The sequence below is a fragment of the Pyxicephalus adspersus genome, chromosome 12 (assembly GCF_032062135.1).
Source record: "Pyxicephalus adspersus chromosome 12, UCB_Pads_2.0, whole genome shotgun sequence".
Classification (NCBI taxonomy): domain Eukaryota; kingdom Metazoa; phylum Chordata; class Amphibia; order Anura; family Pyxicephalidae; genus Pyxicephalus; species Pyxicephalus adspersus.
The window spans coordinates 13,902,754-13,974,842 of NC_092869.1; the positions used below are offsets into that span (position 1 = coordinate 13,902,754).

Below are 72,089 nucleotides of genomic sequence, written 5' to 3' on the forward strand. Positions count from 1 at the left end.
ATAATTGTCGGATGTCTAGAGATTTATAGTAAAATGCCTATCCCGTCCAGATGAGGTAGGTGTTTATTTAGTGTTTAGTACTGCAAAATATATTGGTACTGTATTATAATATATTTACATGCTTTCCATTACTGTATTTTTATTATTATTACTTTTAATGACATGTTTCATTACCATATTGTTCAGTATATTAAAAAAATGCGCACAATAATTTACGAACAGAAAAATTATTTAAGATATACTACTTACAGATGGCAAGTGTTAAGATTCTTCAAGTTCTATATGTACCCTGAAAACTCTTTATTAACCCTGTGTGGGACATGACTGCAGGACACCCAACTTTCCAAACAAAGAGAAATGACTTAGATTTTTTGAATAACTATTAACAAGCATTTATGTAGCAGAATGGCCAGCTCTGCAAACAGTGTCAAAGATTCACATATTAAGGGGTAAATGAATAAATCATTTTATACAGCTTCAGTAACTTTACCAAAAATACTTGTTTATTCACTCTTAATTTGAATGTTTAGAGAGATGGGCACAAATACTTTAATGTACTTGAAAGGTATCAAGTAGAAATGGGTAAATGTACAGTGAGGAAAATAAGTATTTGATCCCCTGCTGATTTTGTACGTTTGCCCTCTGACAAAGAAATGACCAGTCTATAATTGTAATTTGAACCCAGTGTTCAAAAGTTAGAGCTTGATGTGCATTGTAATGAGTCAAATAGGTATTTGATCCCCCATCAACTAGCAAGATTTCGGGCTCCTAGATGTCTTCACTGTATGCAGGTAATAAGCTGAGATTAGGAGCACCCTCTGAAAAGGGAGTGCTCCTAATCCAAGCTTGTTACAATACCAGTACAAAAGACACCTGTCCACAGAAGCAATCAATCTATCCATCCATCAATCAATCAATCAGATTCCAAACTAGCCACCATGGCCAAGATCAAAGAGCTGTCTAAGGATGTCAGGGACAAGATTGTAGACCTACACAAGGCTGGACTGGGCTACAATACTATCGCCAAGCAGCTTGGTGAGAAGGTGACAAATGTTGGCACAATAATTTGCAAATGGAAGTAACACAAAATAACTCTCAATCTCCCTCGGTGTGGGACTCCATGCAAGATCTTACCTTGTGGAGTTGCAATGATCATAAGAACAGTGACAAAGTGGCCCAGAACTACATGGGGTGGAACTTGTCAATGATCTCAAGGCAGCTGGGACCATAGTCGCCAAGAAAACAATTAGTAACACACTGCGCTGAAGGCCTGAAATCTTGCAGAGCCCGCAAGGTCCCCCTCGTCAAGATAGCACATGTACAGGCCCGTCTGGGTGAAAAGTGTTGTGGTCAGATGAGACCAAAATTGAGCTCTTTGGCATTAACTAAACTTGCCCTGTTTTGGAGGAGGAGTAATGCTGCCTATGACCCAAGAACACCATCCCCACCGTCAAACATGGAGGCGGACACATTATGCTTTGGGTTTTTTTCTGCTAGGGGGACAGGACATCTTCACCGCATCAAAGGGACAATGAACAGGGCCATGTATTGTCAAATCTTGGGTGAGTACCTCCCTTCCTTCAGCCAGGGCATTGAACATTGGTTGTGGCTGGGTATTCCAGCATGATAATGACCCAAAACACACGGCCAAGGCAACAAAGGAGTGGCTCAAGAAGAAGCACATAAAGGTCCTGAAGTGGCCTAGCCAGTCTCCAGACTGGTTGATAGGGGATCAAATACTTATTTCACTCATTACAATGCACACCAAGCTCTGACTTTTGAGCTTTGGGTTTGTGAGGGTTCTTTTGTTGTTATTCTGTCACTCACCTACAATAAACCTACCATTACAATTGTAGACCGGTCATTTCCTTGTCAGAGGGCAAACATACAAAATCAGCAGGGGATCTCGTACTTCTTTCCCTTACTGTACTGTGAAGTACATCTGCCCTGTATTGTGTTTAAACTGCATAGCCCTGTACTCGTCATGTAATCCAGTAACTGTACTAGCTACTATTCATAAAACTTGCCTTCAGCTAACTTGGCACATCCCCTTTTTTTCCAGCTTTGTCCCTGTCTTCAATGAAACTTGTAAAAGTGCAAAAATTAAGTACATTGAAATCCCCATGCATTACAATGGGTTATTGTACACCGGGACGTTTCCTTGAGGCACGTTTATAACATTTATCTTAAACGTTGCTTGCAACATTTAGGAGATAAAATGCTGGGTTAACGCTGAAAAACACCAGTAAACGTTTCCATTGATTTCAATGAAATGTTTTTCAGCAGTTTCCCAAGTTTTTGAGCACTTCATATGCAAATTAGTTAAAAACGCCAGAAAACACAGCACTTTCAGCTTTGTCCCTGTCTTCAATGAAACGCATAAAAGTACAAAAGTTAAGTACATTGCAGTCCATAATCATGTACACAGAATTAACACCTTGAATGTAGTGCACTTCTCAGTAAATTTGCAACATTTTAAGTTCAAACACCCATTTGTTTGCGTAAAACTAATAAACAAGCCCCTTCACTTATGGTAAGGCTTAAGGTGCGTACACACTTCCAATTTTTATCGTTCCAATCGAACGACGAACGATCGATTGGGCAAAAAATCGTTCGTAAAAAAGTAACCAACGACGCGGACGAACGAGGAAAGTCGCTGGAAACGAACGACCGGACCGACGGATCGGATTGGACGACGATCGTTGAACATCGTTCGTGTGTACGGTCGTTCGTTGATCGTCCATGTTCAGAGCATGCGTGATGAACGAACGTCCGTTCACTTTCCTGTCGTGCACATAGTTCCTCTATCGCTTAAACGATCGTATCTATTGTGTGTACAATATCTACGAACGATCGTGTCGTTAACTCTATGTGCAGGATCGGTGCTATACGATCGTTCATATATATCGTGCATGAACGTTCGTCGTTCGTTTTCCAACGATAATAATTGGAAGTGTGTACGTAGCTTTATTCTACACTTTTATGGCCACTAGGTCATTTCAGGGGTGGGCGGGAGCACACTAGGCCTGTCCTAATGTCCCCGCCCACCACCAGGGAACTTTCCCTATTTACTGCGCCGCGGGAAGTATCAACGCCGGCCGCGGTAAATAGGGAAGCAACAGCAAGGAGGCGGCACCAGGGCTCTGGCTCCGGTAGTCCCTAACGCAGCCTAGCCGATCCGGCCGGCAACCCGCAGCTCCGGAGCCGCGGGTTGCCAGCCGGCATTAGGCCGGATCGAACTACTGGCTAGGCTGTATCTAGCCTAAGCCCTTCTTTGAAATCCCCATGCATTACAATGGGTTAATGTACACCAGGATGTTTCCTTGGGGCACATTTATGACATTTATCTTAAATGTTGCTTGCAACTTTAAAAAATTAAAACGCTGGGTTAACGCTGAAAAACGCTTCCATTGATTTCAATAGAATGTTTTTCAGCAGTTTCCCACTTTTTGAGCACTTCAAATGCAAGTTAGTTAAAAACAGCGGAAAACTCAGCATAGGAGTTTTCCACCATTTTAACGGCAAGCTTTAAAAGGCTAATAAAAGTGCATGAAAAAGTAAATAAACGCAATAAGAACGTTTACATGTGTGGGTTTTTTTTTTTTTTTTTTACCTGGCCTAAATTTACTGTAAATAGTTTAATAATATTAACCTTAAGCCAAGTTTATATCTGTGGGGTGTGGCACCACACACAATATTGCTGCTCTCTAACTCTTGTAACAACCATTGGTATAATGTCATCTATTTTAAATGGCACCCAAATGAACCTTGCCGACCGACCTGCGATTCATCACACAGTTTTATATGTTTTGTACATTAAAATACAAAGGTAAAAAAAGTGCCTTTGTTTGTTTCTTTTCATGCCTTTCCATGAAGTAAGCAGCCTTTTTTTAAATGAATGGGTTGCTTTATCTCACTGCACTACATTATTTGGCATTGTAGATGTGAACCCAGCCTTAATGTTTGCTATATAAAGAAGTTGTTGAAAGTGTTTTTAAACCGCATATATTTCCAAAATAAAATTTAATGTGGATTGTTAGTTTTAACATGTGTTGATCTGCATTGTTGCGCAAGGTTTAAGGAATACATTTGCAAAGACAATGTTCTCCCCAGCCCCTTTTAGCCAGATGCGCCACTCTGCAACTTTCAGCCGTTTTTTGGTGGTTACTAAAGTTACTAAATACAAGGGCCAACCCCCTCCTACAGCTTCTTCCCACACAGTTTAAAGCCGACCTATCACCAAAATGTTTACTGTACATTAAAAAAGTATTGTCTACCCTTTTATGTAAAGATAAAATTATTTTTTAATAAAACAGCAAAACTTCTGCTCTTCTGTCTTTATTTTTGTAATCTTGGGCATGTGCAAGAGTGTTTTCCTATATGGGAAATATATATCTTGCACAGTGGGCATTTCAGGCAAACAGAAGACAAAATAAAAAGGATGGTGGCCCCTGTTGCTTCCTCCAAAAGCATAAAAATTAATAAAAAAATCTTTATTTTAATACAGAATTATTATATTTTATAAACATAAAGTAAAAAAACCATGATATTTTTTTTTTTAGTTTAGCTCCACTCCACAATTAAAAAAAAAAAAAAAATAATAATTCTGTGGAGAATACTAAATGATCTGACAAGGGACAAAGTGTGTAAATATATATTATAAAAATGACCCCCTTTTTCCATATTAAGTGTTCTCAAAAAATCTTCTGAAATAATGTATACTACCTGAAATAATGAGATACCCTTTTGTTGTAAATTCAAATTTTGTTACATTACAAAATGTAGCATGAGATACCTGCCTAAACAGGCCCGTGCTGGATAGTGCATGTTTTTAATTGCTCACGACAAGTAACTATGTACAAAATGACAAACATTTTGTTCAAAACTTAATTGCCACCCGTGCCTCAATTTAGAGTTTAATTATTGTAAACCTTTCACTAAAAGGTATGTAATTGCCTTGAGAATGTTAAATGAAGTAAATATTTAACTTTTACGAGCTAGTGTGTTTAATTTTTGAAAACCTGTAAAATACACCCATACAACTGCCTCAGTCAATGTATTTGTTTTTGTATGTCATGTTTTATATGGACAAATTGATTGAATTATCCAATGGATCATTGATCCAAGACTAAATCTAACGGTGGATGGCTAGTTGTAGGAGAAAAGTTCGCCTAGAAAAACGTCAGAGACCTGGCATTTGTGTAAACAACCATTGAACTTTTTGCGGGTTCAAAAGATTAACTTGCAATTGCTACTGCCAAAACATAATGTAGTAGGACAATTTTAATCAATTCCACAGTTTTCCAAAAAGAGAAGTTTCATTAGACTTTGAAAAGGAAACAGATTTTATGCACATGCACGCTTTTGGGATATGTGATAGATTGGATGTTATGTATGTTAGATATCATGCTGTCCATAGTATGCTTTTGGTACTTTGCCCCATTACAGCATATAAAAGTAAATGTAAGACAGCAGTATTTTTCTTATGATGTACCATGTGTAGGTTTTAAGATATTCAAGAAATGTGACATTATATAAAAAATCCCTTCATTTACAATACACAATCACTTCATTTCAGGGGCTCAAAAGTAATTGGACAATTGACTCAAAGGCTATTTCATGGGCTGGTGTGAGCAATTACTTTGTTATGTCATTATCAATTAGGCAGATAAAAGGCCTGGAGTTAATTTGAGGGGGAGTGGTTGTATGTGGAAGATTTTGCTGTAAACAGACAACATGCGGTCAAAGGAGCTCTCCATGCCAGTGAAACAAGCCGTTCTAAAGCTGCAAAAACAGAAAAAACCCATCCGAGAAATTGCTACAATATTAGGAGTGACAAAAACTACAGTTTGGTACATCTTGAGAAAGAAACAAAGCACTAGTGAACTCGGTAACACCGAAACACAGAGGCAGAGCAATAAAAAGGAGGAAACCCAGCATCTGGTGATGTCCATGAGTTTAAGACTTTAGGCTGTCATTGCCAGCAAATTATTTTCAACCAAGTATTAGAAATAAACATTTTATTTTCAGCTTTTTAATTTGTCCAGTTACTTTTGACCCCCTGAAATGAAGTGATTGTGTTAAAAAAAAAAAAAGGCTTTACATTTTGTTTTCATTTAAAATTAGTTGTGGTAATGTACAGAACCAAAATTAGTTTTGTCAAACTAAAGTTTTGTCAAAATATTTATGGCCCTAACTGTATAATGGAGATACATTGTAGTTTTTTTTTTTTTTTCAATATCCATATACCTTATTTTAAATACAGCATTAAAGCATGTAATATTTTGAAAGGAGATGCTGTGACTTGTCAGCAGTTTTTTGCTGGGTATAGCAATTGTATACTTAAATGCCCATAGCCTGGCATCAAGTTTACTTTGTGTAATAAATAAATATATATATATATATATATATATTAACCTGGCTGATTTGCTACTCCTCCAGTGAGCTTTCACCAACAGTACCCTGTATTTCTGTATTCAACAGTGCTGTATACACCTTCCCACACTACTAAAACTGGTTTGGGAGACTGCCTATATGTGTGGTTGATTGCCTTTGTTAGTAGAACTGAGTGGCTAACAAGATGGAAGTGGCTTGTCTTTACTGAATTGTAAATTATATTATCAGAGTGGGGAGGTTAATGGAAATTCCTGTTTGATTCTGCTGTTTTTGGCTCCAGTAGTAATACGTTTGTTTTTCCATGTGTTTAGTATAACATTCAATATCTTAGTGTTCCAAAACAAACTGATAATGCACAATATACAGGGCTATTTGGCTAACACTCTGGCTGTTAGTAGGTGTGTACTGTATATTTGCTCAGTGCCTAAATGTTATTGTGCTTTGTCAGCTTAAGCCATTGCCTTTGTTGCCAACAAATGTGTTTTTGTTTTTTTTTTTTTTTGTTTTTTTAAGGACCGCAAACCTTTTTAAAATAGCACAGGTTTTCCAACAAGCTCTTTTCCCCCCCCCCCCCCCCCCCCCCCAATATGCAACCAGCACCTGATATGCAGTATCATACTAAGTTGGCACTCAACAATTCGAGAAGGGGCAGATATCTCACTGTTTATACCCATCTACGTGCAGCCTTGTTATAAAGCAGCTTTCAATTTTTATATCAGTTTAGGTATACTGCTAGGCTAGGTACACACATGCGATTATTGTCGTTAGAAAACGAATGATTAACGACCGATCAACAATAAATTACGTTTTTTTTGAATTATCAGATTGTGCACAATTCTGTATATGCTGAAATGATATGATCTTTCAAATATAATCCACCAATAATGTACACACACTAGATACGGTGGTTTAAACGATGCAGGAAGTGACCTGTACAGGAGAAAGTGTATCACAGAACAATCGACTATCCACTGAAAGACCGTACACCCAAGAGATCGCAAACGATTGTCACCCAATCAGATCCGCAGGGGATGTCGTTCGTTTCCAGCTACATTCCTTGTTTGTTGTTGTGCATCTTTTTGGTTAACGATTATCGGACGATCAGTTATTGTTCGTTGTAATAATTGCACGTGTGTACGTAGCCTTAGACCTGCAGTGAGTGACAACAGTACTAACTCAGTCCTGCATAGGTGCTATGTAACTCTACGACCCAAGAAACCCATTGTGTGTATGTATCATGGACAATTATAGTGTCTGTCCTGTGTTTTGTTGTTGTGTTTTTTATTTACCCCCCCCAGCAAGCAAACTAGGGCCAGAGACGTAGGAGGAAGTGCTGCTGCCAAGTAGAGTAGTAGAGTATTTGGTTTGATGGTAACTCCTGCACATAAATATGGCTGCCTTAACACAAGGGGTTGTAAAATACCACAATGGTGTAAGTGGGTCCTGAGGGTCAAGGTAAGGTCTACCAGTTTATTTAGGATTGGTTGTTTTACAGTCTGACAGTTATATCTTCAGTGGTTTTGTCTGAGTTTGATGGCATCTGTAAAATCAGTTTATATTGTTACTAAAATATTCTGTGTTATTTTCCCACCTCCAGAGAAATATTATCACTACCCTGGCCCCTAACACATACAGTTTCTTATATACACAATCCCTGTTTTCTTCTAGTTTCTTTTTGTAATAATAGCTGCACTTGTGAAATCCTGGTGAGATAACGAAAACCACTGATTTAGCAATCCATCATTAGAAAAGTTAATGATTAATATTAATAAGTCAGAGGATTGGTATATACAGGTCACCTTTGTGTACCCACTTTCACCACAGTAAAGTTCTCTGCAAGATCACTGTCTGTGTCCAAAAGCAGGAGAACAAATAATATGCTGCTGCCTGGACTTGGGTGATGATGTCCAATCAGCACATTAAAATTGAAGTGGAAAGGGTATATTTTTACTGTTTTGCACAACATCTATTTTTATAACAGGGCTAGTTCTGTGTATGCTATTCACTGAACTTTGAGAATGTATATTTTCATTTTATATTTTAATTTGTATTTTAGTTTTGAAACCATTTTCAAGGAAAAAACAGTCAGTAATAGATCCAAACTTTTTATTTTCCTTCTTCAAAACAACATTGTATAAAATGTTTTATGGTCTCTGATCATTGCATCTCCCTTCCTTAATGACCTTGTTGCCAATACATATGTACATTTAATGTATTTTGAGGCATGTTTATTACCTGTAAAAGCCACCCTTGTATAGGCATTGAAAAGCCCTAAGCCATAATTTCCATGGTAAAGAGAAACACCTTCACAACAGCCAACCAAGTAAACAACTCCAGGAAGCAGGCATATCGATATCCAAGTCTACCATAAAGAGAAGACTGCATGAAAGTAAATACAGAGGGTGCACTGCAAGGTGCAAGCCACTCATAAGCCTCAAGAATAGAAAGACTAGATTCGACTTTGCTCAAAAACATCTAAAAAAGCCAGCACAGTTCTGGAAAAACATTCTTTAGACAGATGAAACCAAGATCAACCTTTACTAGAATGATGGCAGGAAAAAAGTATGGAGAAGGCGTGGAATAGCTCATGATACAAAGCATACCACATCATCTGTAAAACATGGTGGAGGCAGTGTGATGGCTTGGGTGTGCATGGCTGCCAGTGGCACTGGGACACTAGTGTTTATCCATGATGTGACACAGGACAGAAGCAGCCAAATGATTTCTGAGGTGTTCAGAGACATACTGTCTGCTGAAATCCAGCTAAATGCAGTCAAATTGATTTGGCGTTTCATAATACAGATGGACAATGACCCAAAACATACAGCCAAAGCAACCCAAGAGTTTATTAAAGCAGAAGAAGTTGAATATTCTTGAATGGCCAAGTCGGTCACCTGATCTAAACCCAATTGAGCATGCATTTCACTTGTTGACTAAACTTCGGAAAGAAGGGCCCACAAACAAACAGCAAATGAAAGATGCTGCAGTGAAGGCCTGGGAGAGCATTAAAAAGGAGGAAACCCAGCATCTGGTGATGTCTGAGTTCAAGACTACAGGCTGTCATTGCCAGCAAAGGGTTTTCAACCAAGTATTAGAAATGAACATTTTAATTTGTCCAACTACTTTTGAGCCCCTGAAATGAAGTGATTGTGTAAATGAAAAAATAAGTCTGCAGTTCAACCGCATCTGAGTTGTTTCATTTAAAATTAATTGTGGTAATGTACATAACCAAACGTTGTCCCTGTCCAAATATTTATGAACCTAACTGTATATTCTCCTCATGTAAAATTGACATAATTTGGCATTCCCCTCAACAATTGTCTTTTATCCCCTTTGAGGGATAGTTAATGAATAACGGTTTTGTAAAGCTCTGCATATGTAAATACAGGTTGACATTCAATAATCTGGATCCTTCAGTTTTCCTGCATGGATTTCAAAGCGCATTTTCAAACATACACTGTTTTCAGGAGGCACTGTTTATGTTTTGATGGTGCTGTACTCTAGAATCAGCTGTCAGGTCCTGCTTTTCCTCCATAAAATGAAGCTGTTCCTGCTGCTGAGGACGCTATTACTGTCAGTCATGAAGATGATCATCCTGACAGCCTTTCTGCTATTTAGCTTCTTTTCGGGGGTAAAGTAATGATTAAAATTCTGAGGCACTATTTTGTTTAGTTGAACTAAAATTCTGTAAAGCTTTTATTTAGTTGATGAACATTAACATTTTATTTGCTTTTCCTTTAGTGTCATTACATTTAGTGTCATTTCATTTTAATATGTACAACATACAGAAACCTTCAAACTTCCGTACCTTCAAAAATCCGGCACTCCTCAGGTCCGGAGGTTTCCGGATTTTTGAATGCCAACCTGTACAAGATAGTATTTATGTCCCAGGATCTGATCCTCAATTGGAACATTTTAGGTGTAACTGGTTGTCTTGTGGCCTTAGACAGGGCGCTGGATAATCTTCTGCTTTGTGCCTTAAGTATAGGAACTATTTATTTTCTTCAGCTTTATTACATGTAAGTAAGTAAATGAGTAACTTTTTTACTAGCATATTATCAGCTTGAATTTAGATTCCTTATTAAAGGAATTCTTTAAAAATTCTATACTAACTTGGCGTGCATGTGTGTTCAGCGGTTAAAACATTTAAGAATAGATTACAATTTCCAAATCTTTGCCAGTTTCAATTGATTTGTATTACCTGCCTAACCCTTTATGCCTTTTGATGTGGTTTATCTACCTGGCCTTTTTATTAAACTATTAAGTTAGAATTATTGTAAAGAACTGCCCTTTGCACAGCTAAATATGCTCAAGATAAACTCTGTGAAACTGGTATGTGACGCAACGCAGAGTAAAAAAAAAAAAAAAAATTTTTTTTTTTTTTTTTAAGTAGTCTGCTTTTTTTTATGGGACTTTAGTTTCACTTTAAATAAAATTTTGTTATCAGGCAGCTGCTCTGTGATCTGCAATATCTATTCTTTCCTGCCTGATCGCTTCCCAGCTGTTAGACTTCACTTAGCTGCACATGGGTACAGCCTTTATTTCCAGGGATCTCTGATAATCCAGGGTTCCCTTTTATTACAAAAAAATGTTCGGCTTGATGTTGTGTGATATTTAGGGGAGCTATAACTGGTACAGTACATAGTCATACTATCCAAAACAAAGCCTTTATTTAAACTAAAAAATTAAGCTTTCTCCGGCATACAGGAAATAAAACTTTGCTTCTCTTCTGCAGAAATGGTAACCGCAAATACAAGTTTCAGGCAGCAAAACAAAATTCCAAACTGACAAAAAGGCATTCTTGATCTATTCCCAAAACTCTTGGGTTTGTCCCTTCAGGTAACGCAGTGCTTTCTGCTGTGGCCCAGAGTCTTGGATCCAAACTGCAATAGTACCACACCTATATACTTACATCCACTAAAGTAACACACGCTTCCACAATATAAAGCCCCACCTTTCAGCACCATTAACTTCTAGGTCCTGTCTGGCAAGTTCTGGGGTGGAATGAAAAGGCACATTCAACCTTCCTTTTTGTTCCAGAACCATGAACCCTGGAATTTTTCTTTTCATGCTGTAGCCTGTTAACAACTTGTTAGTTAGTTAGTCAGTAACCTGCCAAAACCCACACACTTTGAAGTATTAAACATGAATATTTAAAATAAACCAATGAAATGTATATTCTGTAAATTTTCCTGGAGCATGTCATTCATCTCGGGTTTATTTCTTTATTTATTTTAAATAGCCGTGAAGATTTTCAGAGAATACCAGAATTGGCAATAAACCCCCTGGGTGACCGAATAATTAATGCATTTTTCCCTGAGGGGTAAGTTTTAGTCTCTTTGCATTTTTACTTATCTGTCTCTTACATTTGTTTTCAAGCAAAGTCATGTGTCCAATTCCAATGCTAACCCCCAACAACTGACTGTGTTAATGGTTAGAACTTCATTGTTTATTTTTTTAATGATTTGTTTTTTTTTTTTTATCTAGGGCAGCTTTCCCTAACTTGTTGGTTCCCATGAATCTAGGCATTTAGTAAAACACACAGGTTTTCCTACTGTATGTACTTGTAAGGGTAGTATCTTACCTGAAGTTTCTCTTTAATGTTAACCAAAATCAAGGAAGAATCTAAAGCGTTACAAATAGGACATCACTAGCTATACACCAAAAATGGATGGCATGGAGGCAAGAGAATCACCTAGAAAAGTTTAAAATTCTCAAACCTACATGCATCTCAACCCCGGTTCCGAAAATTCCTACTCAGTTGGGAACACATAGCTTCAGCTGAATTTTATTGCAGCACATTGCACAAGATACCATGCATTGCAATGCGCATGCATCTTGGAGGTGCATTGGTATGGCATCATAGCACAGTGGTATAAATGGTGTTCTTACAGTTTTCTAGCTGCTAGCACTCTCTGATCAGGACATGTCTTCCTACCCTGACCCACAAGGTGACTTTTTCCTTGGGGCCATTTTTTTCTTTGTGTGTGTGTGTGTCCTGTTGATTTTCTTTTTTTTTTTTTGTTTCTTTTTTCCTTAACCCACTATGCTTTGTCTTTAGAGAAGACCAAGTAAATTTCCGTGGTTTTATGAGGACACTAGCTCACTTCAGGCCAATTGAAGATAATGAGAAATCCAAAGACTCCAGTAACCCAGAGCCTCTCAACAGCAGAAGCAACAAACTCTTGTGTAAGAACCATAAGTTGACTATTTAGTGTTCTTTTACTTCTCTGAAATACATTTTTTTTGATAATAATAATAAAAAAACTAGACAAATTTCGAGTATTACAGAATTTTTTTCCCCTTAAAATTAAAAATGCATCCTTCCCTTTGCTGGAATAGAATTTGGAATAAGTGCAGGGAGATCATTTTGGAGAGTTCACAACCTGTAAGAAGCCAGGGTCTGACCTAACCCATTAGGTTTTTTTTGTTTTTTTGTTTTTTTTTGTTTTTTTAATACGCTGACTTCTTTACAGAAAAGATTACATTCAGATATAACAAACTGCTTATATTTTTGTGATTCTTCTGCCCTTAATCACAGTTTATGTAATTATTTCATTCTTTGAGCTTAAACTCTTTTATTTATAAAAAAAAATTCAATAATAAATTGCAAGTAGGCAGGCAAATCCCTTCTGCAATAGAAAAAAACTCCCAGTGAGCACACCCCACTTAAAGCCAAATTATTTATACTTGTTCTTTTATAACTTTAAATTTTAGGTTTTCTTGCATTGTAGTGTGCATGGTTTTAATTGCACCAAATTTTATTTAATACGTTTCCAAAGAATGTATTAAAGAATTTCCAAATCATAATCCATAAATGTGTGTTTATATGCATGCTTTATACATATATAGTTTGTTGCTAAATGCAATAAAATGTTCAAATGTTTCTGGCCTCTATAGGCAAAAGCTAAACATAACACTGTCTCCTATGCTGTTGAGAAGATTGGACTTTCCAATTCACTGTGTATCTGCACCAAGCTGAAAACTTGGGGGGGATTGATCTGTATGGCAAACTAACTTATGAAAGATGTGCTTTGACTATACTGTTCCCTTGGAGCAGATAGTAAGCAATTCTGGAGATAACAATAAATAACCTTCTGATGCAGGTAATGCTTTTCGTTGCACAGGCCACCAAGTTCAATATTTTTAATGCAAAGAGAAATAATTCTAAAACTGAAAAAATAGTATATGTTAAAACAACAATTAAATAAAATATTGTTGTTTTTCTTTTATCAGTTGCTTTTAGATTATATGACCTTGACAAAGATGACAAAATCTCAAGGGATGAGCTTTTACAGGTAAGGCTTCTATCCAGGATTAGGTGGAGTACTGTAAACATTTAATACAGTGGCACAGGTGTTCAAATTTTCCTCATTTTCAGGGTACAAAGACAATCCTAATTAACAGTCCTTCTAATCCCTCAAAATAATTAGTTTTTCCATTCCTGCATCATTCATTCCACAACATTCTTTTACTATAATTTCTCTTTCTGAATGAAGTGTGTGTGTGTGTGCGTGTGTGTGTGTGTTTTTTTTCCCCTTCATACAAAGCTTTGGTCTTTATGTCTATATTATACAATCTTGGAGATAGAAGTAAATCCATTGGAAATGCTACTTTGTACTGTGTAGAACTGCCTAGTTTTCTTTTGAAAGAGTTCTTCATTTGCTCTGTTTGTTTTCCCCAACTTCTAAACGATCTATTGTAGGAATACTTACCACAGCACTAGTGCTAAACCTTAAAATTTCAGCTAAAAGCTCCCAGGTCAGTGGATCGTGTATGCTCCTTCTTGTTTATTAGTATGCATAAGCAATAAGACTCTGGTGACTTTGTGTCTAAATATTTATACCTATACTTTAATTTTTTGATGGTGTCATGCTACTCTGGCTGCTACCTTGAGTGCATGTCTTGAGTGTCTGTCTTCAATTTTATTTGTTGGACAAATCTCAGAACGTTTCCCGTTTCCGTTATCTCCACTCTTCTTTGGGTGATTCATGTTTTGCAGCACTTTTTTTTCCTAAACATATGTGATCTTGTCTAGGGGCTTATGCTATTAGGCTACTAGATCTTTGGGTTCCAAGCCATAATGCTTTTTACTTTTTTTTTTTTTTTCCTTCTTGCTTTTGGCAGGTCCTGCGAATGATGGTGGGAGTTAACATTTCTGATGAACAGCTGGGAAGCATTGCTGACCGTACTATTCAAGAAGCAGACCAAGATGGAGACTGTGCTATTTCTTTTTCTGAATTTGTAAAGGTAGGAATCAAATTGTCAATTTCAGGGACCACCCACACTCTGCTGCAAATGTATTTACAGTTGAAAAGGAGTATTTGGGAGTAAAATTGAGCCTGTGATAGAACACTGTGGTCAGCGCAAAGTCTGAAATGGCCCCTAAGAAGCCTAATACTTGAGCTTCTTATTATTTGAGACGTGTTTACTACTGGCAGGGTATAAGAGTTTGTGGGGAATTTTACATATTTACTAAGGACACTTATAATCATATATTAATGTAAACCCCAAAACATTTTTGAAATAGCTGAACAACAGATTATTTTTAGCTCTACTTGCCTATTGGTAGTAGATTAATATTTTGTAATATTGCAATGTTACAAATTCTTCACTGACAAAAAATATGATTACTTTCAAAACATCAGGACCCTCAAGATGTCCTTGCTAAAAAAGCAAAACTATGACTATCACTTGTGGTCACCATAGTATAAAAAAAAAAAAAGATACTCGTCCTTGGGTCTTAGCAGTATTAGAGTAACATTAGTTATCAATTAATACACATTGTTTGGATGGTAAATACGGAAAGGTTTAAGTAGGTAAAAATACTCTTTATTGATTGACCTGGGTTATTAAAGTTGCTTGCTTTTGACAGGAATTACATCCCTTTACCAGTCTTAATGAAAATAAATCTTATGATTTAGTATTCTTATACAATTGTTTAAATTATGTTTAAACTGGGCCAATTAAAGGGAGGGTAGGGGGGAAAGAGTTGGATATAGATAATTTATATATTTTTTTACCCTATTAATTATGCTGGTACCACTTTAGACACTTAATAAAATTTTTCACACATTTGTAGTTTGTACAAATTTCTGAGGTCTGCATTTCAGCTGTTTATGTATATAGTCATCCTATTGTTGGCTCCTAGAACCCACATATGCATGGTATTCTGTAAATGCCTTTTCAGCTGATTGGATTATATAGTATGTTTTTAACAGTAAGGCTGGGTACACACGTGCAATAATTGTTGCTGGAAAGGCTCTTTCATGACAAAACAATTGCAGATGCAAGCTGTGGTTCGGTTCCACCAGGCAATTATCAGACGAGAATCATCAGACGTGTGTAGGTGGCCCTACATAGGGAGAGCACATTTGCCCTGTGTTTATGGCTGTGTAGAATCTCCTAATAATGTACACAATGTGTACTCAACCTTTGAGTATTGTTGTATAAAGTATAACGGTGACCTCCCTGGTCAATAGTGAACTAGGGGAAATAGAAAGAGTGGGCCACAGCACAATCATGAGAGATCTGTTTGTTTTTGATTTCCAGGTTCTCGAGAAGGTAGATGTTGAGCAGAAAATGAGCATCAGGTTTCTTCACTGACAACCTGAACTGCAGCGCTAGAAAAGTCATCATGATCACAGAGCATTGTGTGCTTTACATCTCAAAAAGTGACCTTCAGAAGACACCAACCCAAACAATATCTGTATCACACTACTGCCGATAACTTGTAGATATATTTATATTTCCAACCTGAAGCTTGTTCCTGATGGATACTAAAAAATGTCATGTTTCAACTATGACTGATATATAGCTTTATATTGCATGTATTCAATCAGAAGCTACTGCAGAAAATGGTGTCATATGATTCTTTTACCAAGTCATAGAATGAAATTTGATGAAACAGGCTGTTTTTATATTTGAGTTGTATAATTATCTTTGAAAATGTGAAATGTGTTTTAAGCAGAAAAATACTAAAGAAAATGATTAAATACAAGAAATCGGTAGTGTTTATTTAGTATGCATAATGTTCTTTCATTTTTTTTTTTTAACTGGGCATCTGTGGTTTGCAAATTATTAGCTAATAAAAAGAACAAGAATAAAGGGGTTCAAAGGCCATAGACTTTAAGATCCCCAAACCTAAAATGTTCAATTCTCCAAAAGAGTATTGGAGATGCAGAAATGAAGGGTAATTCACATAATTACATTAATGTCCTCCGATTCTGGAGACCTGAAATAGTAATTTACTTTATATATGGTAAAAGCAACTTAGGCCATATACATTGCCTGTTGTTGTAACGCTTTTGGTACAGAAATCTAGACATCAGTGTAACGCCCAGGAGGTTAAAGGAAATTGTTAGCAGGAAAGCATCAATATCTTTACCAGATGTGATATAAGGGTGTTCTCTTTACCTGACAGGTGAATCGAGGACATGGCAGCCTAACAGCTGTTCAAATGTACATTTTTTTTTTTTTATATTTTTATATTTATATTTTGTCAAATATATTCTTTATTAAACTTTTTGGGTATACACAAATACAACATGCAAATATACCTAGTAAAGAGAAAAACAAAGAGTGTGAATTGTGAAAAAATTGCAAATAGAGCTAGTGCAGGGCCTGGAGATTACAATGCCACTCATAGAGCAGGAGAAACCAGGACCACAACTTGTGAGAGTTTGATCAGCAGTAACCTTAATAAAAAAAAAAGGGGGGGGGGGCCTTGAAAGACCTCAGTAAGGAGCTGAGAGGAATCTTTGAACCAGTCCCAGGCAGCCTAAGTCAATTTAAATTGTTCAAATCTATCATCATCCGCAATCATTTGTTCAATATGTCTAAATTTCTCCAATTCAGTCAGCCATTCCTTAATGGAAGGGATTGCCGTCTGTTTCCAATATCTGGGGATAAGAACCCTAGCTGCAGTAAGGAAATGGTGAAGCACACTCTTTTTGATATTCTTGATCGAACCCCGGACAATAGATAGTAGAGCAACCTTTGGGTTGTTGGGCATATGGGAGCCCTAACACTCAAAAAAAATAGCTGAATTATTGTATCCCAAAATCGACATATTGTAGGACATCCCCACCACGTATGTAACATGGACCCCCTAGCAGTAAAACAGTGCCAGCAGGTATCTGGATTCTCAGGAGAAATACAATGGTGATCAACTGGACATAAATACTACCTGGACAGAATCTTGTAATTGGTTTCCTGGGCTTTGCAAGTAAGAGTCAATTTATGTGTGTGAGTGAAAGATTTCTCCCGTTCTTCTGCAGTTAGGGTCACCCCTAGGTCAGATTCCCAATATCTAATAAATGTTGGAGCATTGGGGGCCATAGCCTGATTAGGAAGAGTATATAACAGAGATACAACATGGGTAGGGCAATTGGGGGACCTCTCTCCTCAAAACCTGTTAGGCTTTTAAGTAACACGGATATATCCAAGAATGAAGATACATAGAAGACAATTTGACTGTATGCAAACCAGGGAGCCATACTGCTTGCGAAAACGGAGGGAGGAGAATGTGGGAACTTACAAAGGACATCCTTTAGTATTCGAGTGTCTGGAATGACCACACCGGGAAATTTGCCTTGCCCATTGCCGGGGAAAAGCTGGGTTGTCCAACATAGGAATCATGGGGCCATGGTTGGAGGACAGTTTACCATTCCCAAGATGCTTATCCCAGAGATGTAGCAGGTTGGTAGTAAGACCAGGCAAAGGACTGAACTGGTGTAAAAGCAAATGGTCTATCCATGGGAGAGATCTGAGATCCACCAGTGAAAAGTATTCTTCAATAAGGACCCAAATCTTTCTATCCTTGTTATGAAACCAGAAATTCAACCATGAAAACCATGAAAAGAAATTCCAGAACAGTCTATGCAGTTTACTAAGGTAGGAAGCTGGTAAAAAGATGGGGACTGTCGGCAACACGTAGAGTAAGCGAGGCAATACATCCATTTTGAGCAAATTTATTCTCGTCAACCAGGAGGGGTAAAGATTTATATTTCTGCAGGTCTGATTGAGTTTTAGAGTATAGAGGGACGCAATTGTATGTAAATACCTTGGAGGGGTCCAAGGGAATAAGGATCCCTAAATAATTACATCATGGCAAATCCTAAAAGGTGTTACCGCGGGTAGAAGTAACTTCCTTAGAGAAATATTGAGGACTTCTGACTTAGAGAAATTACCCTTAAAATTGCTGTAAGTACTGAACCTTTCAAATTCCTTGAGGATAGAGGGTGCAGAGGTGTGGGGGGAAGTAATGTATAACAAAAGATCATCATCATACAGGGATAATTTATGATGAGAGTCACCCAGTTGTATACCTTTGACATCGGGGTTATTCCACAATGCCACAGCCAAGTGCTCCAAAACCAAAGCGTACAACAATGGAGATAGTGGGCGACCCTGTCTGGTACCATTGTGTATTTTAAAAGGTGCAGATAAGGAGCCGTTAACTCTCACCTTAGCCGATGGAGAGGAATAAAGAGCCGATATCTTCAACATGAGATTAGATCCTATTCCCACCTGTTGCAGTGCTTCATACATGAAGGACCAACTGACTCTGTCAAAAGCTTTCTCGGCGTCTATAGATAGCAAGCACATAGGGCTTCCTGAAGCCGTGTTGGGTTAACAATAAAGTCTTAAGGGTGTTATCCCTTGCTTGCCTCCCTGGGATAAAGCCCACCTGATCTTTATGGACCAGAAAAGGCATATGATGAGAAAGTCTATTAGCTATCAGTTTGGAAAACAATTTAACATTCACCTTATTGAAATGGGCCTATAGTTAGAGCATACAGTATGGTCCTTGCCTGGTTTCAGAAGGACTGTGATGTGGGCTTCCAAACTTTGAAATGGGAAGGGCGTAGAGTCTGAAACAGAATTATAAACCCTGGTTAAAAAGGAGGTCAAGTTAGAGGCATGAAGCTTATAAAACTTAGGAGTAAAGCCATCTGGACCTGGGCGTTGGCGTAGACTTGATGGCCGCTGAAACCTCAACTTCCGTGAATGGGGATTCGTGATCAGAGACTATCTTGGGGTCCAATACAGGTAGGTCTGTTTCCGTAGCATACTGATGGAGGGAGGTTGGAGCCACTTGATTAGGGTGAAGCTGGGATAACTTAGAGTAGTATTTATGGAACGCCTGTAATATGCCATGGGGAATAGAAGTCACTGTGATAGAGAGAATATATGTGGTTAGCGCCCCAGGGTGTAGCCCTTTTGCTAAGAGTCTTCCACATTTGTCGCCATATTGATATATAAGTTTGCGAAAGGGGTCCCGAAAACGTTGGTGTGCGAGATCATACAATTCTAAAAGACGAGTACGGGCAGCAGACAATTTTAGGAAAACACCCGAGGACATATTTTGTTTATGTCAACGTTCTAGAGTACTAATTTTATTGGATATTGATTGGATGTCTTGTGACCGGATTTTCTTTAAACGCGAGCTGTCTTGTATTAGCACTCCCCTAATTACTGCTTTCATAGCCTCCCAAATTTCCAGTATTTACCTTGCAACCGATATTTTTAAGGTTACCCCTATTATTTTAAGTAGTCTTTACTTAACATATATTTGCTTAACCAATATACTTATTGCCCATATCCCCCTCTGCTTCTAGGAGGATAAGGTCACACTTCACTTACCCAAACCACTGCAAAGTACACCTATAAAAATAGGCACACTAACACCTCTTGAAAAGGATCAAACCGGAATACCCAACTTTTGGTATGTATATATATACCTACCTTTACTTATATTACATCAATCATTAACCTTTATTATAGTGGTGTATGTAACCACATCTTATGATTTACATGCAGCAATATCACCACCAAGGTTCCCTCACATACAGCACCCCCTTGGGGGATTTGTTCTTAACTACGGGTACGTAAGTAAAATACATATGTATCCTTTATTATACAGCTATACAAACTTTATGAAATATTTCTTTGATTACGTATACTCATATGAAATAGAGTATTGAATATGAACATATACAGCATTGGTATCTTACTCACTGCTAAACCTTTATGGTATTATTACTATATTGCCACTATCCTGGAAACCCCAGTTTGTATTTGAATAGAACATAGATTTGAATTGATTATTTTGTGTTGACGTATTTTCTCCATATAAATAGACTATATTTTGTCCTATATCCCTGACATGTTGTATTTCTGTATATGTAAACCAATAAGCATGCATTAATTTATATCCCTGAGGAAGAAAAATGTGGTGAAATGCTTTGGATTATTGCACACCACAGCACGGTCATATGAACGGTTGTACGGTTACGTTTAATACTTTTAATGCAATGTACTGTGTATAATATGTACTTACATCTTGTCTTGTGAAAAACCAACAGGACAGGAAGGAAAAAACATTATTTGTTTTTGTGTATTAGATGGTGTATGTATAAAATATTCTATCAATACACTTCACTCTTTGCAAAAAAGTATTTGAGCCTCAAAGCTCTTTCTTTTCTTCGTCCACTTATCTTCATAGCCTTCCAATTCATTGGTAGGGGGGTAGTGTCTGAGGAATGGTCCCTTATAAAGTTAGTGATGGGGGCCACCATTGCCTTTGCACAGAGAGAGTCCTTAACCAGGGAGTCATTGCATTTCCAGGACCACCAACGGAATTCCACTTGTGGGATGTGTAAAGTTACTGAAATAGACGCATGGTCAGACCAAGGGCATAAATCAATGTCAGCTGAGAGTTTCCAATCCAAGGGAGAGTGGCTAACCAGGATATAATGAATGCAGGAGTACATGCTGTGAGGGTTGGAATAGAAAGTAAAGTCCTTGGTGGACGATGTAATGTACGCCACACATCCAACTATTTCATTTCATTAAGTTTAGAGCCGGATGAGTTCATTTTAGCATATGGAACGTGAGTTTTTCCCTGAAGATGTGTCAATTCGGGGATCGAGGGCAAAATTAAAATCCTCCCACCAATAAAGTACCTTCAGAAAACCCTTTCAGATCGTTTAAATAGTTAATCGTAGCTACGGTGGGTTGAGTTTTCGGAGAGAACAGGGAGGCCAATGTAAACATCTTGCCCCAGATGCACACTTTGAGAAACAAATACCTGCCCTGAGGGTCAGTTGGGGAGTCCAGTACCTGCAGTGGTAATGATTTGTGAAATGCAATTGATACACCCCGTGCTTTAGTGTCGGGATTGGAGCTATGGTACCATGTAGAATAATAACGATTGTGGATGGATGGTACTTTATTGGTCTGAAAATGTGTTTCTTGAAGAAGCAGGATATGCACTTTTACTTTATGTTGTGCATATAACAATTGCGAACATTTTTTGGGACTGTGAGGACCCTTAGTATTAAGAGTACGGATTTTTAGAGGCTGCATCTGCGGGTGTGGTACAGGCATGAGGAATAGTATCCGGATTAGGAAAAAAACATGTGCCAACACCCAAGGTGAGGGGAAAATTTCACAGAGATGGGCGGAACACAACGGGAACAAATAGGGGGGGGGCGGGTGACAAGGACAGTGAAAGGATCTTTTAAATCTTTATCAGTACACCCTGGTCAAGACTGGAAACTGCCTTCACCTCTGATGCGTCAGGGGACAATTTTCAAGAAGACATGCACACAAGGTATGTGGTATGCAAGAACTGTCCAAAGTTTATTGATGTGTCATACACTTATATAGTCACTTTTGGTTAGTCCTGCGCAAGTGCAAACACATGAGTTATACAATACATACATACATAAATGGTCATAGCAACATTAGGGATATATCTGTCACGTACGCTTAGAATTTAGAGAACTCACAAGTTCCTATTTTGACTTATGGTTAAACATGTTTCTTACAGATAAGACCCCTGACAGTTATAGTTTGCGACATGCAATAGTATCTTCTATTCTTCCTTATGCAAGCAAAACAAGATATCTCTTAATATATATACCGGTATATATATATATATATATTTATATAGGCAAGGCTTAAATATAGGACAAAGGTTCATCTGGAAACACAACTCACAAAATGGATGCTGTCAAAACAAGATGGAGGTTTCTACTCCCTTCAGACAGGGGTTGGGACGCTACAAACAAAAAGTAGTCACCAGATGGGAGAGAGGGCCTGCCCTAGCACCTGTGGGGTTAAAATACTAACTAGGAAAGGACAAAATAAGGGAAATTATCCCTAAATACTGTCAACAAGGACGGAGGACCTATATGGGGGATGTGTCAACCAACAGCAGGAAAGGGCTGATCCCATCCCTGGGGAATCCTTAATCTCAGAAATGGGAGATAAAGAGCATGTACCATCTACTACATACAAAAATATGTCTACTTAGGACATTAGGCACGCTGTGTTCAAAAAGATCACAGGAACAACATGAAGTAGGTAATCTAAGGCATGAGTATATCAAAAACATTCCTAATTGAAGGGATGTTACAGAAAGGAAAACAATAATAGCCTGAAATAAAAGCAAGGAAATGGAAAAATATTCCCCCCCCTCACTCCCATGACCCCACAGCACTGTGAAAATATATCATAACCTAGTATGAGCACCTTAGGCTTTAAAAAAAAAAAAAAATGTTATACCCTTTCTGGAAGGTTGCTGAAGCTGCTGGCCACAACACCAGGGGGGCAGTTGAGGGATAAGACTTTGGCTCGTTCGGAGCGGGTCCGTAGAGGTTCTGTCCCCAGAAATTAAAAACAAAAGCCGTGCAACTCCCCTCTTTTCAAAAAAAAAAAAAATCAGCCTATTAGGTAAACTAAATGGAGGACTTCAGAAAACATGAAAAAACAATAACACTCTCATTTTACCAGTCCTGGTCACAAGGTATAGGATTATCGGCACCAGAGAGTCCAATTCAGCTAAAAAACTGGGAAAACGGGTAAGCATACCATGCCCCTGATTCATCAATTAAATCCGCGATCGCTGGAAGCGTGAAAGTACGCGCGGCCAGCGATCGCGGTTTACCGCGGTCCGGACTCGAGCGTGCTCGTACACGCGCCTCCTCACTGCCAGCCGGATTCCTGCCTTAATAATAATGAGCAATAGGGGGCGCGAATCTGCCAATTAAGGCGATTAGATTTCAGCTTGATGAATCAGGGGCCATGTCTTTGTTCAGATATCCCAATGAGAAAAAAAGAAAATGGTGGAGTTTTGCGTCCGCTAAAGTTTTCAATTTGGCTCATCTATATTGTAAAAAAGGTGGCCGCCCAGACACAGGTAGAGAGGGGTGGGAGTCCTTAGGTAAACCTCTCTAGGAGAGTGGTGAAACCAAAAACAGTAGATGAACTATATATATATCTTCCAATGATAAAGACAGTATCACCAATCACAGGAGGTGTGGACAGCAGGCAAAGAATCTTGAGTGGATGATGAAGCGCCAAGAGCTGTAGTCGGAGAGGAAGAAAAATGGGGCGGTTGACTCGCCTGTGAGGAAGAAAGGCATTCTGGGAGCACCATTGGAGGTAAGTATAGATCCTCAATGAGTTGGGGTAAATCAGATGGATGGCCGAAAATGTAGTTCCTCCCCCCTTTTCGAATATTAGGATGGAAAGGATAAACCCATCTATAGGGGATGTTTCTCTCTTGCAGTAGCGGCTTGAGGGCCCTGCGGAGATCCAGCGTGAATTTAGAGAGGTCTGGCAACAGTTGAATACTTGCTCCTGAGTATTCAATGGATTCAGCCTCTCTAGCTTTCTGCATATAGTCCTCCTAGAAATTAGTGCAGTAGAAATTAATTCTACAAATGACATCTCTGGAGCGTTTATTATCCTTGCTGCGTGGGCCAAGGGTTCTGTGTACACATTCTATTTCCAGATCCACATTTGTTGGCACATTTAAAAGCTTGGCAAAAATAGAACTCGCTGCAGAGGCTAGTTCTGAGTTGGGAACAGAACAGTTGGGTTCTGGCAGTCCTCTAATACGAATAGTGTTCCGTTGGTTCATATCAAAACCCCAGCTCAAGTTTTTTTGGGTAAAGCAAAAGAACAGTTTGTTTGCTAAACAGTAGGTGTATATATATTAACATTCTGGCAACAGGAGGGTGACCTTCCCCCATTCCCTTTTGATCTCTCACAAATATTTTTTGTGGACAACTGAACAAGAATAGTTTGATGGTTGAATCAGTAATAGCACAACACTATCAGTCAGGCAGCAGGAGAGTCACTTCCCTCTCTCCTTTTTTGTAGATTGATTTTATATTTAGATAACATTGAGTACCTACTAATCTGGGTTAGTAGATTGGGCAGAGAGAGCCTAGGAGATAAAACAAAAAACAGAAGATCATCTGCATAAGCAGCCACTTTATGCACCTGATTTTGCACATCAATCCCGTAGATACTAGGGTTTGCCCTGATATGTCTCAAAAAGGGTTCCAAGACCAGTATAAATAAAAGGGGAGATAAGGGGCACCCCCGTCGTGTGCCATTACTAATGGAGAAGGGTCTGGACAATAAACCATTCACTTTGACCTGCGCCATTGGGGTGGAGTAAAAGGACCCAATCCAGGTCACCAAGACAGGGGGTAGACCTATATGTACCAAGGAATATTTAAAAAATTCCCATTCAACACAGTCAAAGGCTTTTTCAGCATCTGCCGCCAACAACATTGCCTGTATCTTATGTGAATGAATATAGTTGTTCAAATTTAGTGTTCTTACCGTATTGTCTCTAGCCTCTCAGCCCGGTAGGAAACCTCTCGGGTCTGGGTGTATAATAGATTGGATCAAGGGCGTCAGGCGTTTTGCCAGAATACTGCTGAATGGCTTAATATCACAATTTAAGAGGGAAATTGGCCTATAACTAGAACATGAGTTGGGATCTTTGTCAAGCTTAAGTATTAAGGAAAAATGTGCTGCCAATGTATCCCTGGGCAGCGCCATTCCTTCAGTCAAGGCATTAAACGCTGTTAAGTAGTGTGGTGAGAGTACAGAAAGGAATTTCTTATAGTACGGTAAGGTTAGGCCGTCAGGGCCAGGTGCTTTCCCTGTGGCCGATTCTTCTGCCAATTCTTCTGCTGTGATCGGGGCACCCAGAGACTCCACTGCCTCCGAAGGGAAGGCGGGGAGTCCCGAGGAGTCAAGATAGGTTTTGATCAAACTGCCTTTGTGGGATCCACCTCAGCGGCAGCATTGCTGTCGAAATTATATATTTTGTTGAAAAATGACCTGAAGGTTTCCGCAATGTCTGAAAAGGTGTGCACCCTTCCGCCCGATGGGGAGCTCATACTAGGAATATAGGTTTCTGCTCTATTTTCCCGAAAGTGCTTGAGCTAGAGCCCTGCCACATTTATTAGAATATTCATAATAATATCCCTTGCACTTGGTAAGCATAAACTTTGTTTTACAACCTGTAGCATCTCTCTAATACGCTCTCCTATACCCACGATTTGCTGCTCGATTTCCACAGTGTGCTGCCTTTTATGAGTGGCTTCCAAAACATGCAACTCTGCCAAAATTTAGTTTAGCTTCCCTCTCCCTTTTGCACCTATGACCCAACTGAATAAACAGACCGCGTATATAACATTTATGTGCCTCCCAAAGGTGGACCGGCTTATCCACAGAAGGAGCATTAATTGCAAAGTAGGACCTGAGCTCAGCTTCAATTTGTTCACGTATCTCCGGTGTATCCAACAAAGCAACAAAGAGTCATTTAATCTCCAGGAGGAAGATTTCGGTTCAGTTGGCGATGCTTGCACAGTTAGAGAGACCGGGGCATGATCTGAGATAGAAATTACACCAACAGCTGCAGATATCACTGTGGCTATGGAGGAATGTTTAATGAAAAAAGGTCAATTCTGATATGTTTGCATGTGGGAATAGAAGTTGAAATCTTTCTCGGCTGGCTGCAAAATACGCCAAATATCCACTAGTTGGTTTTTTATGTAGAAGACGTTTGATCTTCCTCAAGGCTGCTTAAGACATAGCTGTTGCACCCCTTGTCACATCTGATGAAGGGTTGGGAGCAAAATAAAATCGCCTCCCACGATCAGTGTACCTTCTATAAAATCATCTATGATTCTAAGCAGAGAGTCCAAAAATTTTGCCTGGCCATTGTTGGAAAAGTAAACATTGACAAAGGTATATATATGAGAGTCAATTCACCCCCTAATCATAACATACCTGCCCTCAGGATCTGTGCAATAGGCTAGCAGTGTCCAGCGAACAGATTTATTGAGTAAAATACAGAATCATGTACTATGATACGATTTATCAAAATAGGGATCAGTCATTTTCTGCAGATGCCCATATTTAAAGTGGGTTTCTTACAAGAATGCCACTTGACACTTACATCTATAGAGCTCCCGTAGAACTAAGGAGCGCTTGATAGGGGAATTTAGCCCTTTTCCGTTGAGAGAAGTGATTTGAAATGCCATGGTAGGGGGAGAAATAGGAAGGGATAGGTGGGACACGTGTCCTATGTAATCTAGGACAGACAAAAAAAAAACAATTAAAACAAAATACAAGATATTAAATCTTATAAGCTCCAAAATTACAAAAATCCTTCAAAGAAGGAGGAGCCGACCTAAGTGGGGAGGAGGTACTCCACAGAGATGAGCATATGCTCACCGATGGCTATCGTATCCAAATATGTTATAAGAACCCGCTCTTGAGCAACCAACAACAAAACACAGGTATAGCTGCGTACACACTTCCAATTTTTGTCGTTGGAAATGAACGAAGAACGAACGACGAACGATCGAGTGGTCAAAAATCGTTCGTAAAAAAAGTAACCAACGACGCCGACGAACGAGAATAGTCGCTGGAAATGAATGACCGGACCGGCGGATCGGATTGGACGACGATCGTTTACCATCTATCGTGTGTACGGTCGTTCATTGATCGTCCATGGTCTGAGCATGCGTGATGAACGAACGTTCGTTCACTTCCTGTCGTGCACGTCACTTCCTGTATCGCTCAAACGATCGCATCTATTGTGTGTACAATATCTGCGAACGATCGTGTCGTTATCTGCATGTACAGGATCGGTGCTATACGATCGTTCGCCGATATCGTGCAGGATCGTTCGTCGTTCGTTTACCAACGATAATTATTGGAAGTGTGTACGTAGCTTTACGCAATACCGGCATAAGTAACATTTGCAAAAAAATAGTTGCACAAATTTAAATCTATTCCGCCAGGACACTCATACAAAATATAGACGTTATCATGTCCCTAGCCTGTGGTAAGGCCCGGAGACCTGGATCTCTCCGGTACACCCCGTATGCAAACACGAGATGATCCCAGCGAGAACAGTGGTCAACCATATACTTACAATCACCCAGTATTATTATCTAGGTAACAAACAATATTCAACAACAGAAATATACCTTCTAGTGCAAATATAGCATTCTAGTGCAAAGTAGTAGCGACCTATTAAGGGTCTACAGCACTAAACCATATACTCATACTAATAACAGTTGAGTAGGCCAATTTGCATTATCATAATACTTAGGCCTTATTAGGTCCAAATTGTGGGCGGAGCAATGGACCTGTACGGCCAGTCTGCCGTCTGCCTTGGGTATTTTGTGCTCTTGCGCTCCTTGGTGATATAGAAGGGACCTTCATTGGCATTGCCGTCTCGAAGTTCAGTCGGTAGCAATTGTAAAAGCTCAAATAGAGCTGGAAGCTGTGAGTGCTGAGTGCTGAGTGCTGAGTGATGTAACACAAAGATCTGGTAATAGATGAACCGGTGCCCCATCAAAGTCCATAGGACCATTCTGCCATGCTTGATGCATTATTTCTTCTTTTATATTGTAAAAGTGCACTCGACATAGTACATCTCTGGGTAGTGATCTGTTAGCAACCCTCGGCCCATTCACTCGATGAACCCTATCCAATTCAAGGGCAGCTGTTGGCGACTGGTTTAAGAAGCTGTTAGGAATAGCAGTAACAGTGGACCTTAGGTCTGCGTTGGCAGTAGCTTCAGGGATGCCCCTAATTCTGATGTTGTTTCTGCGGTTTCTGTTCTCATTATCTTTTGTGCTCAAATAAAGGGAGGTAAGGTGAGACTTTATAGTAGTAGAGGAGGATTCCAACGCCAAAAGACAGGTCTCCACACTGGAGGATGCAGACTCAAGAACAGTAACTCTAGTAGAAACAGTTGAAATCTGCTGTTGCAGCCCATCTATTTCCCTCTTCAGTGAATTCTCAATCCGAGTGGCCAACTCATTAACCACCCCTGCTAGATCATCTTTGGAAGGGAGTTGATTCAATTTAGTTTCTAGGTGTACTGAGGGGTAGACACTTACTTGTGGTTCCATATGTGTAGCTGAAGAAACAGGTAACAGGAAATAACATAGGAGTAAGAGGGCACGGGTCCACATTGCAGGGTGGCTCAGAGGAGGTTGCAGAAGAATCAGCTGAGGCATCCTCATCAGACTCAACGTCTCTGTGTGTGGAGGCATGCCGCGGCGCCATCTTGGATTTCGCAGCAGCTGTAGGGGAATCCGCAGCCGGCGTGAAAAACTGTCTGAGACCGCGGTTTTTATGAGAATGAGACCTGGAGGCTCCTGGTGTCTTCTGCTTGTGAGGCATGAGCGGGTGAGGCAGGATAGCTCATAGCGGGGTGACCAGACTGATAAAAAGCAGCCGGCTGCACGGAGCTCACAGACACAGCGTGCTCAAGCCTCCAGAGCGTGACCACGCCCCCTCCCTCTCTCCTTTTTTGACATCTCTAAATGTTGGCAGTTTTTCTCTTTTTGTGGACAATTAAATCAATTCAGCTATGAGAACCTTCCCCTTTTTATACTGGCTTCAGCACAAATAAAGGTTGTTACTTAGATTTCTCATGCTCCCCTGAGGAAGCCTAAAAGGGTGAAACGCGTCTGAACCGAGACCAAAAACAGTTCTACTAAGTACTTTGAAACATTAGACTTTTCTATGGACATTAATTGAAAATTCTAGAATTTGAAGTTTAGTCCAATGTACCAAACTAACAGACAGGTCAGGGACTAAAAAACGTTTCACTTTTGGGAACCACACCGTGTTCAAAATATGGTTATAAACCTCAGCCAATTACTTGAGAGGACATAGTTGAGTCTGCAGCTCACTGTGGGTCTAAAATTGCCATACACTTTAGGAGAGGTTTAGCTGATGGTGTAAGGCTTAGTCTACATGGACGTTTTCCCCAGCATTTGACCTGCGTTTGAAATTCCTACAAACTCCAATGGGCTAATCTACACCAGGATGTTTCCTTGAGGCACGTTTATGAGCGTTATCTATAATGTTCCTTGCAATGTTTAAAAAATTAAAACGCGGGAACACGCGGATAAATGCTTCCATTGATTTCAATGGATTTTTAGTTTCCATAGATTTTTCGTTTTTCAGTTTTCGTTTTTTCAGGTAAGCTTTAAAATGCTAATAAAAATGCATGAAAAGCATATAAACGCAGTAGGGACGTTTACATGCGCTTTAAAAAACATTGTATTACACAGTGACAGGAGCATTGGTCAAGAAGAATGTCATTATGCAATATAGAGCTGCAGTGTAGAGTATGTGACTAAAACATGGTGTTTGCCTAAAAATGTTTATTGAAGACTAAATGTTTTATTGATTTTTTAATAAGTCTCAATCAGTCTGCATTTATTTAGGGGTGACCTGCAATCCAACGTCATGTGCAACCTATTTACCAGCACTGGCAATTATTGCATTTTTATGTACTTGTTCCGTTAGTGCTCATAAACCTGCTTACAGTAAACGTATTACTCCAAATATATCAACACCTCGTGTCAAGCAACCTATGTTCTCTGCAGCGAAAGGTTTGACATGAACTCAAAGTAGGACAACTTATGCAGTGAAGCGCCACTGCGGAACTCTGTTGCAATTTCCGTAGTGACCTGGATGACGCAGAATGAACACTTCCGCTGCATGGCGTTTTGCAAAGATGTGGTGCTGCGGAGGGTGTACGCCTTTTGCCATGGCGAGCTGCAGCTCGTTGTTGTGGAACCTGTGGTGTCACGGCCATGTTCACTGGAGCTCTGATATGACTCGGTCGTGTTCTATTCTGTGACAGAACAGGAATTAATTATATACCGGTAGTACCATCTAATATAGAACACCAGAGCATGGTCGGGAAGCGGTATATGCGCCCTACGAATTTTCTACTCCCTCAAACGTGTCAACCTTTCACGTGCCCTGCACGTAATATTTGTACTAATAATATCATACACTTGGCCGCCAGCTTTTAATATGGCATCAAACTGGCGTCTGCACAGCGGCAGTGCAGATGTCGGAACATATATACATCTATCCCCGCAGAAACTCATGGATTGGCTGCCTCTGGAGCTGAAGCCTCAGTCGCTGCACATTGATTAACCAATCACGCAGCGCGGTAGAGAACAGTTGAGCACAGGACATTTCATTGCTGGACTGCGCTGTGTATGGTAAGTACATGACCAAATGGGAAAAGATCTGAGGCATCACTGAAATGTCAAGGACAAGCCATAAATAGATGAGAAATTAGGGTTACATTAAGTGATATTCTAAATGGTAATACAAATATCGAGTTATCAATCAATCGGGTTCACAAGGGGATGTGATGTTGCCTATGTATTTAGAACAGAAATCCTGTGCTGCTTTACCATCTTTAGTGTCTTGTTAAAAATGTGTTATATGTTTAATTTTTTTTTTTTTGCTTTGTTTGAATTGGGAATAGGAAAACACAGTTTTAGGGTTAGTACATACAAAAATATTTTCTTACAGTCTTCTAAAGTGTTGAGGTCTTGAAGGAAAACCAGCATCTAAACAATTATTAGACACAATTATTATTTTTTGGGTGGGGGGTCTGTTGGTTGGATGTGTTGGTCGCTTTTAAATATATTTGATGTGTATTATGTGTACAAACTATCAAATGCATGCAATCAGAATTTTGATCATTTCTATTCAGGAAAAATGATTGGAAAGGCAGAATTTTGTACAACTCAATCCGTCATTTAAGTGCAAAATTGGTAGTGAAACTGCCTGCTGTACAAAGCTTAAATCAGGACTAAACATTAAAAATAAAAAAAACTGCGAGCGGGAAAGGTTGTTTATTGCATACAATAAACTTACCTACGTTTTTAATTTACACTTTGTGGGCCCCTCTATCTTCACCCAGTCCCATACCAGGTCTTCAGCCATCTTGATTGGCTAGGCCGGGTTGATGTAACTTCCATGTATGCGTGCGGGATGTAATGTATTCCCAGCAGCCTGTGGTATGCTGGGGTATCTGCATTGGACATCTCAGTGTACATTTCAGGAAAGATTATGGACAGGCATTTCAGAATGTTTTTTTTTTTTTTTTATAGCCTGCCCCTTATGCAATAAACAGCATGCTTGCCCTAATTTTTTTAATGTATAGTTTCATTTTAGCTTTTACTGCATTGTAGATAATCTGGGGCATTCTTTTTATATTGTGGTTTACAGGCATCTAGTATAGTAACATTAAAGTACTTGTATCACAGAGATGGTTATATACTTACTGCAGATCAATGTGCGGCAATGTGCACCTGTACTTTTTTTTGTTTAAGCATTGTACTTTGAGAAATAATCTCATGGTACACCTATGTACGTTTGGTATATTGTGGTTTTATCTATGCAGACAATAGTGATTCTTTTATTGTTTTAGGCTATTCCTTTCATGAGGAATGCTGAAAATAGCTGCATCTACAGTTTTGGCTATGGGATGTTTTGGTTGCTATTACTCTCTCTCATGTAAAACCGGTCACAGGGTCTGTTTGATTTTTGACAGCATCGGATTTTGTTAATTATTTTTAAAAGCAGACCACAAAGAGACCACAAAGAGATAGCAAAGATCACAAAGAGATAATACAAGCTGGTATTGTTGACCTGGGTGTGAACGAAAAAAATGAAAAAAAATAATTTGCGTTGTTGGTGTTGCTATCCTTCATTTTTAATATCTTGTGAATCTCTGACCCAGAATAAGTATGCAGCTCAGGTTTTTCAGGTAATTTGCCACTTAATTAGCTACACGGTTATCTGCAAGTTTGTTTCAGATGTGTGGCTAAAGCCATGTACACGCACTATATTTCTGTTGCTGTAAATTAACTTCCTTGTTCATAGAAGGCACACACGCACCTTCGGTTCTCTGGAGGGAAGCGGAGAGTAGGAAGTACCCTTCTGCATTCTCCTCCATAGGAAATGGCAGTTGTCATTTGGCTCATCGGCCTGGTGGATCTCTTAAAGATGTTGGGGACCACCCTCTCATTAGATTTTAGCCTAAAGCCATCAGAACTGTTTGCCTCAGGTGGTAACTATTTAGCATACATAGTTTAAAACTACTGAAAGATCAGCTTTGTATGCACACAGTTGGCATGAATCATTAGATTTTTTTTTCTCAATTATTTTGTCATATTTTCCTTTTATTATTTAAATAACATATGCCGCGTGGTTGGAACTGTTCCAAAAGTAACCATGCAATGTCTGTACAGATGATGTTTGTGAATTGTTTGGTTGGTCCTTCTCCTAAAAATATGGCAGTACTGGTAGAAAAGCAAAGGACTGATTTCCAGTACTCTTTCAGAGGGTATTATTTTGTAAATCATGTTTGAGCCATGGTTTTTCAGTTTTTGAAATAATGATTCAGTGGTGCTCCAGTTGATGTTTAAAGTTTGAGATTTAAAGTGGAATCATTCTTCTATACTCACATGCCCTGTTTCATCATGGGGTGCTGCCATCATCGTCTTTGTTTTCATCCTTGTGATATTCGACTGTTTTGATTGGTTGGCTCTGGATGACATAACTTTTATGCAAGCTCGCTGGAGTTCATTCATTACCTGCTGCTTGCACAGCTCAAGGTTTTTGTCAGTTCTACGGAGCGATAAACCAGGTAGGAGGGATTATTATGGAAGGGTCATCACCTGTCCCTTTCAGCAATGTTGACCTGCCTTTTTGAGCATTTTTTTGAGGTACACTTTAAACCAAGATTCAGACATTAGCTGAGTTCTAAGCTCAGTATGTTATAGTATACTTTTAGTTTTAAATGATAAAGCTTATGTGCATGCTAACAATTAGGATTTTCTCATTTGGTCTGGTAAAGCTACCACCATTTTCTGTTCATCCGTTTGCAAATAGGTCAATCAAAAAATACCCATTGTTACCGCCAGCAACCCTGTGAGTATTCCCAAGGAAGTTGGTGGACTAAAGAACGTTCTTCCTCCCCCCCCCCACATCCTGATTTCTACTCAGGATTATTAAGTGAAAATTGGAGGAGGGAAAAGCATGAAACCAAAGCAGTGACCACCCCTAAGAATCGATAACCTTTGACTCGATTGGCCATGATGACATATCATTCTGTCCCGGCAGCTTCGGGATGCCAGGATGTGCCAGGTATACCACCATTAGTGTCTGCAGGTCAGCTTCACCAGTTCCTTTCTGTAATAAAGACCTGCCTGATTATAGATTTTCAAAGCGGAACTTTAGTTTCGTTTTAACTGTTGCAGGAAAAAAGTCTTGTCAATGAAGTCTCTTAACAATGCCATGTTACAAGAGCAATGTTACTGAAATCATATTTAAGTCATGTTTCCAGTTTACCAATAGAAAATAAGCCACATTGTTATTGTTAACATGCAAAATCATGTCCAGTCCTTTCCAATTGGTTATTTCTACTTTCATATGAGGTGCAAGCTGGACCTCAATTACTACAAGTATATGTAGATACGTGTATTTAATAAAAGATTGCATGGCTATGATCCACTCCTGTATCTGCACAAATTCCTCGCATCTACAGACAATGTATAATGTTTTTTTTTAGGCATCAGGTTGGTGTCAAGGTTATTTTAGGAGATAATAATTTTATTATTAATAATATTATTAGTAATAATAGGAATCAGTTGTACTTGTTCATGTATATTAGTGGCATTAATAACTATAGCATCTTGCCAGAAGTCTTGAATCGCAGCTCTCTTTTTCTGCATCCTTCTCTATACATTTTCTAACTTTAATAACTATTTTGCCACACTTTTCACTTGTTTATGGTCATCTTGTCCTCTGTCACCCCTTCTTACATCCTTCTCAAAACCCCACTATACCTATCTGCACCCCTTCACTTAACGACAAAACAAAAAAAAACAAAAACAGGCTAACAGTATTGCCAGGTGTCAGTGACGCTCACTGGGACTCGGCACAGGGACCCCAAACTGTCAACATCATATCTGGTTTATCTACACCAGATACCTATCCCGTGTTATGTGTTACATGCACTTGCAGAGATACCAAAAACTATTAGGTTAACAAGAACATTTATTGCAGCACATACCACATATATTATGCACAATGTTCCTATATGATTATCATGCAGAATAAAACCACCATGAAAAATACATACCTAAATATTTACTGTTATTGAACCAATAACAACACAAGATATAGGATAATCAAACATACAAATAAGGTGTCATAATAGTCAATTTATTAGCTGACATTTCAATGTCCACAGAATTTAATGGTTCAGTCCTTGGTTGTCTCTGACAGAACTCCATTGTCAGTGAATACTCCCTGCTGGATAAATTCACCATAAAAATTAGATTAGCGAAGTTAGCTTGCAACAGGTGTGTATCAGGTTGCATTTTGTATTCCATTTTAGGATTGTTTGAGATGTCGATTAATCACTCTTTATACACACAATCATTCATAGTCCAGCCATGTCACATACTTGTATCACACGTACATTGTAGCATTTTTATTTAAGCATATACATATCTGTTCTTATATATTTTTTATGTGTCGTATAGGTCTCTGTTTGATGTATGTTTGAGTCTATATTATGACTAGTGTTTGATATACTCCATTTTTAATTCAAATTAGAGAAAACAAGACTAATGTTTTTTTTTTTTAATATATATTATTCTGTTTTTTTCTTTTAGAATGTTTGTGTAAAGCATTCAGAGACATTAGTGATACACTTTCAGTTCAGATTAGCTTGGATTTACGGAGTATTCTTGAAGACCGTTAGTAAGGAGCTTTCCCACCTTTCATAATCAGGAGTTAAGTAACACAGGACAAAACATTTGGCAATGAAGATTGCCCAGCTTCCCCATGTCTGTTGTGGATCTAATGCTGATTGATCCTGCAGATGTCTACTGCAGCATTTTGAAGGTCAAGGCAAGATCAGATAATACCATGTGAGTATTTTACTTCATGTGCTTTATCAAATTAATAATGTGGACCGAATAGTGGAAATAAATGGATTTTGGACTTTAATGTCAAAATACAGTAATTATTTTTGAACATCAATGAAAATACTTTTTCACTTATATTTTTTTGTTTATTTGTTATTTTGCAACATATGCTTTAGGTTGCACATTTATGTGATTCATCATAGATTTACAAAAATAATTTAATTTTATTGTTGAAATTTTCCTGGGTAATTCAATTAATTCCTATTAATCATTTTGAGTCTTGTCCTCTGTTGCAATGTAAACTTAAACTTGAAATAAACTTGTTGGTGAATTGTGTCTATCTGCCATAATCCTTCTGCACATCATACTTGCTAATTATGGTACATACCCTGGGAAGTTGTCCTGCAACAATAACTGGTCCAGGACCTGTCATCATTGCTTGCTAGAGAGCCGTCATCCTCACTTCCAGCTCTACGTGGACTTCCATGGATACAGCAATCCTGTTCATTCATTGGATGTTGTAACTCCTGCACATGCGCTGTTAAGCTTATTGTTTAAACAATAAGCCACCAGGAGCTAGAGTTAGTTTTTTGAAAAGAGATATGTTGTTTATTCTGTGTAAAGTTAGTCAAATGTTTCAAGAGATGCGTGTACTTTATGTACTTTTTTTTAAAGAAGACAAGAAAAAAAGTAGATATAGGCAAAATTCTGGATTTGTCCTTCACTGAAATCACAGAAATTCACTAGGCCATTTGTTTTTTTCAAGATATACCCCTATGTGTAGACAGAATTTAAAATAAATGTAATTAGGTACTAGTTGTACTGAAAAACAAAATGATTTGGCAAACAATGATAGTAAAAGCAGCAATGGTTTAAAGAGCCTGTTCACCAATGCTAGAAGTTCAGCAAAAAAAATAGGGGAGTTGGAAGCCTTAATGAGTGAGGAGAATTATGACTTAGTTGGTATTGCTGAATCCTGGCTTTGTTCTTCGCATGACTAGGCTGTCAATATTCCTGGGTATACTCTCTTTCGTAAAGACAGAGTGAAACAAAAGGGTGGTGGTGTCTGTATGAGAAGTGATCTAAAAGTGAATGTAAAAGAGGAAATTGCGGAGGGAACAAGCGATAAGGTTGAGGCATTATGGGTGGCGTTGAATGTGGGGTTAAATAACACAATTAATGATTGGAGTCTGCTATAGGCCCCCCAGTGCTAAGGAAGAAATAGAAAATCAACTACTAGAACAGATAGAAAAAGCAGCAAAAAGTGGAAGTGTTTTAATCATGCAAGATTTCAACTACCCTGACATTGTCTGGAGTAATGGCACTACAGGAACAGCAAAAGGGAGGAAATTTGTGAATTTAATACAAGATTGTATGGTACAGTTTATAGAAGCCCCAACTAGAAATGATACTCTGCTGGACCTAGTTCTTTCTTACAATGCAGAGCTTATAACAAATGTACAAATAAAAGAAAATCTGGGTAGCAGTGACTATAATATGATTAAATTTAGTGTAAGCTGTAAACAGGAAGCAAAAACAGGAAAGATAAAAACATTTAATTTTAGGAGAGCAAATTTTCCAATTTTTAAGGGGGGCTCTCTGTGACTTGGACTGGGAGACAATATTGTCCTCAAAGAACACAGAACAGAAATGGGAGTGTTTCAGGTCTGTTCTACAAAAGCAAACTGAAAAATATATTATATTGGGTAATAGGTTTTAATTTTAGCCTCTTAAACTTATGTGGCTTACAGCTGATGTTAAAAAAGCCATAAGAAAAGGACATTCCAAAAATATAAAAATGAAGGATCAGCTTCATCATTTGAAACCTATAAAGAATATAACAACAGATGTAAAAAGGAGATAAAATGTGCAAAACTTCAAAATGAAAGAGATGGCAAAGGAAAGTAAGGCAAACCCCCCAAAATTTTTAAAATATATTAATAGCAAAAAGATCAGATCTAAGCATGTAGGTCCCCTTAAAGGATGTCGCTGGGTTGGTATCTGGGGATAAAGACAAGGCAGATTTACTAAACACTTTTTTTTTTTAGCTCTGTGTACACGAAGGAAAAAGGCAGAGCCCACGTGCAAATTCATAATAGCAATGTCACTGCCTTAAATGAGTCACAATGGCTCAGAATTGATATGATTGAGAAACAGCTGGGAAAAATCAAGGTTGACAAAGCACCAGGGCCTGATGGATTACAACCACATGTCTTCAAAGAGCTGAGATCGGTTATTTCAAAGCCATTATTTCTAACTTTTAGAGACTCTTTAGTCACTGGCAAGTTACCGATGGATTAGCGTAAGGCCAATGTGGTTCCTATCTCAAAAAGGGAGCAAAGTCTTTACCAGGTAACTACAGACCCGTTAGTTTAACGTCCATAGTAAAAAGGTCTTGGAGAGTTTGATAAAGAGCCACATAGAGGAGTTTTTGCTGGAAAATAATATTTTAAGTGATAGCATGGCTTCAAGAAAGACAGAAGTTAGCAAACAAATGTACTCTCTTTTTATGAGGAAGTAAGTAAAGAGGTAGACAGTGGAATAGTAGTTGATTTAGTGTACTTGGACTTTGCTAAAGCATTTGATAGTGTTATTATATACGGTTATTATGCAAGTTAGGGGCAATAGGTTTAGAAAAGTCAATCTGTAAATAGATAGAGAACTGGCTGAAAGATTGCATTTAGAGAGTTGTAATTAATGATTCATACTCTGAATGGTCTAAGGTTATAAGTGGTGTACCCCAGGGTTCAGTGTTGGGACCTTTACTGTTTAACCTCTTCATAAATGATATAGAATTTGGGATTAAAAGTACAATTTCTGTGTTTGCAGATGACACCAAACTATGTAATGGAATTATGTCCATAAAGGATGTCTATAATCTACAAGCAGACCTGGATGTACTGTTTGATTGGACAGCCAAGTGGCAAATGACATTTAATATAGATAAATATAGATAGATAAATCTAAAATTTTGCACTTAGAAGCTAACAACATGCATGCTTCATACTGTCTAGGGGGAATACATTTGGGGAGGTCTGAAATGGAAAAGGATCTGGTAGATCATAGACTTAATAACAGCATGCAATGCCAAGCTGCAATATCTAAAGCTAGTAAAGTACTTTCTTGTATTAAAAGAGGAATAGACTGCAGAGATGGAGACATTATCCTGCTCCTGTACAAAGCATTGATTGGTCAGACCACATCTGGAATATGCAGTCCAGTTTTGGGCACCAGTTAACAAAAAGGACATTGTCGAATTGGAGAGAGTGCAGAGAAGGGCAACTAAACTAATAAAAGGAATGGAGGAGCTCAGCTATGAGGAGAGGTTAGCTGAACTGAATCTGTTCTCTCTTGAGAAGAGACATTTATGGTAGGTTATTATCACCCTCTATAAATATATAAACAGTCCACATAGAGAAGTCTCTTCCCCATTATTCACTTCAGGATCATTAAAAATAACAAGAGGACACTCTTTGCGTCTGGAGGAAAAGAAGTTTAAGCTCCGGATAAGGAAGGGATTCTTCACTGTAAGGTCTGTGAAAATGTGGAATCTGCTCCCTCAGAAAGTAGTTTCAGCAACTAATATAGATTGCTAAAAAAAGCTGGATGTTTTTCCAGAAGCACAGATTATAACTGGGTATTAAGGCTTTAAAGTAAAAATAACAGTGACTGTTGATCCAGGAAACATCCGATTGACTCATGGAATCAGGAAGGAATTTTTTCCCCTGTTGAAGCAAATTGTACCAGGGTTTTTTTTTTGTCTTCCTCTGGACCAACTATGTCTTATAGGGTTTTATATCTGGGATATGTTTATTTCCTTAGTGGTTGAACTTGATGGATTTATGTCTTTTTTCAACCTAAACTACTATGTAACTATGTAAAAAAATGTATACAAATTTTTATTATTACAGATATATAATCCACACAGCAGAACACAATGCTTAGTTTTATTTCCTATTTTGTACACACAAAGAATTTAAATATGTGCCTAAATTTATATATAGCAGTGATATGTTTTTTTTAGTTTAGAATTGTTGAGTTTAGAAATGTCTTGTGCTGTTAACTAAATACGAATGTGTATGGTCTTGTCATCTATCTTATGTCGGGGGTTTAGAAAAGTATCTTTTCCTGAGCATTGGTGGCCACATAAGGACTTTATTCTGAATGTAACAAAGGGAGGAAAAGGAAAAAACGCAGGCCTTCTACAGAGGAGTCTATTTGACCATAATGAAGCAGTGTTGCTCCCAGGTAATCCATCATCTCAACACAAAGCTGTTGGCTCCTGCCCACTGCAGAGGTTCACGCTGTAAATGCAGAAATACTGGCTTTTTCTTGCTACAGGCTTCTGGTGGAGCATCGTTTTCTTTGTATTTTTGATACTAAAGGACTTGGATGGAAATACTGCCTGTCATACCAATTGATTCACAGTTATTCTAATTACATTCCTTTTAACATTTGCACCACAGGTCTGTATATTTATATTGAGCACTTTATTATTTATTTGTTTTATTATTTATTTGTCTGGCTGTTTTATTAAATTATATTCACATTATTATTTTTTTTTCTGTTTGGTTCGTAAATGACAGTGCTATTTAGGGCTTCTATCTTAAAAAAATAACTGAATTGTTACTAAAAAAAAGCGTTTCTTGTGGTCTGTTCACTTTTTTCATTGTGCTAATTGTATCTTACTATTAAGACTGAAGCAGTTTAAAGGATTTGTGAAAGGAACATGGCATGTAAATGGTTTTTCTCTGAGTGAGTGCTTGGTATACTCTGAATCAATCTTTAAATTTGCTATTGTGTTCCTTGTACTCAAATTTACTTTAACTGCTTGTATAATTGGGACAATCTATTAACCTTTTTTTTGTTGTTTATTCTGTGTAGGGAAATAAATTAAATATTAACGAGAAAAAGAAAGTACACTCTATTTCAATTCTGATGTTTAAAATATCGGGATATAATAAAAAATTGTCTGGTCTTAAGATATTTATTTCAGCCCTCAGGTGTAAAACACACAACTGTCACAACCATGTCATTATATACTTAGCAAAATCGAAGCCAAAATAGTGAAGCCAGTTGTGAAAATGTATGTATGCCCCACGATTTAGTAGTTTGTAGAACCAACTTTTAACTGCAATAATTTGAACCAATGATTTCTTTATGACCTCAACCCTCTCTTTCAATGTTGTGGCGGAATTTTGTCCCAATCTTCTTTAAACCTTGCTTCAATTCATTGGGGTTTATTGGCATTGGTTTATGCACAGCTCTTTTAAAGCCCCAGCATTTCAGTTGGGTTGAGGTCTGCACTTTGACTTAGACCATTTCAATACCTTGAATCTTTTTTTCATCCCATCTGTTGTAGCTTTGCTGGTCTGCTTAGAATCCTTGTTCTGTTGTATGACCCAGTTTTGGCCATAGCCTCACATTTGAAATGCTTTGCTATACAGAGAAGTTCATGGTCGACTCACTAATTGCAAAGTGCCCATGTGACAGTTGTTATGAGCTATTTACGCTTATATGCTGTGTTTGATGTCTGCCAAACTTGGTGCAGTACATTAAGGCCAGACATCTCCACTTTGGTCTCTTCTGTCCAAAGTTTATTTCATTCTTTTGATATGTTCAAATGCAACTGTGCAAGCTTAAGCCTTTCCACCATATTCTATTTAAAGAAAAGATGTTTTCTTCTGGCAACACTTCCAAAAAAAGCTAAATATTTATAGTCATTTTCCTAACTAAGGCCTGTAGAGCATGTAAACTTTGGCTCAGGGGTTAGCACTCTGGCCTTTGCAGCGCTAGGTCCCAGGTTTGATTCCGAGCCAGGACATTATCTGCATGGAGTTTGCAGGTTCTCCCCGTGTCTGCGTGGGTTTCCTCCGGGTACTCCGGTTTCCTCCCACATGCCAAAAACATGCAGTGAGGTTCATTGAGTCCTCCCTAAAAATTTACCTTATGCTGTAAGGTCAATATGCTGGGATGTCCACACCTGGTAAGATTAAAGAATGAATTGTCTTGGATGTTTTGATCCTGTGAATAATTTTTCTCACTGTAAAATTATGGACTCTATATTCTTTGGAACTATCCATTCCCAGATTGATGGGCAGTAATATTTGCTTCTTAAAGATCATTGTTGAAGTTTTTTCCTTGGCATTTTATTACTACACATGTTAATGTTCCATAAAAACAAACTGCTAAAATGTTTGCTTTTGTAGAGGTGGTCACACTTGTTGATGATCATTTAATCAAGTGATTTGGTTTAGCAGCACCTAGTTATACAAGTGGTAAAAGTATACTTTAGTTTTGACACAATGCTTCTGCATGTGCATTTTATTTTCGGACTGTGTGTGTGTAGATATAAAGTGTATGCGTTTGTGTATGAATATAAAGTCCTATATGTACATTTTGTATACACTTACAGAACAGGAGCTCATGGATGTCAATTTGAGGTCTACAAATAGTAATATTTATAACAAGTCCTGCATAAATGTTTAAATGCCTTGTAGATGCTCCTAGTCTTGTTTTTTTGTTTTTTTTTTCCATTAAGCCTAATGGCATAATTCAGTTCATGAGCACTGTTGGTTTTGATGGTGCAGTGATCTCCCTATTACAGATAGTCTTTTTATGCTAATTCGTGTAAATTTTCAGATGTGATGCTTAATTGTCACCCCTTGACCCTGTATGTCTATCACTAGGCTAACTATCCAAAAATACACTACACAGATACTTCCAAGAAAATTTACATTCTGTGATAGAAACCTCTACCGTCTGGGAGGGCCATAAAGTGGTAATTAGAGGCTACTGTATATCAGAATACACCAAACATAAAAAGGATAGAGATATGAACGGTCACAACTCACCCACTCTCACACAAAAAGAAGTATCACAAACTAAAACAATTAGACCTAGATAAAATGGAAAGGTTGCTGCTATTCCTGCGACACAACTTTTTTGATAAAGGAAATAAGTTGAATAATCTACTTGTACGGCAGGTCCGGGAGCAGATTTGTAAATCCACACTATTGTCATTATGAGATAATTCAGAGAGTACAATATGACCCAGAAGCCATTGCCAGAATATTTGGCGACTATAACTCAATTAGTCTGTGTAGGCGGTGTGCCTCCCCTATCTTCGTATTCGTGAATCTCTCTCTAAATGCTCTCTACCAACTCTGGAGAAGCCAGGTGGAAGCTCCCAATAAAGAAATTTCAGGGGAAAAAATCTTTGTCGCAATCACAAAATTACCACACAAAGCTCCAGACCCTGATGCCTTCCTCATTTACCTACTATAAGACATATGCCTTCACATTGGTCCCTAATATGACAAATTTGTTCAATAGCTTTCTAGAGGGGTCCCTGGGCCTGAAAATCCATGCTTCACTCCTATATTTCCGTATTCCTCAAATCAGGCAAAGATCCAAAACACTGCCAGATACCACCCCATTGCTCTGCTTCTTACCGACCTAAAATTTTTTACCACAATACTAGCTACCCACCTGGGAACATACTTACCCACTATAATCACCAAAGATCAGGTTGGATTTATCACTAGGCTCGGGATAACACAAGATGCCCCAATAATATTTTAGATGCCTTAAACAAAATGGAATCTGGTGCCGTGGTCTTGAACTTGGATGCTGAAAAGGCCTTGGACCGATTGAGCTTGCCATTTATGATGGAGACCTTGCAGAAGGTGGAGATAAAGGGCCCTTTCTTAAAAGCAATATATGCCGTGCATTCTAATCCCACGGCAGAAGTTAAACTCACGCATTCCAAATCCTCCTCTTTCATGATCCAAAATGACATGAGCAGGGTTGTCTCCTCCCTCCGCTGGTATTCGCATTATGTATAAAACCCCTCGCACCCATGATAGGTGAACATCCCGGCATCACAGGTGTACCTATCAAAACTAAAAATTTTACAATAGCACTTTATGCGGACAATATTCTCTTACCTCTCACCAATCCCTTAGTGACCCTACCCAACCTCCATAAGGTACTGGACAAGTATGACGCCCTCTCGGGATACAAAATTAATTCAACCAAAACAGAGGCCCTTCTGGTTACTTTACCTGATGACCTGATGCAGCCCCCTCAGTCACAGTACCCTTATCAAGCTGATTCTCTGAAATATGGGGACACATCTGACCCCCACATATCAAACCCTGTATGAATGCAATTATATACCTCCCTTCAAGGAAACCCCAGGACTTCTCAGAAAATTGAAATCCCTCCCAATATCTTTTCTTGGTTGCAAAGCCCTGATTAAGATGTCAATCGTACTGAAATTTATCTATTCTCTACTCTCTCAGTAAATGTTCCCCATAAAACATTTAAAGGGCTGCAGGCAGCTGTTTTGGATTTCATCTGGGGCTACAAAAAGCATAGACTCCCCCCTGGGTGCGGCTGTGTGTGTTGGGGGGTCCCAGACTTTTCTAAATACTACTGCACGGCACACCTTAGACTTCTTGCATCATGGTCGACTTAAGTCCTTTAACTGTTGGATGGAATTGGAAAAACTATGGATGTCGCTAATTCACCCCAACTCCTTACTGTGAAGCTCTTCCAGTTTGGTTTCTAAAACCACCATATTAGCTCTGATACAGTTCACTAGGCATTTCTGGTTATACTGTATTTCCCCTAACGTCCAGCGCCTCATTACTCACTACTTTTCTTTGCACCCCAGAAATTTCCGATAGCATCACATTACACATAACCCGCACATGGCATGATTGTCTCCTCTTTCACTATTGGCAAATTGTCAATCCCTGCAGACTCTTGTCCTTTCAAAAGATTCAACAGAAATTTGAGGATACCAGGGTCATTTTATAGTTATATGCAGATTAGGCATTATGCTAAGGTCATTACAAAGGACCTAGTATTCTTGTCCCCCACATCCTGTAAGACAATTTGTATAGGTGGCCCAGCGCAGAGGGGTCTGATCACTGAAAAAATAAGAAAGATTTCTAGGAAGGGAGCTTCCGGAGGAATTATGGAAGATCATCTGGCAACAAGTTCAAAAAAACAAAATACTCATAAGATTCTCATGCATTGGTACCTCATCCCGGAGGTCCTTCCTAAGATTCCCTATGACAAGCAATTGTTGCTGGCTGTGTTACACAGGAGGGTACCATGCATCAAATCTTTTGGACATGTCCACACCTAGTCCCCTATTGGCACATGGTTAACTACCTCCTTGAGATATTAGAGGTGCCTATACCATTAGATATGCTGACCCATCTTCTGGGGTTACGGATTCTTGAATTCTCTAAACTCCGTAAGCGTCTGATGACCAACATTCTTACCGCTGACAGATGTCTAATAGCTAACCACTGGAAGTCATCCTCCCCTCCCACCCAGTCTGCCTTGATCAGCTGTATCAAAGATGTACACCTTATGAAGCAATTGACAGCAAGGTTGTATGGTATGCTGGATAAATAAATAAATAAGGCAGACTGTAATCACCAACCTTTGAAGAAATGTGCTTAACTATTGAGGGCTTAATGATAACGACACACCAAATGATGACTACTTTGTTTTCGGAAAATCAATGTTTTTATTTTCTAGAGAGTCATGCTACATGGGCTATGACCAATGTAAACTGCCTTGTATTTCATTATGCACTTAAGTGATGTTGAACTGCTGTCCCATTTATGTCTTTGTTTGTATCACTTATTGTTTTTCCTTTTTTTTTTATTGTACCGCTTTTTGGGAACATGAACTCCTATCCAGGAAGCTGATACTGTATGCCTAAATTTTAAAAACAAAAATTAAAACAAAGTTTTTTTTAATGTTTTTATTAAGAGGCTATAAAGTTTACTTGCAGATATAATGAAGATCAGAAACAACTTGTTGAAAAATATAAACTACATCATTTGCTTCTTTAAAACCATCAGTTTAAATACATAAACAAAAAGAAACGGCATAAATGTTAATTAAACATGACATATAGCCAAAAAATGCTATTGTTCCACGAAACAGAATTGTTTGCAACTAATGCCTTGCAAATCCAACTAATATCTGTTTTTTTTTTTTTGTTTTTATTAGCAATTACAATATCGCTGTGTTGTAGGTGGCTTGGTCAATTTTGGCTAGTTATGCCAATTACTGGCAATGTGTTCACCCTTGGGAAACTTCACAAACTTGTGCAACTTGGTGAAGATATTTAAGGGTAAGTATGCATCTATTAATAAAGCACACCTCCCATTTCAGACAGCTAATGAAAAAATCCAGTGAGGCATAGGATGCTGGTCAGTTGACTGGTATCTCTTGCAGGAAACTGCCTCCCTGTATGTGTTCTAAGACTGCATTACACAAAGATATTGAGACAAGCTGTTAAAGAAACTCTGGAGTATTTCTATTATGTGCAAAGCTTTTTTAAAAAAAAATGTTACCATTTTTGCAATGTGCCTTAAAACTGAACAAATGTTTGTCATCTCAACATTTTGTCTATAGGCATAGGATTTGACAGAGCACAGCCATCCAATGGGTAGATTTGCAATTGTGGACTACCACTATGCCCACCCACAATAAAACATAGTGTTAATTATCACCAATTGTATCCATTCTGTGAGAATATGGATGGAGAGGATATGTAAATATGGCTACATTGGGGAAGGAATTGGTAGTAGGGGCTTTTTGAAGTTGGTGCATTCTTTCCTGCTTTTCATTGCTACACAACATTCTTCCTTTTCCGTTACTAATATAGGAATAAGCAATGGATGGGCAAATGATCGATCTATGCCTGCACAACATGACAGCTCCCATACTCTCCCCTCACAAAGTTTACTGTTGATTAGATGCATAGTTTATAAATGTAGTACTTTTATTCACTAAACACGTTTCTAATGTATTTCAAAATGAGTGTAAATGAGTGCCTATTAGATGTCTTTGGTTTAGTTAGTTGGTTTTATAAACCTTTGAATAAATTATGTTTAACTTTTCTCTTTTTATCTTTTCCTAGGCCACCAGTAATGATAAAAGAACAAGATAAAAAATGTATAATGGAACATCTTTTCAACATAGTATATATTGCAAGTCACTTGCAAATTGATGAACAATACTGATGGAAAAAAATTGTTATAGTTTAAACAACGCTACTGTGACTTTTCCTTACTAATAGTCCTAAAAACATGGTTTTCAGACAAAACATCAAGATATGTCCCATGAAAATTTATCATCTATATAAATATGAAAGTTGTTCAGTCATGCTCTACACAAATAATGACATGTCAGTGTTACAAGAAAACCCTTGGCCAATGAGAGGATGTTTAGTGGGTTTTCACACAACCTTATTAACGAAAAAGTAATTATGGCAACAAAAAATGGCTTTTGTGTAGCCACATCTATGGATTGTTTTTGATTTTTGCAGTCTGCAATTTTTTTTTTGTTAATTTTTTTTTTGTTAATTTTTTTGGAAATGAAGGAAATTATTACCATGTTACAGAAAAGGGAAAACAAGAATGGTGCAGGATCACACAGTTCTGAAGAATTTGCCATGGCAATGGCATTTGGGTGGAAGATTTTTATTGTGATTTGCTAACACTGTCTGTGTTTTTATATGGATGTGACTAATACCATCTTGTGGCCAAAGTTAAATTTAAGAATTTCTAGCACACAGTATGCTTCTTTATCTTTTATTAGGCATGTATTTAAACCACCAAACTGCTGTACTTTTTGCCATTGTCACCTATTTGCTTTAGTAAACATACAACTGGAATGAAACTACTTACAATGCATTTGCCTTAGAAAGAGCAAAAAAGAAGCAGGCAAGCTGGCTAAGATAATTAAATCTCATGTTTCTGGTAAAATCTGTATCCATTCAAATCTCTTGAAAAGTTTACACTTGTTTAGTTATTGGTTGACTGTTCCTATATTTCTCAGGTTTTCTTTACAACACAAACAAATTCTGTCATTGCTATCTTACAATCTACTGGTACAATCTACAGTTTTACCTTTGTCTGCCTAGAAAATATGCTAGAGATAGTAAAGTTATTGTAGTAAATATTACATTGTTTTGTGTATAAGAATGTGTGTATGTTGGAAATAGGACTTGCCCAGCTCATTCCTATATAATAGTTTTTGCATATATATATATATATATATATATATATATATAATATATTTGTGTAAATTGTATAAAGGTATACAATTGCACGATTTACACAATTATTTATATGCAAAAAGTTGAGTGCTATTTCTAAAATACTGGGTTTATAGGTCTGGTAAGATCGCAACAAGCCTGTTTTCTGTCTTTTTCATTTATTTAAAGAACAATATTGGCTAGCAGTCAAACATATGTTCATACTTTTATTGTAAATAGGTTTATGCATTAAAAATCACTTTAACATTATGGATTATAGCATTTGGTGTTTAATCGGTTGCTTCAATTTTAACATATGTGGGCACCCTGTCCACACACTATGCCTAACTCTTGGTTTTATTTTTTGTAACAAAAAAAAGTAAATGGGAGTGACAGCAATGTGTCTTGGTTTGTTATAAAAAGGATAAAAAAATTAAGCTATGCATAGTGTGTGTTTTAAATGTGAAACTGTCACTGTTCTCCTAAAACAGTCATGGTGGTATTCTTCTTGCTTTTTTCGTGGTGGACAATGATTTGACTTACACATATTGAAGTGTGGTAACAGATACTTCAATATGTTTCTAAGTCAAAAAGTGTTATAAGTTTTGATTAAAGGACACAAATATTTCTTTGGTAGAACCACAGAGATCAGTTTGTTAAAAATGGTAGTGTAGCTTTTAGACATTTATATCTTATTATTAGATGTTGTGATGGAAATATCTGTACATCATTTTGAAAGCAGGTTAATTGTTACCTTGTGCTGTTGTTGTGGCCAGTTTAACACTCTGCGAATGATTTATATAAGCTAAAGAAAAGGAAATATGAAAAAAGTTTCTTATATCAATAACCAAACTATAATTTCCAACCCTGCTTTCTCTAGGTTTAAATATGGGAGGAATACTTTAGTTTACTTCTCTCGTTATTGTTTAAGCATTTTACACTGTGAGGGATTGATTTCTCAGTATTACTGGTGTTCTTCTTTAAAATTCAAGGATTTTTTACATGTTCAATAGTAAAATTTATGTTAAATTATTTAAAATACCAGACAGTTTTGCACAAATATGATTTCTAAATTATGTGAAATATGCAAAATTCAATGACCATTGTGAAACCACATAAACAATGTTAAAATTCTGTCTTTTTCGTTTTTATAAATCAGTCCCTGTGGTGGTGGTGGTGGTGTTTTTTTGTTTTTGTTTTTTTGTTTTTGTTTTTTGTAATTAATCACAGTGCCATTGTATGTTCAGTAATGTGCATTCTATTCTGGGTTCTAGAATTTTAGCAGTATGTTCAGATAGCATCATATAAAAATAGATACAAATAATTTTTCACTCAGCACACTGTTATGTAATTTTTTGTAAATCTAATAGGCAACCCAATTTATGTAATCATGTCTTTTGGTTATATATGAGTGTTTGAAACTGTCACTATTGAGTATTCATAACATTTTGTTTTATTGTTTTTCTTTCCTTCAGTAATAATAGGTTGATAATGGGATATGTGCAATATAAACGTAAATACTGTATAGTTTACTACTTGTGGACAAAATGTTACAAGTTGTCTGAGAACAACAAAATCACCAATGTCTTCCATTTTGAGATGTGTATAGTTCCATACAGTATAGCTAACTGTAGTATCACTTTAGAAGCAGTGCATGAAACAATATTTACTGAGTAAGAGTGATGAAAAAGTGTATCATATTGAGTACCACTGTTTCTTAACATGCATGTAGTGGTCATTTTGTATTATGACATTTAACATTTTACTAAATAGGTTTTTTTTTTTACATTAGCAGATTATCAGAAAATACATTTTTTCCTGTAAAATACCTTTTTTTTCATCAAAAAAGAGATGTCATCAAAAAAAGTGAAAAAAACTTTTGCGATACCTGTGAAATTAAGGAAACAGTGATATCAGTTTAATTACTATATGGGTGCTTTATACAGTGATCTTGCCAATCTTTACAATGTTCAACAGTTACAGAGGTACTCTACCTCCTATTGTCAACTTTTGCTGTCAATCATTCAATTTCCAAAGGACAGTTGCCTGTTGACTAAACTGAGTTTTGGTCAGATATAGGTTTCCTAATCACTTTGGTGATATCCCTAATTATGCAGGAAATACTGCTGGAATGCTCATCATTTTTCTTTACTGCTGACAGATATTTGCAACACTAATTAGTGCATGACATGTAGTCTTTCCAAAATCTTTATACAAATTCAGGATACTTAAGAATATGAAGTAACATACATGCATAGTTTTTTTTTTTTTTTTTAATCCGTGAATACATATGCACTAAATATGAAGGTTGTTTTTTTTCTACAGTGAGGTATAATTGCATGCATATATTGTAAAATAATATGTATATAATAAAAAGTAGGAGTACTTTGTAAACTGTTAGTTTTCGGTGTGCAGAATCAAAGCCCTGCTGTAAAATTTTTTAGCATAAAACCTCCAGGTTTTTATATCATCATATAAGCACTCCAGTGAAGAAAGCAATAAGAGTTGAGCTGTGCTTGCAGTAGCATACAATTCAAAATACCTCTAAAACTGAAATGCAAAATAGCTGTCACTGTTGATGCAAAGGAAGCCATAAATGTGTTGGTGTCTTGTAGCAATAACTGATTACATGATACAGTACAGAGCTGTGAGACTTCAAGCTATATGCTTTATCTAAAACATATGAACCTTGGTGGAAAGGGCTTTAAGTTCATTAAATTTTCTTTTAAATTGTTTTCTATTACAAATTAAATATAAAAGTTTTTTCTGATGTTGGATGCAAATTGTTAACTTTAAGTCATTGCTTTCAGAAGCCTTGGAGATCAGCAAGAGACAAATTGGCTTCCCTGATGCAGATTAAAATGCTGTGCATGAAAGCTTATTATAAAGTTGTGCTGTTCATAAAAGCTTATTATAAAGTTGCATACAAGCATAATATACAAAATCAAGTTTTTTTTTGTCCATGATGGACTGGTAACCAATCAAATAGATCTGTTTTTTTCTTTTCTTGGACAACTTTAGGGGCAGCTGATAGTGTGGGCATCACTTAAAGAGGAAGTAAACTGAAAAAAACAACAACTCACTTTTACCCTTGCAGATCTGTCAATCCCTCTAGAGGTTCCCTGGATCAGGTTCTGGGATAGCCCCGTATCCTCTGTTGTGCCAGCGCAGAGAAAGCATCGGGCCGCCATCTTCTTTGCCCTTCTTCCTACATCACCCGATCTAGCACTGTGCAGGTGCAAGATCAGGTAAAGTAGTAGTTGATGGGGGGGGGGGGTAGAGTGCCAATCTCACTGCACATGCATAAATCGGCATTTTCATCCCGTTGAAGAACAAGCTCTGATAGTGGGCATGTGCAAAAGGAGCAGCCAAAAGTCTCCTGGAATCCATGACATATTTATCCGAGGAAGCTCTGCGCTCCCCTGGAGATCAAGACAGAAAAGGGAAGGAGATTTACTCTTCCTAAACTCTGCCTGGCTGTCCTGCTGATTTACACAGGTCAAAAACAAATTAGTTTTGATAATCATCAGAAACCACAGCAAACTTTTCTAAATCAGTTTTTACATCTTCAGTGTGAAGTAAAAAGACACACTGTCATATAGATCTACTGAACAGTGTCAGTCAGGTACCATTGTTTCTTCAGAAACAATTTTCTTATTGTTTTCTTATGTACTCATTGGATTGTCGCAGGTAAGCATCCAGCAGTAGTCGGCGATCATACTTTCATTCCAGAAACCTTGGTAGCAGTGCTCCAGTAACTGAATGTCCGGGTAAAAACTTTCTCCTTGTTCGTCACCATACCAAGATTTTCTGTGAAGAATTCTTGATGTGAGTGCAAGAAATGTATTTTTAATGACATATGACAACCCAGATCCTGGTATGAATCAAGCAGATTCTGAACTCCTTCCTTGTATGCAGGAGACCTATGGTTGCCCACAAAATTTTCACATGACCACTTGAATGCATCCCAAGCTTCTAGCTCAACTGCTGAAATTGTTTGAAAACATCATCCTGCAAAACAGACTTGATCTGTGGCCCTATAAATATCCCTTCCTTCATTTTTGCAATGCTTATGTTTGGAAACTTCTCAACAGGGTACTGAAAACCCATGGGGTTTGATTTACCCATGGCCTTTACAAGGTTCTTCATCAAGCCTAACTTGATTTGGAGAGGTGGCAGAAATATTTTATGCAGATCAACCAGAGACAGAAACTTGACACTGCTTGTTCTGGGCTTATAAGTATCGCTTGGTAGCCAATCACGCTTGACGTAATGGTCTCCCCTAGATCGGCTGTCCAACAGGCATAGGAAACCCCGCAATATTTTGTGAATACTCCTTGCATTCCTATCAGCAGGCCAATGACCTTTAGATCCCTACAGATGTTCCACTGGTCTGTTTTATACTGGATTGCTTTAAGTAGTAACTTCATGTTGTCATAGGACTCCTTTAGGTTAACGGAATTGGCAATAGGTAAACTTGGTCTGGAATTACCATTATGCAGTAAGACTGCTTTCAAACTTCTTTTAGAGGAATCAATGAAGATATGCCACTCAGATGGAACATGCACTTGTGACAGAGTGCTTTCATATCATGACAGTAGCACAGTGAGCCATCACTAGTGACGAATGTTGTCAAGTTATGATTTCGTTTTCTGTAGTGAGTTACAGGTACACCCTGTAAAAATACTACAAAGCCCACAATAAATTATATCTGATGAAAATGGCATGTTGACCTGTTATGTAAGGTAGTTAACTAGATTAGTTATCTAGACCAAATATAGTCTGAAGAAAGAAATTGTGACAACCATCAAACTAATTTAGTAGAATTAACCCCAATGTATGTAACTTGTGCTGATGCTGTGCTAACTATATGCATATATAGTATGTTTTACTTGCAACTACACCTTTGGTTTCAATAAAATAAAACATTTATACACTTTGCAGTCAGTGGAAATTTTTAATAGGGGTTTCAGTTTTTACAATTTTATTTTCAAATATTGACAGAGGCGAGGGTGTTCAGCAGAAACATAGATAGGTATGGTTCATGTGTTTTGATGAAAAACATTTATTGTTAAATTCTCACAGGCATGAAGATCTCTTGGCTGTTTTGTGAAAAAGGTAAATGGGGTAGAGTACTAGAAAGAGAGGAAACATTTAAGACAGTCCAGTACTGCATTCTACAGTAAAAAGTAACGTTTGACACTTTTCCCTTGTTATTAGACTTAGTCCAAATTGATACATATATACTTTTAAACAACAAACTACAAGAAACTTATTTGTCCCTTTTAGGATGTTTACTGCTGTCTGAAACCTGTTAGGTTATTTCCCCATATCAACTGACATTGGTTTCAACAGACCAAAAGTGAAGGAAAATGCAAAAAAACATTCAGAACATTAAAAGTTTTTCCCTACAATATAAATAGAAACAATACATTTTATTTTTTCATGACTTGCAAAGAATATACAATTATCAGGCCATGCAGTGTTTTAGAGTGTTGTCCAGAATGTTCCATCTTTGGTAGCTATTGTGAATAGACGTGGTTTTCCAACATGATGGATGGTTCTTTGCAACTAGGAGACAACCATTATCTTTTCTGTGCACAAAAGAAAAACAAATTTAAGGGTGATCTTTAAATAATTATTCTAACTTATTGTCCAAATATTTCATATTTCCTAACTGAAATAGTAGAACATTTTAATCATGTCTCTTTAAGGTACATATGCAACAACTAGGGTTTCTTTCAGTATGTGGTTGTTCAGTGTGTGGTTGTAGCAAGGTTTGTTTCACCTTTGCCATCAGTTGGCATAATGTCACAAGAACATACTTTAGGTTTTTCTTTTTTTAAATTTTGGAGGTAGGGGATTATGTAACTGGTTACTTGCATATTATATTTTGTCTACAGTTTACAGTTCATAAACAAAAATGTTGTATTTTAATTTTGGATGAAGTTATAGAACCTGGACTATATTGCTGTTGGGGAAAATGACCTTTACTGTTTTATCCTTAAGGCATTGTCACAAGGGCAGAAGGTGATGGAAAATTCAAAATAAAGTTTAGTGACTGTCCATGGAACAGGAGGTGGGGGGGGGGTCATTCATTGGGGCCTAGGAGATTTCTCCTAACAAACTGACAAGGGTTTTAACAATTTCCTATCTAAAGCTTTGACTTTTGATACACTTTAAGGAAAATCTGTACAATGGCTGTAAGAAAAATTCCATTTTTTTAACTTGATTTTTAAAATGTTATAATTGTAGGCACCAGCAGATATTGCTGTCAGTACCAGCTGAAAGTATCCATTGTTGCATTAAATATATTTGTTGTGGGTAATATTTATATTTAACAAACCCAAACTCTTGTCATTCAGATGGTTTTGTGTTTTGATGCCCAGCGCATAGACTGAACAACACATTTTCATCCAAATAATGTACCTAGATACATGTAGTTGAGACACCTACCCATCTGTTCCCTTGAATTAGTTTTTATGATTTTATGTGTAATTTACCAAAGCAATATTACAAACATCAAGTAAAGAGTTATTTTATTGCAGTCATTTTATATTTTTTTAAAGGTTGCAGTCAGTTAGATGTAGATGTCAACACAGATGAAGTTGGCTTAGCAAGCAGATGCAAGATGCTGCTTCAACATGATATGTGTATAGACTACAGAAGCAGAGATTACTTGTTCAAGCTTTTAAAACTGATTACTGATCTAGAACAATACAAATAACAAAATAAAACTGGATTATGAAATTAATTGATTAGTAAATTTAATAATCTTGGTTTGGTTTGGTTCCACCAAAACAAGCAATTAATAAACTACACAGCAAGGTACAAAATACTATTTTTATGGTAGGTATAAAAAATTAACAAAGTACCATACAATGCAACAATCCAGTGGGCTGTTGCTGTTAACACATGTTATTAGATATACTATATATCTGCTAATACGTTTTTGCTTGTTGTTATTTTGTTCTTGCACGTTTGCAGACAACCAATGCGTCGACAGCCTGTATGTATGTAATACACACATTTTTAATCAGTTTTTTTTTCTTGAGACGATTTTGCATATTTGCAAGGTCAAATTGCACCTTCCTGGTAAATCAATTGATGTTTAAGGTTCTGGTAAATAATTGTTTGACTGACCTAAGATTGGCTTTTAAAAATAAGATTGTTTTAGAGGATCAAATCTTAACTAACCTGATCCACCACACACTTTAAAATCCAATCAAGATAATAATAATAATAATTAAAAAAAAACTTGACCTAATAGTAACTGAATTTTGCTCAGGAAGCTAATTGCTTGTATATGTTTGTATGCATAATGTTTACTTCAACTACTAGCAATAATATTGTCTAAACTGAGCATAGGGCACAAAAAATAATGTACTGTGCTAAAGATAATTATGTAACACTTGTAACACTCATTACATAATGACACTACTGTAGAACTTAGAACAAAAAAAAAACTCTCTGTGAATAAGTAAAATCATGCTGGAAATGATAAAGATAGCTGACATTTACTTTGCAGATGTAGCCTGATGTCTGCTATAGACCAAGCTCTAGTGGCAAAGGTTGGGAAACACAATCCAACCACTAAAATATTTCCTTGGTTTAAGACATGTAAGCTTATAATGCACAAACAGGTACATGCACAGAGCAGAGTACAGGCAACCCAGGCAGGAAAGATTGGTTGGCTTATTCTTTGTGGTTGTGATAGAAAAAAATTATGGTTTTGGCTCACTGTCAATTTCACATCTGTTCTGTAAGATACATGTATTGTTTTTGTGTGTTATCTGTAGCTTAAATTTCAAAACAATTGTATTTTTAATATACCCAGTTTAATTAGTATAATCTAAGTACCTGTAGTAATGAATAAAACACCAAAACAATGTTGCACTAATTTTGTAGCAATATATGTAATTCTGTCTATGGCTGCAAGCATAAACCTCGTGAAAAGCTTGTCTTTTCTCGTCAAAACTAAAAAAATTGCTGTTATTCTTTTGTAAGATTTTATTTAACTTTAACACCTTGTATAGTTTGAAGTCTGGACATGCATGTTATAAAATTTTTATTTTCTCAGCTCTTACACATTTGTGAATAACAATATTAACAGGAGTTAACTTATTAACAGCAGTTTATTTTATATAGCAATAAATGCATCTAACGCATGTAAGTGAATGTCTTACCTGAATATTGAATCATGGATATGTGCAGTTTAGCCTTTGAAAGACCTTGCTGGATGTAGTTATACCATATTCGGTATATTTTATTCCTAAATAGCACAATAAATTGCAAAGTTGATATTTAAGTATTGGTTAAACTTGTATAAATTAGGTTTTGTGTGTGTTGTGCGTTTATTGATAAGCTCTATATAGAGATACTACAATGGGCAGCTTGCTTAATATCTATGCATTTTTGGTGACACAAAAGGGGGTCAATGAATATAAAGTAACAAGTATCACTACTGTAATAAATATATATTTTTATGTTATACCTATATGTGAAACTACATTTCTGTATAATTTAAAGCAATAAACAAACTAAAACTGCACGAGTCAGCTTCTGTTTTGCAAACTTGGAATACCTTAAGAATGTAAACCTTAAATGCCTATTTAAGTGTACTTGAATACTCTTTCATATTCATGGACTTAAAGAAAAGGGTGATTTATTACTTATTACCACAAAACATAGTTCAAACAATAAGCAATTAGATCTTCAGTTTCACCTAATGTAAACTCTAAACCAGACTTTTTACCATTTGAAATCCCTGGTCTCAAGGTAACCCAAACTATTTTTTTTTTAATAATAGCATTGTTTTTATTGGCAGGTATGTTGACATAAAGACTAGTAAGTTTTATTTACATTCTGCCTATACAAATACATTTGTTTTCAGTAATAATCATGAAACAAAAAAAATGACAAAACTGTTGTCACATGTCATTTGTCATTGGGGAAATGCCCCTTTACATTGGTAGTCAATAAGTGATGTGCTATCCTACATTGCTGGCCAATAGAGAAAAACCCTTTACAATAGTGTTCAGTGGGAGAGGTGCCCCATTGGATTGGGAGTCAATGGGACAGGTGCTTAATTTTAGACCGGTGGTCAATAGGACAGGTACCCACCTTTAGATTGGTGGTCAGTGGGGCAAATGCGCCTCTTAGGTGCTTGGCGAGAAAAAGACCCCTTTACACTTGTGTTCAATTAAGTGCAACCTTAAAAAGCCTTACAGGATTTTATTGGGAAAAATGCCCTCCTTGCAGACAGAAGAAAAAAAAATGCATTAGTCCAAAAGATGAGGGTTTCCACGACTTCCACACAGCTAATGCTGTTCCCAGAACTTTGTCATGGCTTAAGGTACTGCCATCAACTGTTGGATAAACCTAAAAAAAAACATGGTAAAATGCTTTCATTGAATGTTTGATTCATTAGTGCCCGTATTACATTTGTCTTTTAAGTGTGCTATATTGTGCAAGCATGCTAAGCATTTAAAGCAGAAGAGCATTGGAGGATGGGGGTCTTTAAATGTTGACTGTGCTATATATGAAAAAATGCTGAGCATTTAAAGCTGAACTGTAGTTAAATTTCTAATCTGCTCCTATGGGTTTGCTACACCATTTTTGGAACATCATACTTTTTAAAAATAGATGCCATGTATACCTGACATATTATATTTTAGTTAAATATCTCATGGAGGCAAAGTTTACCAGAAGTGTGAGGAAGACATTTCTTAGAAACTTATATTTTTCACTCAAAAAGTGAATAGGAGTACAAACAAGCCTTGAAGTTCAGGCAGCCAGTAACAAGTGAAGTAAATAAGTTTTTAATTAAAAAATACACTTTCTTTGTTTGCTGATGACACTAAACTAAAGTCCTTGCAAGATTTCTATAACCAACAAACACATTTGGATGCACTGTTTGATAGTGTAACCAAGCGGCAAATTACATTTAATATCGATACATGTACTTGGGGGCTAACAACAAGCATGGTTCCTACAGTCTGGAGAAGGATATGGGTGCTTTGGTAGACCTAATAACTACTCCGACCTTATCTGGAAAATGCAGTCCAGTTTTGGGCACTAGTTCACAAAAATGTGTTATGGAACTGGAGAGAGTGCAGAGAAGGGCAACTAAAACTAATAAAAAGGAATGGAGGAGCTATGAGGAGAGATTAACTGATTTTAATCTATTCTCCCTTGAGAAGAGACTTTAAGGACTTTAAGAGGGCATATGGTCACCCTAGATAAATTTATAAAAAGTCCAAATAGAGAATCTACTTCACAATCATTCACTTTAAGGTTATTGTAAAAGGCAATAAGTATTTGCCACAAGATTCTTCAGAGTAAAGCTGCGTACACACTTCCAATTTTTGTCGTTGGAAAGGATCTTTCACGATCCTTTCCAACGACAAGGGAGTGCACGATGCATGAACAGTGCTGTACATACAGCACCGTTCATGCTCTATGGAGAGGGGAGGGGGAGAGCGACGGAGCGGCACCCTGCTGCGCGCTCTCCCCTTCCCTTTCATTAGGATCGGCTGTCGTCCATCGTCCGTGGATCCGGCAGGTCGGTCGTCCGGACGATGGACGACACCGACTGTACACACGGCAGATTTTCGCCCGATAATTGGCCGATAAAAATCTGACGTGTGTACGTAGCTTTAGGGGACATTCATTAGGATTGTTTTAAAGGAAATCTGGATGCATTTCTAGATATGATAAAACAAAAGGATTTTGTGGTGGTTCACTTTTAGTGAAATATTTTACAAATGAGTTGCCAACCCCTAAAACGGTACTGAAGACAAAGAAAGAGGAATAACAGTAGGTTTTTTTTGTTGGCAAATTTATACTATGCAGAGATCAATACTTCCATTAATGTACATTTATCATGTAGATAACATTGAAGGTTCAAATGACCATGAACCCCCAGCTGGAGGTAGTGTTCTTTTGGACAGTAAATTCCTAGATCATATACTAAGCGAAAACATTTCTTGATGCATATGTGATAAATAAAATGTTTGAACACTTCAGTGGACTCAAGTATCCCAACATGTGATGTGATGTGCCTAAAAGGCAAAATTATAATAATTTGAGTAATTTGAGGTACTTGGCTATTTGCCTTTGATAAAGAGGTGAACATTTATAATATATAAATAAATGCCAGAGGAAAGGGATAAATAGAAATAAAATAAAAGTAGGTATAAATATAATAGCATATGAGTATAATTTCTGTATAAGACTATAAATTTCAGATAACATAATGAGCATTTTGGCTGAGTATTTTGCTCAGTGATTGCATAATAGAGTGGGTGATTGCTCTGCGCATCCTTGCAGTGAAAATTAGTTCAGTCAGAGGGATAAATAAAAGTGTTGGAAAAACTAAATAATAATATTACCTGCAAAATGGAGAGACATTATTGAAACAGTAAGGCTATACTATTGTATAAGTTGCATTTCTAGATGCATAGAATATACTGTAAATTCATGTTTTTAAGGAATTACAGCAGGAAACCGTTGTTCCAGGGAATATCCAATTCCCATAGGTACTTGGATAGGGATATTCTTACCTGTTAAATTAAACAATGCCAAATTGTTTGCCTTCTTTAATGGTGCTTTTGGATTTCTGTGTAGAGTTTTCAGGTTTTTATTAAAAAGTTAATTTTCCTTGAGTGTTTTCCTATGTAAAAAAAAATAGAAAACTAGAAAGACAATGTGGTAATCAGTGTGTCAGCGCGCACAGTTTTTCTGTCAAAAACCACAGGGGAAAACACTTAACAGAAACACTCTGCTTGTGCAAGTGGCGTGTTCCCTCCTTATTTACCTGCTGAAGTCTAGGTCAGACAGCCTGATGGGTATTGGTTCAAAAGTAGGGTCATCTTTCGAGTGTCAAAGGTTAAAACTTTTGTCCTCTATTGTGAGTTTGATTTCCAACATGACATTGGCTCTGTGCACCTTCTATGAACACAAAGAATGATTTTACTCTCTCTTCTTTGTGCCTTCATCCTTGCTGAATGAAGGATGCCAGAAAGGAACACTTCCCTAATGCTCAAACAACAATCCTTTGTGTGTATATAATCAAGAATAAACACACCACAGGAAATACTGATGCAAAAAGGGTTCTTCATGTATAAAGTTGTATCCAAAGGTAGAAAAGGTAGCCATAGCACCTAAATACAGTCATGGTGTGTAGAACAAAACCACATATATTTAATGGAAAAACTTTACTGGACTTTTCAGGCACCACCTAATCAATTTCCTTAAACCTGATATCACTGTTAAACCATAATTTATTGACATTAAAATACATGAAATGTATTTTGTGATACAATTGGATGAGTACATGAAACTGTCAAAAAAGTACATGAAACTGTGTGGATGTTCTAGAGTTAGAGAGTGTATGGTTTCTGTTTTTACATCTTGTTGCTACCATAACTTATCTTTGGCAGTTTAGCTGCTAGCAGGGTTTGTCCTTAGGCTTTCTGCTTTTTTGTTTGTATTAGCATCCTATGCTTGCAAGTGGCACATAGTCCAATAGTCAAGATCAGAGAAAAGGTTTTCACTGTAAATACAAAAAATGCTATTTTCTCTGGATACATATTTTGCAACTTGGCACCAAGTTTACTATATGGACCATTTATGTATTTAAACAAGGTGGTCATTTTCTTTCAACACCTTTTCCCAAGAAGGAAAACATTATTGCATTTGTTCCTCAAAAGTAAAGTCCTCTATGCAAGTCAGTAATTTAGTTACCAAAGTTCAGGTTTACTAAAATGAGTATATTCAATTAACATTACTCATACTTTGCACATACTATTTATTTGATTGGTATAGATTATGTTTCTCCTTTCTTTGCATTTTTTTTTAGTGTTGCTATGTGTTTTTTTTATATATCTTTGTAGCTGAATAAAGGTGCGTACACACTTCCAATTTTTATCGTTCAAAACGAACGACGAACGATCGATTGGGCAAAAAATCGTTCGTAAAAAAGTAACCAACGACGCCGACGAACGAGGAAAGTCGTTGGAAACGAACGACCGGACCGGCGGATCGGATTTGACGACGATCGTTGAACATCGTTCGTGTGTACGGTCGTTCGGTGATCGTCCATGGTCTGAGCATGCGTAATGAACGAACGTTCGTTCACTTTCCTGTCGTGCACATAGTTTCTCTATCGCTCAAACGATCATATCTATTGTGTGTACAATATCTACGAACGATCGTGTCGTTGTCTCTATATCGTGCAGGATCGTTCGTCGTTCGTTTTCCAACGATAATAATTGGAAGTGTGTACGTAGCTTTAGTCTGAAAAAGCATAAATACAGTAAAATGTGTCACTATCAGTAGAACAACAAAGGGAGATTACCCCTGAAAAGATACACAATGACTTACATGCTTATTTTAGCTTGATTTTTGTATTGTATTCTGCCTTTCAGGGCATATCTTTTCCAACTCTGTTGATCCCCGATCAGCTGTCCCTCTCTCTGATGGCTTCTGTTTACAGCGACGCTGGGGGAGCACGTAACACACGCAACTCAAGCATGTAGTTCGATCACTCTCAAAGCTTTATATAGTCAGACAGCAGAGTGGAAGGCACCTAGTAGTTAGTCAATAACAAGAAATACAAATAACAACTTTGCTGAGCATGGAATGTCTCAAGGTAAGGAGTCTCAGTTAGGAGGAAGCAAATGTTAGTTTACTGATAAGGAGGATGTAACTAGTTTCTACACAACTCAATTATCTACAATATAGCAAAAACACAAAAATAATTAACTGCAAGACTCATCAAAATTCCTCAGCTCCTTACAGACTCCTCAGCTGGTATGTACAATTAATATTTTATCTTTTACCGACTATGTCCATGCAAGGTGACATTTTTATTTTATCATTGTACAGAATAAGTTTTTGACACTTTTGGGCATACTCCAATCTTATTCGCCTGGGGTGATATATTTTATTTATTTTTTTCCAGTCCAAATATGGAGAATAATACTGTATATTGAAATTACCTGACCTCTACTTTTTGGCATCAGTATTGATGATAGGCCACATTATTACTTTTTACCCATTTCTGCAATTTACTATACTCACACAGCATTCATTACACTCCTACTGCACAAAACATTTAAATCTGCTCTTCTGCTAACAGACTCTGGCTTTACAATTGAAATTGAACCTCCTTAATAACCTGAATTTTAAAGTGGAACTAAATATAAGTAAGAAAAAAATGAGTAGGCAGTCTCCCCATGGTAGAGGGGACAGGCAATGTCCCTTCACCAAAAAAATAAATAAATAACCCTCTCTGTTCACAATCTATTCTGAAATGTATACAGAGCTGTGTATACATCCATGTGCAATGCTCAGGACTAACATCATTCAAGCCTGGCCAATCAGGATGGACAAAGATCCCAAATCCAAATACCAATCCCCAAAATCCCAAATATTCTATTTTCCAAGATGGTGTTTTATTGCCTTCAATGTTTATTTGTATAGCTCTTCACTTATTCAATATTATTTACCTTTTTTTTCTGTTTGCCTCATGGTTTTCTACTGTGTGCCTCACATGCATACAGTCTGTAAATATTACCCTTTTACTGCTTCTTTCCACTTATGATTTCATGATCTCTTGCAAGCCGATTTATTATTTACTCCCCTACCCTCTGTCTTTTTACCTTCTTCATTATTTTTACTAACGTTTTTGCTTTCACCTTTTTTTATTGTGCCACTCTCGTGTCTTTAAGTGCTGTCAGTTTTAGTAAACTAGATGTTATTATTCTATATACTCTCTTTAAATGTCAGAAGCCTTATCATCACCTGAAAAAGATCTCAGATTTTTTGTGCTCTCCAAAAGGAAAACTAACATCCTGCCTTTTTACTAAACACAACATGGTCCCCAAACTCTTAAACGTACACCTATTTCTATGTTTTCACTTGCAACGCCTTACCTGAATCTATAGGAGTGGCTCTCCTATTCTCAAACATGGTAAAGCAGACCTAAACTCCAACGTCAGCCTTGATTTTAGATATCTGTTGCACTTGCATTGGAATGTCATTCCTCCTAGTGGTCCTAAGCTCTTGTATCCATTAAAAATAAAAACTCCATTATATGTATGTAAGCAGCCATTTTCTCTGTGGCACTGTTTACCTCGCTTTCCTGACTTTCTTCTTGACCCACAGTCCTCCTCTGTCAAATAAAATATAATATGCACAAGGCTTTTGTCTCATATCAATAAATGACTTTTTCACCTACACTTTATATTTTCCACATTGCCCCAAGGTGCCCTCTGGGCTTAGGACCTCTGTGACCTCTCAACATCCATCAAGCTTGTGACCAACAGAACGTTGTTCCACCAGATGTAACAGAAGTGTTGTAAATCTTTTTATTTGACACTTGACAAAGCAATATTCAAATATTTTCAAATTTTTGTTTTGAATAACTTCATTCTGGATGGCTGTTGCTGATATTGTGCAAAAGCTGACAGAGGTATGGATACTGGATAAACCAGAGATTGCTCTGCTTCATATATCAGCAATGTCGAGGAAATGCTATAAACGGTCGCTGCTGCGCCATCTGTTAAATGCGGCCAAGGCCTGTATCCCACCGCTGTGGAGACAAACTGCTCCACCCACTTGAGCAGGGTAAACGATATTCAATATATGGAGGAGCTTATGAGTACAGGTGACCGCTCTACACGCAGACCAATACGTACCTGGTATTATTGGGATGAATTCAAGGCCACTGCAGGTTATTTGCAGCTACTCTGCCCTCTACCGTGACACTATGGCACCTCTACTGCTTATCAAGCCCCCCCTCCCGCCCCCTTTTCCTTTTCTGTCCCTTACCAGCCCCCCCTTTTTCTTTTTTATTCTTCTCTTTCTCCCTTTCTCCCCTCTCTTTTTCTCTATTTCTGAATATAAAATCAGTAATCAATGAAACTTGATAGAAGATTGCTTACTGTTCCAATAGGAGTTTTATTGTGTGTGTATAAAAGTTATTGGATATGAATATTTCTACAATAGCTTTCTGGCTGTCTTGCTTGCTCTCCTTGTCTCCTGAGGGTCTCCTTAGGTAAGCTGGTACGGACTCCTCTTCTGAAGGAAGTAGACTCCTGAGGTACCCATTAACCTTTTAGCGGGTAGCTATAAGATATTCCTGATTGTAGTCTTATGGGTGTCTATAGTAATATTGCATTACTTTTCCATTTTGTAGTTACTGTATTGTGTACCAAGCATTACTGGATTATTACAGGGGTTACCTACTAATAACCTTATTTCCATGTACTGTATATATTATTGATTCCTATATCTAGATATCTAACAATATTGCTGTGTACTTTATGTTTTACCTTGTTATCTTAATTAAACTGTTTGAGTGACTAGCTATCATTTGTGCATGAACCTTCTTTTATTGAATATCTATATGCATTGATAGGGGATATAACATCCATATTTATGCAGATAAATATTCCAAATCAACAGCATTGTCTCAATTCTCTTCTGGATCCCACCCCCATGCAAGTCATCCTTGGTGGGCGAACAGCGTTTATAAGGACGCCAGCAAGAGATGGAAGGACTGGTGGCTCCCACCAGACCCTGAACACGAGCAGAGGACTGCTGCAGAGCTCTCACCCTTTAACCTTGGTATCACATTATAAATTTGTTCTCTCAACCGCACTTATGTGTTTTTTACCCTGATTAAGTCTTTCTCTTACCTGTTCACTAAAAGTAAATGCTTCTGCGAATATTATTTTTTTTTAAGGGACTGTTATTTATGGTTAATATTAATACATTTTGCTGCACATGCTGCAAATTAATCATGAATGGTGAACTGTCAATCTCATGTAGGAAACGGTGGACAATGCTTTATATACTGTTTTCCCACAATTATTTTTTTAATAAATTATTGGCATTAAAACTTAGGGTTAACAATTTCCCTAAACACAAATTGGCTATAATATCATAACTACATGGTAATCATTATAAATCAGCATTGTCCACTGGTAAAGCTGATACACACCTATATGTACAAAATGTTGGCAAATATCAACATGCATGTATTGTTATAGCTCTATGCCACTTTTTTCATCTTGGTATTGATAAAGTTGATACTTATTGATTCTCATTTACCCAAAATAAATGCCTGTTTGTTAAATATATACTGACTCAGAGAGGAGGAAATCTTTATTCCGTCATCAGATATTCATGATAAATAAAATAGCTGGCTTCTATTGAGACATGATTAAGTATTGGTGACTGCATCCTTCCTCTTGAAACACGTTCTTCCTCAGCCAGGGGGCCGCTTAACCATGTTTATCCCTGGTTTTTCCAAAGCACACCCTATGTATTCTTAAAGATTACCGTATTTTTCGCCGTATAAGACGCTCCTGAATATAAGACGCACCCAATTTTAAAGGAGGAAAATCTAGAAAAAAAGATTCTGAAAGATTATTCCTCTTCTGATCACTCATGTGCCATTCCTACCGGTATTCCCCTTCTGATCACTCTGCATATGCCATTCAAATTCCCTTTCTGATCACTCTGTACCTTTCAAATTCCCTTTCTGATCACTCTGTGTCATTCAAACTCCCCTTCTGATCACTCTGTCATTCAAATTCCCCTTCTGATCACTCTGTGCTTTTTTTCTATTGTACAGCAGTTAGGACAGGGAACAGCAGGTGGCGCTGTGCCGGCTTCTTTCGCTTTGCTTTACAGACAGGAGAAAACACGATGCTGGCAGAGGAGAGAAGAGAGACACGCTGCAGCCAGAGACACACGCAGGATCGGGTATCGGGTGAGTATATTTTAATTATTTTTTTTAACACATTTGTCGTATAGGACGCACTAACTTTTCCCCCCCAGTTTTGGGGAAGAAAAAGTGCGTCTTATATGGCAAAAAATACGGTATGTATTACTTGTTGGTTGGATGTTAAAAATATCCACTAATGTGTCTTTCCTTCTAAAGATTTCTGTACTCTTGTTCTTCTCCTGAAGAAGTAGATTTAGTCTACGAAACCCTTGGAGAAGTATTGGGGTGTGGATGTGGTTGTAACCGGTTTACTTACTTTACCTCTTTGTGAACACAAGTGACAACCGAAATAAGTTTGTACATAATTTTTTGCAGCAATAGTAATTGTATGTGTATTGTTTTATATATTTTGATCGATGCTTTGTGTAAGTGATTTATGATGTTTCCTAATTTTGGAAAAAAATAACAATTATGTTTTAAATTCTACTAACATATAATTGTTTGCTGAATCTATCACACCTTAAAAGTCCCTCTTTGGGTAGCACTTTCTCTAAGTGTTAATTGGTATTTCAAATATACAGATTTTGACCAAAAATAAAAACAAGAAAAGCAACGAAGTGAAGTTCCAAAAAAACATAGACTGCTCTGTTCTAGCCAGTCTTGTAGGAGTGCAAAAGCCTGGAGGCCAAAGGGGTAGAATTATCAGCCATTTGTTACTCTGCAAAAGGATTGAGACTGTAGGTGGCCCAAAGCCTTGGAGCGGGAAGCATCCTGAGACGAAAGCCTCTTTGCTGGCAAAGCCTTGGGCATATGAAAAACTGACTTGACTTGAAATGGTTGAGAGGATTGAGATGGGTTTTCAGTGAGATACAAGGAGAGATGTGTGAGGCTTTTGTACACAAAGTGTTAGGAAGGTCAGTATGCCGTAGGTGTATGGAGCTGGATTGAAACACTGCCATCTTGGTACGCTGCACATATTTGCCCCCAGCCACTTTGTTATGAAAGACTGAAAGCTGGGAAAAAGGAAGGTATGATTGTAATGAGCTAATTAAAAATGTAATTATAAAGAAGCAGAAACAGTGAAGGATTCCCCCAATCAAAGATGCTGATCTTATTGTTTTCATAGATGGGTCTCATTGGTATACTGAGGAGGAATGTCCAATTTCTGGATATTCTGTTGTCACCTGGGATAAAAGGTTATTTTAGAGGATACTACATTACTCCAGGTGGCAGAGCTAATGGCAATTTTGGCTAGTTTGGCTCTTTTTTTTGACTATGATGAGCTCATTAAAGTCCTCAAGGCAATTTGGTTTCTAAATGAGGTACCCATACTAAAACATAGATCACACAGGGCCAACCTGCTTTGTTTCAAAAGCTATGTCCAAATATTACAGTGGATAGATTAGAATTTCACAGAATCCATTGCACTCTTTGGTAAACCCAGGCCAGATGGTCTTTCTCAGGAAATCTTACAGGTGGCATGGGCCAAAAGTAATTTGCAGTTCCAAGGCTGTGATTATCAGCTGTTTGCGTATCTGTCGGCAAATACTATCTAACGCAGATGGGAACCTAAACCCTACTTAAAGGTTCTTCAAGAATATGGTATATCATATCGTTGGGGTTACCCATTTCAAATGTTATTTCATCATAAAGGGAAGCTCTGTACTGGTACTACGATACAAGAAGCTGAGACCTGCTTTGCTGGTGTGGAATTACCAATGCTAGCACCGAATGAAGACTCTTGAGTTCTCAATTTATCATCTTCTTTCAGGCATCTTAAGCCAAAAAGTCAAAGGTCCCCCCAAAGAAAATCTGAAATAGCCTATGGGCAGAGTGTCCCTTTCGCAGTCAAATGTCATCAGGCTGCGGCGGAAATACGCCACAGAGATGGGGGGGGGGGTACGTCGGAGTTATGGTGGCTACAAACGGTAGTAAATACCATTACAGTGCAATCTGACTGTCATACAACAATGTATGACATCAGATTCTTCCTACTGTTTGACCCTATAGCTATCCCTACAGCCTTGCCTGCACTACACTGCCACTACTACAGTGGCTGAATGCAGTACTGCTTTGTACCGCTTTCAGCCACTTTTTCCAGACAGAATCATAACGCCAGGGAGGTTAAAGAGAATTAAGTGGTTAGGTATGGTAAGTAGTATACCTACCTTACCACTAAATTCTCACTATGGTATTTGTTTAATATGGCTGTTGTTGATCTGGAACTGTAAAGTTCTTTTTTTTCAGTCTTTTTTTTTTTATCCAGTTAGAAATGGCTACAGGTACCGCTAATCCTGGACCAAAACAAAAATGCAGGTCATATGAAGCTGGTTTAAAACTCAGGGTTGTGTCAAGAGCAGAAGAGAGCAATAACAATATTGCAAGTAGGGAACTTTTTGTTGACAAAAAACAAGTGGGGGATTGTCCGAAAATGAAGGCTGACTTGAAAAAGATTCCAAAGGCTAAGAAAGCTCAATGTGGTTTAACAGCTTCATATGGGGCTCTAGAGACTGAATGCACAAATGTGTTATGAAGTGTCGTCAAATGTGTTATGTAGTGTCGTCAAAATGGTTCCTGCGTAACATGCACGAGAATTCACTTACATGTCCTTCAAATGGCTAAGGATGACAAATTTAACATACCAGGCATTGAAAAATTTACTACGTCAGCAGGATGGTGTATCTATTTCATGAATAGATTTGGTTTATGTTTGCGACAAAAAAACAGTGATGTCATTCCCATCATTCATCATAAAACAAAGAAAGATTCATAATTATGACCCAGGAGATATTGGGAATATGGATGAAACACCTATGACTTTTGATCTTCCAAGCAACAGAACTGTGGCAAGTTTGGGAGACAAAACTAATTTCCTCAGAACCACAGAAAATTAAAGGACATGGTGCAACGCTCCTTCCTGAAAGTGGCATTAGTAATGCTATAAATGGCAGTGAAGACAGCGCTTTGTATGAGAATGACAGCAGTGATAGTGATGACTGCTAACTCAGTGAAGACAATGGCCTTGATTCATCAAGCAAAATCGGAAGCTAGCTCGTATTCACAATCCAAAATTGGAAGCCGTTGCACTATTTAACAACTGAATGAGCTTGCTGCCGGAGCCGTGCATTCCCGGCAGTTTTACACTGGCGAGCTTGCATTAAAAGTCACTAGTCCCCTAAAAAAGCGTTCTTTCTAAAGCTACGTACACACGTCAGATTTTTATCGCCCGATAATCGGCATCGGCCAATTATCGGGCGAAAATCTGCCGTGTGTACAGTCGGTGTCGTCCATCGTCCGGACGACCGACCTGCCGGATCCACGGACGATGGACGACAGCCGATCCTAATAAAAGGGAAGGGGAGAGCGCGCAGCAGGGTGCCGCTCCGTCGCTCTCCCCCTCCCCTCTCCATAGAGCATGAATGGAGCTGTATGTACAGCACCGTTCATGCATCGTGCACTCCCTTGTCGTTGGAAAGGATCGTGAAAGATCCTTTCCAACGACAAAAATTGGAAGTGTGTACGCAGCTTTATGGCACACATATTACCCTTAGCCCTAAAAAAAATGTTTGTGCTGTTTAAATGTTTAAAACGTCTATATGCGCTAAGAAAAAAGCATATTTTAAAATCACTTATTTCTTTCCTTTTGGGAAAGAGTTAACCCTGTTCAGCTCCTCTACATAGGCACCTATCTAAAGGCGTACGATGCCTGATCGGAAAACTGGCCTCGGGGAAATTTTTGCGACTTTCCGCGGGCGAAGGCTCGGCTTTGCTATCGGACTAGATTTTCCCAAGGTCACAAGCACACACACGTTCTTGTTTGCTTCTTATAATTACATATTGGTTTGGTAAGTATTTTTTGAATGCAATATTTGTTGGGCCATTTTTGAACTATTTTGGCTTTACATGGATGTGTGGGTTTACATGTGTTTTGTTTGCTCTTTTTAATTTTTTTGTCATTTAGTGTGAATTTTTGTGGTGTTTTTTTTTTTTGTTTTGATGTGTTTTTATATTTTATTGTGACCTTTTAGCAAATGTTTCTTTTGAATAAAGCTGTTTCTAAAATGTTGTCGTTTGTTTTTTTGGGGGTTTGTTGTTATGTGATCTCCTTTCTAATCTCTCAGGAAACAATGTTTAAAAAGACAATTGTGATTGTTTTTAAGCTGTTCCTTCCTCTGAATTATTTGTAAGGCTAAAAACAGCACAATTGTCTTTTTAAAACTCAGTTGTTTGATGCGCATAGTTCGCCAAACTTCAGGAGCGTGTAGCTCACAGTTGTGCGCCACGGCGGACCCGCTATGTGCGCCTGAACTGTTTTATCAGTTGAAAAATGCACCGCACTTTTGCACAGTCCTCATTAAGGTAAGTTTGTACTTTTTTTGTGTATATTGCGTATTTTGCTTCATATGCACTCATGTATGTATAGACATGATTGCACATAAAGTTTAACCTGTATGTATGCATTTAGATGTGTGTACATATACATAGAAAAGAGAAATTAGAAGAAGAAATAGGCAAAGAGGGCTTTTTGGACCATATTGCTTCCTATGATTTCTGATATCATGGGCTTGGCTAAAAGCAACATTCATGGAGGATATTGGTTCTTGTAAAAGAAGGAATCCACCTTTATGTGCTTCCACTACCAAGCTGAGGGGAGTAAGTCAATTATATATAGTGGGCCAAGGTCTAAAAAGCCATTCAAATCTGCAGAAACACCCTGAAGGGATGGAAAAGCAAGAAAATCTTTGGCTCAAAGTGGATTTGGCCTTGGAAGTTTGATATCTTAGTACTATTTGTTTTGTGTAAACACCTAAATAATGCATAAACTCCAGTATTTATGAGCATTAAGTTAAGCAACAACACAACATCTGTTCATTTCTAAGAGTGTGAGACCCTGCTTGTGAGCTTGGCAATCAATGTGCTTTGATGTTGTTCTTGGCAACCTGGACCTCCTTCCATCACCATCAGGTGTGTTAGAATGAGTATCCAACTCAGCTGGACAACTAATTGACAACCAGTTTGGACAGCAAGTGGAAGTGTGCTTGTATACAATAGTGCTAAAATCAGGCAGCACAGCACAATGACAACAAACCTGTAACACAACTACAAATGAACACAGGAGTTGTGTGGGGGCAAATCAGCAGCAAAAGCAAATTCTGGGGGTGACCACCCCCGGAATTTGCTATTGCTGCTGGCATCTGCAGTGAGATATGAAGCACAATGCAGAAGTCCTGCATTGTGCTTTGCATCTCTCTGGAGATGCGAGCAGAAGCAGTTCCAGCGTCTGTGTGAGCAGGCAGGGAAATCCCCACTCACATCACCCCGGAGGATGAGTCATCTTCCGAGTGATGTGAGTGGTGATGTATGAGGGGTGTGTCTAGGAGGGAAATTTAAAAGCAGATTACAATGTAATCTGCTTTTAAATGGTTTTTACAAAACAAAAACACCACACAACATGAAATAAAAATAAAAGTACATTTTAAATGTTATATTTTATTTTAAGATTACATTGTTGTCTTTTATTTCATTTTTTTTTAAATTATTATTTATAATTATGTATTATATTAACATTTATGATTATAATATAATAAATAAATATAATTATCATACCCGGGAGTTAATCCTATGAATTACAGGCCCACAATATAAACAAAAATTTCTATGCAAAAAAAATAGGATCACTTTTTGCATCAAAAAACTGACAGAATTAGAATGCTAGGGGGGTTAATACATGTATTATAACGTTTGCCTATAATCCTTTACTAAAAAATTTGATTTCTCTACAGTCAAACTAGAATAAAATTTTTATCAGGTCACAAATGTTTGTTCACATTTTTTTACACTCATACTATTGTGTGATGACTTATTTGAAAGTGCCACTTAGTATATATCCAGCTTGATAGAAATTAGTTTGCAGTGTTGCAACCAAAAGAAAAAGTAACAAGAAGTGCAACAAATGTAACTATAAATAAAGCAAGTTTGTGATTAGAGTAGAATGTAACATAAAAAAGTAACTTTTACAAAAAAAAAAACATCAAGCATTAAAGATTCAAACTGACCTGTAAAATCGACTGGAGATGCACACAGAACAGGGCGCAGGTGTGTGCTAATCAATTGCTATCACCTCATCATTGAGGATAACATCTCCTTCTGAATCGCGCAGCTGAAACTTAATCGCCTTAATTAGCGTATTCGAGAGCTTTGCTCATCTTTGCAGGAAACTGGCAGTCGAGTTCACTAGAACTCAGGCCAGACTCGCGCTAATAGAGTTTGCGGACTGGCACATGAGTACGCGGATTTCATTGATGAATCAGAGCAATACTGTCTGCTCAAATCCAGCTAAATGCAGTCAAATTGATTGGGAGGCGTTTCATAATACAGATGAACAATGCCTGCATGGTTTCCACACCAAACTCCTACTTGATCCCCCTCCTTGCCTTTGTCTCATTGTCACATATTGGTATTTGAATGTATTATATACATAGTCCTTTTCTAAATAAATTGTCATGATTTTATTTCTTTTTTTTTTTTTTTTTTTTTTAATAGTCTGACATTTGCACTTATGTTGATCTGCCCCCACACAACTCCTTTGTTCATTTGTAGTTGTGTTATAGGTTTGTTGCCATTGTGCTGTGCTGCCTGATCTTAGCACTATAGTATACAAACACACTTCCACTTGCTGTCCAAACTGATGGTGATGGAAGGAGGTCCAGGTTGCCAAGCACAACATCAAACCACATTATATATACATATATATACACACATATACATATAT

General features: G+C 37.6%; 1 protein-coding gene and 1 long non-coding RNA gene across 2 annotated transcripts in view; both read left to right on the top strand.

Annotated features, from left to right (window-relative positions):
- Positions 1-16,400, top strand: part of CHP1 (calcineurin like EF-hand protein 1) — a 19,209-nt gene extending 2,809 nt beyond the window's left edge. The window contains exons 3-7 of the mRNA XM_072427598.1: positions 11,639-11,719; positions 12,458-12,585; positions 13,633-13,694; positions 14,524-14,646; positions 15,949-16,400. Of these exons, the coding sequence (XP_072283699.1) occupies positions 11,639-11,719; positions 12,458-12,585; positions 13,633-13,694; positions 14,524-14,646; positions 15,949-16,002 (448 nt within the window). The 3' untranslated portion in view covers positions 16,003-16,400. The remainder of the gene's footprint in view (positions 1-11,638; positions 11,720-12,457; positions 12,586-13,632; positions 13,695-14,523; positions 14,647-15,948) is intronic.
- A 13,837-nt stretch (positions 16,401-30,237) lies between these two features.
- Positions 30,238-56,128, top strand: LOC140342427 (uncharacterized). The gene is made up of 4 exons (XR_011923084.1): positions 30,238-30,767; positions 35,247-35,504; positions 45,543-45,666; positions 46,459-56,128. It is a non-coding gene; the product is annotated as an uncharacterized lncRNA (long non-coding RNA).
- Positions 56,129-72,089: the final 15,961 nt, after the last annotated feature.